The sequence below is a fragment of the Canis aureus genome, chromosome 22 (genome assembly GCF_053574225.1).
Source record: "Canis aureus isolate CA01 chromosome 22, VMU_Caureus_v.1.0, whole genome shotgun sequence".
NCBI classification, from domain to species: Eukaryota; Metazoa; Chordata; class Mammalia; order Carnivora; family Canidae; genus Canis; species Canis aureus.
The window spans coordinates 30,383,971-30,456,059 of record NC_135632.1 but is presented as its reverse complement, the minus strand read 5'-3'; the positions used below and the strand labels follow the sequence as shown (position 1 = coordinate 30,456,059).

General features: G+C 37.9%; 1 long non-coding RNA gene across 1 annotated transcript; it reads right to left on the bottom strand.

Annotated features, from left to right (window-relative positions):
* Positions 1-51,832: 51,832 nt before the first annotated feature.
* Positions 51,833-71,662, bottom strand: LOC144294347 (uncharacterized). Its single transcript, XR_013361755.1, has 3 exons — positions 71,613-71,662; positions 53,504-53,593; positions 51,833-52,129 (listed from the first exon to the last, which is right to left on the bottom strand). It is a non-coding gene; the product is annotated as an uncharacterized LOC144294347 (long non-coding RNA).
* Positions 71,663-72,089: the final 427 nt, after the last annotated feature.

Sequence of the window (72,089 nt, the reverse complement as noted above, 5' to 3'; positions counted from 1 at the left end):
AAATACATAGGATACATTATGCCTCTGAGATATAGGGGGATTACTCCTATTTTATAGCATAAACCAGTTCAGTGATTCTCAAACTTACACATGCATCAAAATCACCTGGAAGACTTATTAAAACATGGATTGCTGATCCAATATTTAGAGTTTTTTCTTCAATGGGTATCCTTTTTGTATATTTTTTAATTAGAGTTCAATTTGTCAACATATAGCATAACACACAGTGCTCATCCTGTCAAGTGCCCCCCTCAAGCGCCCGTCATCCAGTCACCCCAAACCCCCCGCCCACCTCCCCCTCCAACTTTGTTCGTTTCCCAGAGTTAGGAGTTGCTCATATTCTGTCACCCTCTCTGATATTTCCCACACATTTTCTCTCCTTTCCCCTATAATCTCCTTCACTATTTTTATATTCCCTAAATGAATGAGACTATACATTTGTCTTTCTCCGATTGACTTACATCACTCAATATAATACCCTCCAGTTCTATCCACGTTGAAACAAATGGTGGGTATTTGTCGTTTCTAAAGGCTGAGTAATATTCCATTGTATATATAGACCACATCTTTATCCATTCATCTTTCGATGGAACCAGAGGCTCCTTCCACAGTTTGGCTATTGTGGACATTGCTGCTATAGACACTGGGGTGCAGGTGTCCTGCGATTTTACTGCATCTGTATCTTTGGGGTAAATCCCCAGCAGTGCATTTGCTGGGTCATAGGGTAGTTCTATTTTAACTCTTTGAGGAACCTCCACACAGTTCTCCAGAGTGGTTGTACCAGTTCAGATTCCCAACAACAGTGCAAGAGGGTTCACCTTTCTTCACATCCTCTCCAACATTTGCTGTTTCTGGTCTTATTAATTTTCACCATTCTCATTGGTGTGAGGTGGTATCTCATCGTGGTTTTGATTTGTATTTCCCTGATGGCAAGTGATGAGGAGCATTTACTCCTGTGCTTGTTGGCCATGTGTATATCTCTTTGGTGAAATTTCTGTTGATATCTTTTGCCCATTTCACGATTGGTTTGTTTGTTTCTTTGGTGTTGAGTTTAATAAGTTCTTTATAGATCTTGGATACTAGCCCTTTATCTGATATGTCATTTGCATATATCTTCTCCCACTCTGTAGGTTGACTTTAATTTTGTTGACAGTTTCTCTTGCTGTGCAGAAGCTTTTTCTCTTGATAAAGTCCCAATAGTTTATTTTTGCTATTGTTTCCATGCGTTCATAGCTACATCTTGCAAGAAGTAACTGTGGTCAAGTTCAAAAAGGGTGTTGCCTGGGTTCTCCTCTAGGATTTTGATGGATTCTTGTCTGACATTTATATCTTTCATCCATTTTAGTTTATCTTTGTGTATGGCATAAGAGAATGGTCTAGTTTCATTCTTCTGGATGTGGCTGTCCAATTTTCCCAGCACCATTTATTGAAGAGACTGTCTTTTTTCCAGTAGATAGTCTTTCCTGCTTTGTCGAATATTAGTTGACCATAGAGTTGAGGGCCCATTTCTGGGTTCTCTATTCTTTTCCATTGATCTATGTGCCTGTTTTTGTGCCAGTACCACACTGTCTTGATAATCACAGCTTTGTAGTACAACTTGATTTCTGGCATTGTGATGCCTCCAGCTCTGTTTTCTTTTTCAATATTCCCCTGGCTATTCGGGGCCTTTTCTGATTCTACACAAATCTTAAGATTATTTGTTCCAACTCTCTGAAGAAAGTCCATGGAATTTTGATAGTGATTGCATGAAATGTGTATATTGACCTGGGTAGCATTGATATTTTCACAATACTAATTCTTCCAATCCAAGAGCATTGAATATTTTTCCATCTCTTTGTGTCTTCCTCAATTTCTTTCAGAAGTGTTCTGTAGTTTTTAGGGTATGAATCGTTTACCTCTTTGGTTAAGTTTCTTCCTAGGTATCTTATGCTTTTGGGTGTAATTGTAAATGGGATTGACACCTTCTCTTAATTTCTCTTTCTTCAGTCTCATTGTTAGTGTATAGAAATGCCATTGATTTCTGGGCATTGATTTTGTATCCTGCCACACTGCTCAATTGCTGTATGAGTTCGAGCAATCTTGGGGTGGAGACTTTTGGGTTTTCTACGTACAGTATCATGTCAAAGGGAGAGTTCGGCTTCAAAGAGGGAGAGTTCGACTTCTTCTTTGCCAATTTGAATGCCTTTTATTTCTTTTTGTCTCTGATTGCTAAGGCTAGGACTTCTAGTACTATGTGGAAAAGCAGTGGTGAGAGTGGCCATCCCTTTCATGTTCCTGATATTAAGGGAAAGGCTCCCAGTGTTTCCCCATTGAGAATATTTGCTGTGGGCTTTTCATAGATGGCTTTTAAGATGCTAAGGAATGTTCCCTCTATCCCTACAGTCTGAAGAGTTTTGATCAGGAATGGATGCTGTATTTTGTCAAGTGCTTTCTCTGCATCTATTTAGAGGATCATATGGTTCTTGCTTTTTCTCTTGTTGATATGAGATGTCACATTGATTGTTTTATGAATGTTGAACCAGCCTTGCATCCCGGGGATAAATCCCACTTGGTAATTGTGAACAATCTTCTTAATGTACTGTTGGATCCTATTGGCTAGTATCTTGTTGAGAATTTTGCATCTGTGTTCATCGGGGATACTGGTCTATAATTCTCCTTTTTGATGGAGTCTTTGTCTGGTTTTGGAATTAAGGTGATGCTGGATTCATAAAACAAGTTTGGAAGTATTCTGTCCCTTTATATCTTTTGGAACAGCTTTAGTAGAATACGTATTGTTTCTTCTTTAAACTTTGATAGAATTCCCCTGGGAAGCCATCTAGCCCTAGACTTTTGTGTCTTGGGAGGTTTTTGATGACTGCTTCTATTTCCTCCGTGGTTCTTGGCATGTTAAGGCTTTCTATTTCTTCCTGTTCCAGTTTTGGTAGTTTGTGGTTTTCCAGAAATGTGTCCATTTCTTCTAGGTTGCCTAATTTATTGGCATGTCGCTGTTCATAATATGTTTTTAAAATTGTTTGTATTTCCTTGGTATTGGTGGTGATCTCTCCTTTTTCTTTTTCTTTTTTTTTTTGATCTCTCCTTTTTCATTCATGATTTTATTAATTAGAGTCTTTTCTCTTTTGTTTTTAATATGGCTGCAAATGGTTTATCTATCTTATTAATTGTTTCAAAGAACCAACTCCTGGTTTTGTTGATCTGTTCCACAGTCTTCTGGTCTCTATTTCATTGAGTTCTGTTCAAATCTTTATTAACTCTCTTCTGCTGGGTGTAGGTTTTATTTGCTATTCTTTCTCCAGTTCCTTTAGGTGCAAAGTAGGCTTGTGTATTTAAGTTTTTTCCAATTTTTTGAGGGATGCTTGTATTGTGATGTATTTCCCTCTTAGGACTGCTTTTGCTGTATCCCAGAGATTTTGAGGGTTGTATCTTCATTTTTATTATTTTTCATGAATCTTTTTAGTTCTTCGCAAATTTCCTGGCTGGTCCTTTCATCTTTTAGCAGGATGCTCTTTAACAGTCATGTGTTTGAATTTATTCCAAATTTCTTCTTGTGATTGAATTCTAGTTTCAAAACATTATGGTCTGAAAATATGCAGAGGACAATCCCAGTCTTTTGGTATCAGTTGAGACCTGATTTGTGACCCAGTATGTGGTCTATTCTGGGGAAAGTTCCATGTGCACTTGAGAAGAATGTGTATTCAGTTGCATTTGGATGGAAAGTTCTGTAAATATCTGTGAAATCCATTTGGTCGAGTGTATCATTTAAAGCTATTGTTTCCTTGGAGGTGGTGTGCTTAGAATATATGTCATTTGCAGAAAGTGCTGTGTTGAAGTCCCCCAGTATAAGTGTATTATATCTAAGTATGTCTTTACTTTGGTTATTAATCGATTGATATACTTGACAGTTCCCACATTAGGGGCATAAGTATTCATGGTTAGGTCCTCTTGTTGGATAGATCCTTTAAGTACGATATAGTGCCCCTCGTCATCTATTACTTCACTGTTTGGGATAAACTTTAATTTATCTGATGTGAGGATTGCTACCCCTGCTTTCTTTTGAGGACCATTTGAATGGTAAATGTTTCTCCAAACTTTCATTTTCAGGCTGGAGGTGTCCTTAGGTCTAAAATGAGTCTCTTGTAGACAGCAAATAGATGGGTCTTGCTTTTTTATCCAGTCTGAAACCCTGCATCTTTTGATGGGATAATTAAAGTAGGGTCATCATAATACCTACTCAGTCCCTGTTTTTGTGGATTATTTCTTTGGACTTCCTCTTTCTTTTATAGAGTCCCCCTTAATATTTCTTGCAGAGCTGGTTTGGTGGTCACATATTCTTTAAGTTTCTACCTGTCTTGGAAGCTCTTTATCTCTCCTTCTATTCTGAATGAGAGCCTTGCTGGATGAAGTAATCTTGGCTGCATGTTCTTCTCATTTAGTACCCTGAATATATCCTGCCAGCCCTTTCTGGCCTGCCAGGTCTCTGTGGAGAGGTCTGCTGTTAATCTAATATTTCTTCACATATAAGTTAGGGATCTCTTATCTCTTGCTGCTTTAAGGATTTTCTCTTTATCTTTGGAATTTGCAAGTTTCACTATTAAATGTCAAGGTTTGTATTATTTTTATTGATTGAGGGTGGAGAGGGCAACCTCTCTAACTCCTGGATCTGAATGCCTGTTTCCCTCCCCAAATTAGGGAAGTTCTCAGCTATGATTTGTTCAAATATGCTTTCTGTCCCTCTGTCCCTTTCGGTACCCTCTGGATCCACAAGTATATGTAGATTTTTTCTTTCTGATGCTGTCATTTATTTCGCCTAACCTTTCCTCATGGTGTTTTAACTGTTTTTCTCTTTTTTCCTCAGCTTCCTTCCTTGCCATCAACTTGTCTTCTATGTCACTCACTCTTTCTTCTACCTCTTTAACCCTCATCATTAGGACCTCCAGTTTGGATTGCATCTCATTCATTGATTTTTAATTTTGGCCTTATTAGATCTAAATTCTGCAGTCATGAAGTCTCTTGATTCCTTTATTCTTTTTTTCCAGAGCCACCAGTAGCTTTATAACTGTATTTCTGAATTGGCTTTCTGACATCGAATTGTAATCCAAATTCTGTAACTCTGTGGCAGAGAGTACTGTTTCTTTCTTTTGTGGTGAGTTCTTCTTTCTAGTTATTTTGCTCAGTGCAGAGTGGCTGTTTGAGTGGGCTGAGTCAAGAAGATCAAGCACGACCTATGTAAATTTCACCCTAGATGATTCTGCCAAGGTCAGAGACCAGAAATTGAAAACAAAGATCAGAACAAAATAAAACAAAAGGACCACTAAAGTGAAAAACAAATATTAAAACAAAGTAGTAAGAAAATAAAAGGCCAAGAATCCTAAAGGAGAGGAAAAAAAAAAAAAGGAGAAGAAAAGAAAAGAGAGAGGGGGTACTGGGAGATGGTGGTGGTGACAAAGCGGTAGTGGAGGGAGAATGTAGTCGACCTGAGGGGGTCTAGAGCGTGATGCTCTTGTTTCTGAGTACATTAAGTTCTGTATGTTAGAAGATGCTTAGTCCCAAATTTATTAAACCATAAGTACTTGTAGAGGACCTCAACATTGACCACCAAAACATAAATGAGATAAAAGAGGGGGGCAGAATGGGAATGAGGAATCTCACAGAATGAACCAGCACAGTATACCACTTGGTTCTGGGTGCATGCTGGTCATGTTTTAGAAGGTATTAACTTCCACCATTGTAGAACAAAATGAGGCAGAGAAAACAAAAAACACAAAAGAAACATATCTTCTATATCTCCCAAAATTAAGTTGAGTATGTTGAAGGGAATCTAGAAGTGGAAAATATATCTAGGACCTGTAATTTTAGAAATATGAAAGTCAAAAAGGATCTTAAAATTGAAGAGATGGTAAAATATTGTAGTTAAGATGGGCAAAGAAAAAAAAAGGGAAATTAACAATCTGATATAAAAACGAGTTGTACTGGAAAAAGGAAGATAAAAAAAGGAGGGGTACCCTCTGGTTCTACATACTGTAAATCCTTCGACTTCCCCTGGAGCTTTCCAGCGCTGCTCCGTCAAGAACTTGCTCTTCCCCCCGTCCTTCCAGCTGGTCCTCTGGGGGAAGGGCTGCTGTGCTGATTCTCAGGTGTGTGCACCCGGCGGAGCTTCTCCCCACCCCCCCCAGGTGCTGGGCTCAGATGAGCTGTTTATCCCGTGAGGCCCCTGTTCCCTGGCAGCCCTGCTCCGTCCCAGGTACAGGGTGACACCAGGAGGAACAACCCCACTGGCAGCGGCCAGGTCTCCAGCCCTAGAGTCAGCTCCTGCAGTAACTGCCACAGCTCCCAGTGGGCACTGGCCTAGGTGCTCCCAAGGGCAGAGGGTGCTGATCTGCATGGCTCGGGAGGTACCCAGCAACAGAGCATCCTTGCTGTCCTGTGCCCTCCCTGCCTCCACCCCTCCTGGGGGACCATAGGATCGTGGTCTGTGTCCTCCTCCAGCGCCCTGGGATCCGGGGCTTGCGCTGCTGGAATCGCGCTCCCAGGGCTCCGGCTCCTGAAGGCATCAGGGCGCAGCCCCCTCTGCCCGGAGCCCCCGCCTGACCCACCGGCTTCTCCTGAGGCCGAGCCGGCGGGCTCCAGCCCTTTACGGTGCTTGGCTCGCAGTGTGTGGCGTGCTCTCCCCCAGGTGCCCTCCTCTGTTAGTGATCCCAGGATCCTGGAGGCCCTGCTGCCCCTCCTGCGGTTCTGCTCGATTTTCCTGCTAAGCGCCTTTCCCTCCGGAAGAATCCGGTGTGGATTTTTTTAAGTTCCTGCTTCTCTGGGGCTGGCCTTTCCTGGAGCCTTAGCCTGGCTCCACGTGGGGCCCTTCCCCCACTTGATTCTTTTTTTATATTTTTTTCCTGCCTTTCTACCTTGTTAGAAGTGCAAACCGCTCTCTGTAGCATTCCAGCTGCTCTCTCTTTAAATCTCAGGTCGAATTTGTAGGTTTTCAGGATGATTTGAAAGTAATCTAGGTAAGTTGGGTGGGGCCAGGTGACTTGGGGACCCTACTCCTTCACTATCCTCTTCTTCAATGGATATCAAGTGGAATTGGAAATGTTGCATTTCTAGTATGTTCTCAGGAGACGATGAGCCTGCCATTGAGAACACACTGGTCTAGGCAAACTAGAAAAATTGGGTATCTCCCACAAAATACACTCATTTTTGAATTAGAGTGGTATCAGGAAAAAAACTTAAAGGGTATACAAAGAAGAAATTCTACATCTTATGTAAAATTTATATTATTTTGTGATTAATTACAGAAAAGCAAAGTCTCTGCATGACAGGTATTTTGAGCCTAGGTGATTTTGGATGCTCTTTTTGGTTAGGTAACCATCTATGAATTTTTTCTTCTTTCTACTTTTCAGAACATCATTTTTTTCTGTCTCTACCATTCTGTCATGGGTTTAGCCTATCTAGCCACTTATGTAATCATCTTTCTAAATTACTGTGACATTATCATGACTGGTTTATCCCACACTTGTTCAAAATTTGATTGTTTACTATCAGGAACAAAATGATCATCTTGTTGGTTTTCTTGCTTCTTTTACCTTTAATACTTTATATCTACCAAGTGAAACATGAAAGAACAGTCACCTCTGCAGAAGTTTTGAGAATCATGAGGTTCCACTGCTTTCTGCCAGAAACTGAGAGGTGGCTGCTGCCTATGTATGAAGTAGAGCAGAGCTAGAGGACTCTAGTTTCTGCCAAGTAGGCACTGATTTCTCAGCATGTGAGGGTCAGTCCTCTTTGTACAGTGACTCTTGACACTTGCTATTCACTGGTTTTCCATCATTAATTATAATTATGGCTATCTACATTGCTGACACCTTTGATTAGAATGTTGGAGGTGGTGAGCTATGATGAGGTTTAGTGGCTAAGTCAGCAGAAGTCATTCCAGAAACAATCTTAACACTGGGATGAATGCAATAGCTGTTTTTGCCCAGAGCAACTCTAGCTATGGGAGAAAGGTCTTATCTTGGTAAATGACAAGTAGCTTTCTAAGGAAGTGTCTTCTTGCACTCTGATCATAATGGAGCCTTCTGTGTGTGGAACCACAAGCCACAAACCTTATCTCTAGCTCCCAGCTCTATAGACCATTTGTGAAAGACAGGGACTTTCCATGTAGAAGGATGAACATCCTTTTGTAATCTAATGCACAGATTAGACCACAAATGAAAGAGAGCTACTTCTTTTCCTACAAAGAGTTCTCATAAGTGGTCCTTATCAGAATAAACCCACTGAAAGTTTTGGATTGGTAAACACATAGAAATCTGGGGAGAGTAGTCACTTAGAGCATGGAAGTTTCCTGCTCTTTCCCACATAACTTGCCTATGTATCTCTCCCATCTGGCTGTTCCTGAGTTATATAACTTTATAATAAATCAGTGATATACCTTCTAAATAAGAAAATTATGTAGGAGTGATATCATCACCAAGATAGTGACAAATGTTATTCCTGATTTTGCTTCCTCCCTCACAAGAAGAACAACTAACAAATATTCTTGGACACGACACCACTGAAAGAATTTTAGAACACAGAGGAGAGATTGAAGCAACCCCTCCTCCCCTTACCACAGAGACCAAAAATGCCCACCTCAGAAAGGTAAAAGAAGTGCTATACATTGACTGCATTTTTCCTACCCTGCCCAAGTCAGTGTAGCACCACATGGAGAGGTATCTTATGAGCCTCCGGTTCCTCCACTGGAAAAAGAGCCTGGGGAGCTTCCAATCCCCCAATGTTGTGGGTTGCTTTTTGGGAACCCCTAATATGGTCTTGCTTGACAGATATTTCAGGAAAATCTGAAGGACCCACACGCTGGGAACCTGACAGTGATGGAGAAATGGAAAGGGCTTTGCAATAACCAGAATATAGATCTTGGCAGATCAAATTCATTCCTGCAATGTCTAATTATAATACCAATCAGTAGTTTTGCTCATTTACAGAACCAAGTTGGTGGTTCTGTCTGAACAGGAAATTTGTTGAGGTATAAATCTGCTCAGTTCAGGTCCTCAAATGAGAAGTTTTGCTGGTCTTAACCCAGCTGGTTTGGGTTTGCTGGTTTGCCTATGCTCGGACAAAAAGCTAAGTCATAGCTTCCCCGCACTGGGGACTGTCTTCTGGCTGCATCTGGCCAGAAGGGCTGGTGACAGCACCTGAAAGCTGTGTAATCAGTAACTCTTCAGCTGAGAAGGGGTAAAACTTATTTCCTCTGAGCAGAGCCAGTACCAGGCTTCATGTGTTTTCCTATACCCTGGCAGGGGGATTAATTTATAGCCAAAGCTCAGGGTACCTTCCTGGTCCAATCTGAACCAGAAACCTTGAAAAAATCTGAAAGTTGCCCTGACTGGCATCTGCCTAATACAATTACACAAAAAATCTGAAACATAGCCCTACCCACTATAACTCTCAGAACCCATCTGACCAGAAGAGGTCAGTGAAAACACCTGGAAACTGCATAAGCCATAAATACTGGTGCCAAGAGATAGGCAGGCAAAGCCAGGAGTTGTGTTCATTCAGAAAATTTGGGCCACACAGGTCAGCTTAAGACAAAAACCATTACCAACTTAAGACCTGCTTCTCCCACTATGTCCAGGCAATTAAGCTAACTTATAGTCTGCACTCATTTCTGAATACAGTCTTTAGCCTACATGACAAGGGAATATAATCAAAGCACATAGAAGCTGCATAGCCCATCCAGGACCCCTGTTTACAAAGAGCACAGCCTGTGGCTTTGCCCATCTATAAAATACAACTTGTGGCTCCACCTGACCAGGGAAGTCAGTGCACACTGCTGCCTAGTTTGTATACCCAAACAAAGAGCTGTACAAGCCCTGAGTCCCATCCTGCTTTCCTACCAGGGCAATAAAGGTAATTCATAGTCACATCTGCTACTGACAATAATACCCAGTTCCAACTATCTAGTAAGTCTCAATAGAACAATCAGGGCCATGGAAAACGGCAGAGCCCATCTTATAGCCTTACTGCATTAGGAAACCAGGCCAGTGGTCCTATCCAACTATTCTCAACCAGCGGCACACCCCAGAACACTCCAGATGCCCACCATTTCACTCTGGATGAATTGCTATGGCATCCCTAGTGCAGGGCACTCTAGGACCTCCTGGCTCATGCCTGATGTGGCTCCCGGAAAACCACCAGAGTGGTCTCCTGTGGAGCACCTGGGACCACTACATGAACCTAGGCTCAGCTTCTAGCCATCTGGTTAGAGTGCCCCTGCTGTATGAAGCACTCTAGAACCATCGAGCCAGACCCTGCTCCTGCACTGAGCATACTCAGACACCCTGGCTTATATACACTTAACCTTCAGCTATCCTGCCAGTGTGCCCTCTCTGCAAAGCAGTTTTGAACACCCCTGCCTAGCACACTGCTTTGGCACCAGCTGCCCTTCCGGCGCACCCACACACTGAGTGCCCTGGGACTCCATGCCCATATCCCATCTAGGCTCCAGCCATCAGTGTGCCCTCTGCACTGAGCACATGGGGACACTTTAGCTTGCACCTGCTTCAGTGTCAGCTCTCCTATAGGACATTTTTTGCATGGAAAGCTCCAGGACCAACTGGCTTGCATCCACTTTAATTTTGGTTGTCCTACTAGGGTACACTTTGTGCAGAGAGCCCCCCAGGACATCTCAGCATGCATCTACCTCAGCTTTAGCTATCCTGTCAGGACAACCCCTTTATGGAGAACCCTGGGACAAACCCAGCCTATACTTTGGCTCTGGCTATTCCAGTGAGGTACCTCTAGCACAGAGTACCCCCAGGACTCCCTGCCCACCCTAGCCACAGCTCCAGTCAGCCAGCCAAAGTCACCAAGTACACATACTCTACACAAGGAATGACCATATACAAGATCATTCCTTCAAGTTTATGAGAAGTAGCTTTCTGTCTAGTTTATAGAAAAAAAAACAGAAAGTCAAGCAAAATGAGGAAAAACAGGAATATGTTCCAAACAACAGAGCAAGACAAAACCACAGAAAAAAAAAAAAACTATATGAAATGAAGATAATCAATCTACATGATAAAGAGGTCAAAGTAATGGTCATAAAGATGCTCATCAGACTAGAGAACAAAGTAGATGAACTTAAGAACTTAAAGGAGAAAATATTTAAAAAGAACTAATCACAGTTGAAGAATAAAATAACTGAAATGAAAAAATACACTGAGGGAATCAACAGCAGGTTAGAGGCTGCAGAAGAATGGATCAGTGATCTGGAACACAAGGTAATGAAAAGTACACAAGCTGAATAGCAAAAAGAACAAAAAACTAAAGATAGGTAAAGAGATCTCTTGGAAAACATCAAACAAGTAAACATTCACATCACAGGTGTCCCAGGAGAAGAAGAGAGAAAGGGGCAGAAAACTTATTTGAAGAAATAATAGCAAAAAAACTTCCTTAGTCTGGAGAAATGAAACAGATATCCAGGTTCAGGAAGTAGAGAGAATTCCAAAGATGATGAGCTCAAGATGTCCACACTAAGACCCATAATATTTAGAATGGCAAAGAAAGAAATTTTAAAAGACTTAGTAAGAGTGAAGCAATTAGTCATATACAAGAGAAGCTGTGTAAGGCTATTAGCTATTTTTTAAGAGAAACTGCAGGCCAGAAGAGAGTGGCATGATATGTATTCAAAATGCTGAAAGGAAAAACTTACAACCAATAATAGTCAACCTGGCAAAGGTATCAATAAGAATTGAAGGAAAGATAAAGAACTTTTCAGACAAACTAAAATTAAAGGAGTTTATTACCACTAAACTAGCCTTACAAGAAATGTTAAAAGTATTTCTTTAAGAAGAAAATAAACAGCCATATTTAGAAGAAAATTATGAATGAAAAAAATTCATGAGTAAAAGGAAATAAACAGTAAAAATAGTAAAATGATCATTTTGAAAGTGAATATGAAAATCAATTATATCTAAAAAATTAATTTAGGAGACTCACTAAAGAAAAAGATGTAAAATGTAACATATTCATAAAACATGGAAGGAATAGTAAAAATGAAGTTCTTTTAAAATATGTTTAAACTTAAGTGACCATCAACTTAATATAGACTAGTATATACTTAGAATGTTATATGAATTTTATGGTAACTAAAAACCCCAAAAAGCTACAGTAGATATATAACAAAAATATAATGAAACAAATTTAAGCATAACACTAAAGAAAGTCATCAATCACAAGGAAAGAGTGCAAGAGAAAAAGAAAGGAATAGGGAAGAACAAAATAGGAATATATGCCTACTTATTAATAATACTTTTAATGGAAATGGTCTAAATGTTCCAATCAAAAAACAGAGTAGTTGAAAGGATTAAAAAAAAAAACCTCATCTATATGCTGCATACAAGAGACTCACTTGAGACTAAAGATACGTATACACTGAAAATGAAAATATGGAAAAAATATTTCATTCAAATAAAGTTTAAAAAAAAAGCCAGGATAACAATACTTACATCAGAAAATATAGACTTCACAACAAAGACTGTAAGAAGAGGCAAAGATCATTACATAATGATAAAGGCTTCAATCCAACAAGAGGATATAGCATATTAATTATCTATGCATTCAATATTGGAACACTTAAATTCACGAATCAAGTATTAGACAAAGGGAGAAACTAACTATAGTAAAATAGTAGTAGGGGACTTTAACAGTACATTTGCCTCAAGGAATAGATCATCCTGGAAGAAAATCAAAAGTGTCTTTGAATGATATGCCAGACCAATAGACTTAATAAATATATACAGAAAATTCCATCCAAAACAAGACAATGCACATTCTTTGCAAAAGTACATGGAGCCTTCTCCAAGATAGAGCATGTTAGGCCACAAAATAAGCCTCTATACATTTAAGAAGATTGAAATCATATTGAACATCTTTTCTCACCACAAGAGTATGAAACTAGTAATAAATTATAATAAAGAAACTGAGAAAAAAACCCAGAAACACGTAGAGGCTAAATAACATGCTCCTAAACAACCAGTAGGTCAATGAAGAAATCAAAGAGAAAATTTTAAAAAATAAATGGAAACAAATGAAAATAAAACAGAAGAGATCAAATCTGGGGTGTAACAAAAGCTATTCTAAGAGGGAAATTTATAGTAATATAGGCCTATCTCAAGAAACATCTCAAATAGATAATCTCACCTTAAGCTTAAAAGAACTGTACAACAAAGAGCAAAAAACCCAAAGCCAGAAGGAGGAAGGGAATAATAATGAACAGAGTGAAAATAAATGAAATACAGACTAAAAAAAGAAAAAGGAAAAAAGAAAAGAAAGAAAAGAGCAATGAAATCATGAGATGGTTCTTTCAAAAGGTAAACAAAATTGAAAAACTTTTATCCAGACTCATCAAGAAAAAAAGAATAGCCAAATGAATAAAATCAGAAACGAAAGAGGAGAAGTAAAAACCAATACTGCAGAAATACAAACAACAATGAGATTACTATGAAAAATTATATACGAATAGATTGGGTAATCTAGATGAAATGAGTAAATTTCTAGGAACATACCATCTTCCAAAACTGAACCAGGAAGAAATAGAAAATCTCAACAGACTAATTACTAGCAATGAGTTTGTTGGAAGTTTTTGATACTGATTCAAACAAAAGTTCAGGACCAGATGGATTCATAGATGAATTCTATCAAACATTTTAAAAAGAACTAATACCTATTCTCCCAAAACTATTCCAAAAAAATGGAAGAAGAAGGAAAGCTTCAAAATTCATTTTATGAGGCCAGCATTTCCCTGGTACCAAACCCAGACAACAGCATTTCAAAAATGAACATTACAAGCCAAGATCCTTAAATGACCATACATGCAAAAATCCTCAAAAAAATATTAGTGAACCACATTCAGTTACACATTAAAAGAATAATTCATCACAATCAAGAGAAAGTTATTCTGGGGATGGTTCAGTATTTGCACATCAATCAGATATTCCACCTTAAAAAAATGAAGGATGAAAACCATATGATCATATCAATAGATGCAGAAAAAAATGACAAAATTCAACATCTGTTTATGATAAAAACTCTCAACAAAGTGGGTTTAGAGGGAACATACCCTAACATAATAAAGGGCATGTACATAAAACCCACAGCTAACATCACATTAATTTTGAAAAACTGAAAACTTTTCTCTATGACCAGAAATAAGACAAGGATGTCCACTCTTGCCACTTTTATTCAACATAGTACTGGAAGTCCTGGCCACAGCAGTCATACAAGAAAAAGAAATGAAAAGAAATGAAGGACATACAAATTGGTAAGGGAGAAGTTAAATTGTAAGCATTTGAAATGATGTTTACTACATGTAGAAAACCTAGACTTCACCAAAAAACTATTAGAAGGAATTAATGAATTCAGTAAAATTTCAAGATATAAAATTAATATGCAGACATTTGTTGAATTTCTATATGATAATAATGAGGTAGCAGAAAGACAAATTAAGTAAATATTTCCATTAACAATTGTTTCAAAAAGAGTAAGATACCAAGGTTTAACTTTAAAAAAGAGTGAAAGATCTGTGCTCCGAAAACTATAAAATATTGATGAAAGAAATTGAAAGACGACACAAATGGAAAGACACATCATGCTCATAGATTGGAAGAATAATACATTACAATGTCCACACTAACCAAAGCAATCTACAAACCCAATGCAATCTCTATCACTGTATTACTAGAACTAGGACAAGTAACCTTATAATTTGTATGGAACCACTAAAGATCCTGAATAGCCAAAGCAATCTTGAGAAAGAAGAAAGGTGGAGGTATCACAATCTCAGATTTCAAGATATAAAGTTGGAGTAATCAAAACAATATAGTACTTGTACAAAAATACTTAGGTCAATGGGACAGAATAGAGACCCCAGAAATAAGCCAATGCTTTTATCATCAATTAATTTACTACCAAGGAGGCAAGACTATGCAGTGGAGAAAAGATGGTCTTTTCACTAAAGGGTGCTGGAAGACTGGACAGCTACATATAAAATAATGAGATTGGACCACTTTACTACGCCATACACAAAAATAAACTCAAAATGGATTAAGACATAAACATGAGACCTAATGCTGTAAAACTCTCATAAGTAAACAAACAGTAATTTCTTGGATATCAGCCTTAGCAACATTTTTCTAGATACATCTTCTCAGAAAAGGAAACACGAAAACAAAAAAGTACTGGACATACATGAAGATAAAAAGGTTTTGCATAGCATAGGGAAACATCAACAAAATGAAAAGGCAACTTACTGGATGGGGGAAGATATTTGCAAATGATATAGCCCATAAATAATTAACATCCAAAATTACTGTAAAGAACTTATACAAGTTAACACTAAACAAAAACAACAATCCCATTTAAAAATAGGCAGGAGACCTGGATAGACATTTTTTTCAAAAATGGCATATGGACGGCCAACAGACCCATGAAAAGATTCTGAACATGACTCATCATTGGGGAAATGTAATCAACTTCAATGAGGTATCACCTTACGCCTGTAATGGATAGAATAAAAAAGACAAAAAATAATAATTTAGAGAGGAAGTAGAGAAAAAGGAACCCTGATATACTGTTGGTGGGAATGTAAATTGGTGAACCTACTTGGAAAAAAAGTACGGAGTTTCCTCAAAAAGCTGAAAATGGAAATACTGTAGGATCCAGGAATTCCCTACTTAGTACTTATATAAAGAAAACAGAAAAACTAATTTAAAGTGATATATGCATCCCTATGTTTATCATAGCATTATTTACAATAGCCAGTATGTAGAAGTAACTTAAATGTCCACTGATGAATGGATAAAGAAGATTTTTTTTTTGGTGGGGGGGGGGGGTTGGTGGTGATGGAATATTACTCAGCCAAAAAAATTAATGAGATCTTGCCATTTGCAACATCATGGAAGGATGTAAAGGGTGTTATGTTAAGTGAGATAAGTCAGACAGAGAAAAACAAATACCATATGATTTCACTTATATATGGAATCCAAAAATAAACAAGAAGACTAAAGCACAAACAGAGCCATAAATATGGAGAATCAGCTGATGGTTGCCAGAGGGAGTGGGGTAGGGAAATAGGTATAATGGGTAAAGGGGAATAGGAGGTAGAGGCTTCCAGCTGTGGAATGTACAGGTCACGAGGATTAAAGGTTCAGCACGGGAATATAGTCCATAGTAGGTATTGTAAAAGCATTGTATGGTGACAGATGGTAGTTACACTTGTGGTGGACATAGCATCATATAGAGTTGTCAAATCATGGTACTGGACACATAATTTAAAAAAAAACTGGAAAAAATGTTTAAAAAAATTTCCAAATGACATCTCCACCTACGCATTTAACAGTCTAGCAATTGCCGTGTTTCTAGGGAATGATGTCCCCTTCTAACTATTATCTAGGATGAAGTTCTTTCAAGCCCTTGTTTGTTGTCAAAGGAAAGATCATTCATCCATATTTAGAAGTTTTTAAGAGTATTTGTTATGATAAAAGCAACAATTAATGGCTGTTTCAAGAGGTGTGTGGCTAGATTACTGGCACTCTGAAGAAAATAAATGGAAGACTAACTTTCTCATTTACTCAGAGCCTCCTAGGTATTCACATAGCAACAAAGAAGGATTCTTTTTTATTTTTATTTTTTGAAGTATTCCTTTTGAGCTCTACTCTCAGGTGATCCCTCCACAGTTATAGTCTTATCACCTCAGATTATGGAGGCAAAATTTGTGGGGATCATTAGAAATATGTGGGAAATATTTTTGAAATGGTAGATTATTCATAACTACCCTGAGAAATTCTTATTCACAAAATGTAAAGTGTTGGTTGAGAATACATACACATTTAAGAAAAATTCCCTCCCCACCCCAAAAAAGAATTATATTCCCCAAATGAATCTGATCATTAGACAGATTCTAATAGCACTGGTGTAGAAGAAGCAGGAAGCAAGCAATAGGACAAATAATACCAGATGCCTAGCTTTGTAAGGCTCTTGGCCTTGAAAACAGTCCCTTCGGGATCTCTGGGTGGCGCAGCGGTTTAGCGCCTGCCTTTGGCCCAGGGCGTGATCCTGGAGACCCGGGATTGAGTCCCACGTCAGGCTCCCTGCATGGAGCCTGCTTCTCCCTCTGCCTGTCTCTCTCTCTCTCTCCCTCTCATGAATAAATAAATAAAATCTTAAAAAAAAAAAAAAAAGTCCCTTCTACCCAAAGCCTCCATCGGCCGACCTCTTCTTGTGCTGCCACCAAATATCCAGATTGTCGAAACTTGATAAGAGAGATGTATGCCTAATTAGTCCTTGACTGTCTTCCAAAGAAAAGGACCACACAACCCCAGCTCTGAACAGGAGGCTATGTGATCATTTTATTCAACCAGTATGTGACTAAGACATAAGTATTCCACGGAGGAGAGGAGGAAAAGAAAAAAAAATTGGCAGAAAACTATAAAATTAATTCTCTTTGAGCTGTGCAGTTCCCTGTCTGGGATATTTAACCCTGTGTTTTCATAAGCTAGCTGAAATTATTTTGATATTTCCTTTTTGGCAATGATAACCCAGAAAGAAAGGAATTTTTTTTTCCTCTTTTCTCATAGTCTCCTTTGCCTGACTTTTGTTCTCTCAGGCAAGGGTAGATGGTCCTGACCATACAAAGAATGTGTCTTCCCAACTTCCCTGATGGCTATCTGTAATTTTAGGACCTCTTAATCTCTAAAAATATAACATTTATGGGTTCTATTGTCTGATAAGTTCCTCTGAGATATCCAGGATATATGTGTGAACCACTCTGCAGTTGGGCCTTGAACCAGATGTAGGAAATAATGTACTATTCCCCTATGGTATTGGGAGCCAACAGAGCCTCAGGTCAAACATATGATCAGAAATAATTTTCTTTAGGTGCCCCTTCTCTACTGCTCTGCATACCCTGGGTTCTGCCCTGTAGGACTATACCCACTAATCCTACAATTCCTTCCTGGCTAGTAGCATCTTGGCTACTATAAATGATAACAACCATTCATAAATCACACCTACAGACTTCAGTTCCTATTCTAAGAAGCTAATGCTTGATTCTGTGCCAGTATGATTGTTGCATTCAGGGAAAAAATCTAGATGTTAGGCATTGTCAGTTGCTAGTAGGTTTGTACTTTAGCTCTTATGGCATGTTCCAAGGATCAGAGAAGGTATCCAATTAACCTTCACTGAATGAAGGAACATGTTTGCATTCAAACTGAAATCCTCTGGAAATTGCTTTAATCCTAGAGAGTAGCTGGTTATTCTAGAGGTTTTCATCTGGCTCTAATTCATATATGATTTCTTACACTATTTATCCATGAGGTGGCTTCAAGAACTGGAACTGAAATAGAAACCGTGAATTTTCAGTGAAGTGTCAGGATATAGCTAACATTTTATCTCCATCTGCTACAGAATCCATGAGAGTATACTATCCCTGGAATGGAAGCAGGGGTAGGGAAAAGGTAGAGAACGGACACCAGAATAATCCAAGATTAGAATTTGGGACTCTTTCAGCACAATTTCGGAGAACTTTCTACACACTTCAATCTCAAGAAAGTGCTGAGAGAATCCATGGAAAAATTTGTGTTCTTATGACCTTAAAAATAAATTCAAAGAAATTCTATAGTAACTCTTCCAAAAATTATAGTTTTCAGGCACTCAGTTACTTAAGAACCCATTTTTACTTCCCTCTTAACAGGCCCACATCAACCACCCAACTCTATCTCCAAGAAATTACTAACAAAGTAATATTCTTCACAGATCACCATTCTTTTTTTTTTAATTTATTTTTTATTGGTGTTCAATTTACTAACATACAGAATAACCCCCAGTGCCCGTCACCCAACACTCCCACCCCCCGCCCTCCTCCCCTTCTACCACCCCTAGTTCGTTTCCCAGAGTTAGCAGTCTTTACGTTCTGTCTCCCTTTCTGATATTTCCCACACATTTCTTCTCCCTTCCCTTATATTCCCTTTCACTATTATTTATATTCCCCAAATGAATGAGAACATATAATGTTTGTCCTTCTCCGACTGACTTATTTCACTCAGCATAATACCCTCCAGTTCCATCCACGTTGAAGCAAGTGGTGGGTATTTGTCATTTCTAATGGCTGAGTAATATTCCATTGTATACATAAACCACATCTTCTTTATCCATTCATCTTTCGTTGGACACCGAGGCTCCTTCCACAGTTTGGCTATTGTGGCCATTGCTGCTATAAACATCGGGGTGCAGGTGTATCTGTATCTTCGGGGTAAATCCCCAACAGTGCAATTGCTGGGTCGTAGGGCAGGTCTATTTTTAACTCTTTGAGGAACCTCCACACAGTTTTCCAGAGTGGCTGCACCAGTTCACATTCCCACCAACAGTGTAAGAGGGTCCCCTTTTCTCCACATCCTCTCCAACATTTGTTGTTTCCTGCCTTGTTAATTTGCCCCATTCTCACTGGTGTGAGGTGGTATCTCATTGTGGTTTTGATTTGTATTTCCCTGATGGCAAGTGATGCAGAGCATTTTCTCATGTGCATGTTGGCCATGTCTATGTCTTCCTCTGTTAGATTTCTCTTCATGTCTTTTGCCCATTTCATGATTGGATTGTTTGTTTCTTTGGTGTTGAGTTTAATAAGTTCTTTATAGATCTGGGAAACTAGCCCTTTATCTGATATGTCATTTGCAAATATCTTCTCCCATTCTGTAGGTTGTCTTTTAGTTTTGTTGACTGTAACCTCTGCTGTGCAAAAGCTTCTTATCTTGATGAAGTCCCAATAGTTCATTTTTGCTTTTGTTTCTTTTGCCTTCGTGGGTGTATCTTGCAAGAAGTTACTGTGGCCGAGTTCAAAAAGGGTGTTGCCTGTGTTCTTCTCTAGGATTTTGATGGAATCTTGTCTCACATTTAGATCTTTCATCCATTTTGAGTTTATCTTTGTATATGGTGCAAGAGAGTGGTCTAGTTTCACTCTTCTGCATGTGGATGTCCAATTTTCCCAGCACCATTTATTGAGACTGTCTTTCTTCCAATGGATAGTCTTTCCTCCTTTATCGAATATTAGTTGACCATAAAGTTCAGGGTCCACTTCTGGGTTCTCTATTCTGTTCCATTGATTTATGTGTCTGTTTTTGTGCCAGTACCACACTGTCTTAATGACCACAGCTTTGTAGTACAACCTGAAATCTGGCATTGTGATGCCCCCAGATATGGTTTTCTTTTTTAAAATTCCCCTGGCTATTCGGGGTCTTTTCTGATTCCACACAAATCTTAAAATAATTTGTTCTAACTCTCTGAAGAAAGTCCATGGTATTTTTATAGGGATTGAATTAAACATGTATATTGCCCTGGGTAACATTGACATTTTCACAATATTAATTCTGCCAATCCATGAGCATGGAATATTTTTCCATCTCTTTGTGTCTTCCTCAATTTCTTTCAGAAGTGTTCTATAGTTTTGAGGGTATAGATCCTTTACTTCTTTGGTTAGGTTTATTCCTAGGTATCTTATGCTTTTGGGTGCAATTGTAAATGGGATTGACTCCTTAATTTCTCTTTCTTCAGTCTCATTGTTAGTGTATAGAAATGCCACTGACTTCTGGGCATTGATTTTGTATCCTGCCACGCTACCGAATTGCTGTATGAGTTCTAGCAATCTTGGGGTGGAGACTTTTGGGTTTTCTATGTAGAGTATCATGTCATCGGCGAAGAGGGAGAGTTTGACGTCTTCTTTGCCAATTTGAATGCCTTTAATGTCTTTTTGTTGTCTGATTGCTGAGGCTAGGACTTCCAGTACCATGTTGAATAGCAGTGGTGAGAGTGGACATCCCTGTCATGTTCCTGATCTTAGGGGAAAGGCTCCCAGTGCTTCCCCATTGAGAATGATATTTGCTGTGGGCTTTTCGTAGATGGCTTTTAAGATGTTCAGGGATGTTCCCTCTATCCCTACACTCTGAAGAGTTTTGATCAGAAATGGATGCTGTATTTTGTCAAATGCTTTCTCTGCAACTAACGAGAGGATCATATGGTTCTTGGTTTTTCTCTTGCTGATAGGATGAATCACATTGATTGTTTTACGGGTGTTGAACCAGCCTTGTGTCCCGGGGATAAATCCTACTTGGTCATGGTGAATAATTTTCTTAATGTACTGTTGGATCCTATTGGCCAGTATCTTGTTGAGAATTTTTGCATCCATGTTCATCAGGGATATTCTATATAATTCTCCTTTTTGGTGGCGTCTTTGTCTGGTTTTGGAATTAAGGTGATGCTGGCCTCATAGAACGAATTTGGAAGTACTCCATCTCTTTCTATCTTTCCAAACAGCTTTAGGAGAATAGGTATGGTTTCTTCTTTAAACGTTTGATAAAATTCCCCTGGGAAGCCATCTGGCCCTGGACTCTTGTGTCTTGTGAGGTTTTTGATGACTGCTTCAATTTCCTCCCTGGTTATTGGCCTGTTAAGGTTTTCTATTTCTTCCTGTTCCAGTTTTGGTAGTTTGTGGCTTTCCAGGAATGCGTCCATTTCTTCTAGATTGCCTAATTTATTGGCTTATAGCTGTTCATAATATGTTTTTAAAATCGTTTGTATTTCCTTGGTGTTGATAGTGATCTCTCCTTTCTCATTCATGATTTTATTAATTTGAGTCTTCTCTCTCTTCTTTTTAATAAGGCTGGCTAATGGTTTATCTATCTTATTAATTCTTTCAAAGAACCAACTCCTGGTTCTGTTGATCTGTTCCACAGTTCTTCTGGTCTCGATTTCGTTGAGTTCTGCTCGAATCTTTATTAACTCCCTTCTTCTCTTGGGTGTAGGATCTATTTGCTGTTTTTTCTCTAGCTCCTTTATGTGTAAGGTGAACTTTTGTATTTGAGTTCTTTCCAGTTTTTGAATGGATGCTGTATTGCGATGTATTTCTCCCTTAGGACTGCTTTTGTTGCATCCCAAAGATTTTGAACGGTTGTATCTTCATTCTCATTAGTTTCCATGAATCTTTTTAATTCTTCCTTAATTTCCTGGTTGACCCTTTCATCTTTTAGCAGGATGGTCCTTAACCTCCACGTGTTTGAGTTCCTTCCAAACTTCTTGTTGTGATTTAGTTCTAATTTCAAGGCATTATGGTCTGAGAATATGCAGGGGACGATCCCAAACTTTTGGTATCGGTTCAGACCCGATTTGTGACCCAATATGTAGTCTATTCTGGAGAAAGTTCCATGTGCGCTTGAGAAGAATGTGTATTCAGTTGAGTTTGGATGTAAAGTTCTGTAGATATCTGTGAAATCCATCTGTCCAGTGTATCATTTAAAGCTCTCGTTTCTTTGGAGATGTTGTGCTTAGAAGACCTATCGAGTATAGAAAGAACTAGATTGAAGTCACCAAGTATAAGTGTATCATTATCTAAGTATTTCTTCACTTTGGTTAATAATTGATTTATATATTTGGCAGCTCCCACATTCGGGGCATATATATTGAGGATTGTTAAGTCCTCTTGTTGAATAGATCCTTTAAGTATGATATAGTGTCCCTCTTCATCTCTCACTACAGTCTTTGGGGTAAATTTTAGTTTATCTGATATAAGGATGGCTACCCCTGCTTTCTTTTGAGGACCATTCGAAAGGTAAATGGTTCTCCAACCTTTTATTTTCAGGCTGTAGGTGTCCTTCTGTCTAAAATTAGTCTCTTGTAGACAGCAAATAGATGGGTCCTGCTTTTTTATCCAGTCTGAAACCCTGCGCCTTTTGATGGGGTCATTAAGCCCGTTCACATTCAGAGTTACTATTGAGAGATATGAGTTTAGTGTCATCATGATATTTATTCAGTCCTTGTTTTTGTGGATTGTTCCACTGAACTTCTTCTTAAAGGGGAATTTTAAGAGTCCCCCTTAAAATTTCTTGCAGAGCTGGTTTGGAGGTCACATGTTCTTTCAGTTGCTGCCTGTCTTGGAAGCTCTTTATCTCTCCTTCCATTTTGAATGAGAGCCTTGCTGGATAAAGTATTCTTGGTTGCATGTTCTTCTCATTTAGGACCCTGAATATATCCTGCCAGCCCTTTCTGGCCTGCCAGGTCTCTGTGGAGAGGTCTGCTGTTACCCTAATACTCCTCCCCAAAAAGTGGGATTTCTTGTCTCTTGCTGCTTTAAGGATTTTCTCTTTATCTTTGGAATTTGCAAGCTTCACTATTAAATGTCGAGGTGTTGAACGGTTTTTATTGATTTTAGGGGGGATCTCTTTATTTCCTGGATCTGAATGCCTGTTTCCCTTCCCAGATTAGGAAAGTTTTCAGCTAGAATTTGTTCAAATACATATTCTGGCCCTCTGTCCCTTTCGGCGCCCTCGGGAACACCAGTTAAACGTAAGTTTTTCTTCCTCAGGCTGTCGTTTATTTCCCTTAATCTATCTTCATGGTCTTTTAATTGTTTGTCTCTTTTTTCCTCAGTTTCCCTCTTTGCTATCAACTTGTCTTCTATGTCACTCACTCGTTCTTCCACCTCGTTAACCCTCGTTAGGACTTCTAGTTTGGATTGCATCTCATTCAATTGATTTTTAATTTCTGCCTGATTAGCTCTAAATTCTGCAGTCATGAAGTCTCTTGAGTCCTTTATGCTTTTTTGTAGAGCCATCAGTAGCTGTATAATAGTGCTTCTGAATTGGCTTTCTGACATTGAATTGTAATCCAGATTTTGTAACTCTGTGGGAGAGAGGACTGTTTCTGATTCTTTCTTTTGAGGTGAGGTTTTCCTTCTAGTCATTTTGCTCAGTGCAGAGTGGCCAAAAGCAAGTTGTATTGGGAAAAGTAGAAAAAGAGAGGAGAGAAAGAAGGAAAGAAAAGAGAGAGAAAAAAAAGGAAGAAAAAAAAGAAGAAAAAGAGAAAGAAAAAGAAAGAAAGGAGAAAAAAGGGGGTGGGGGAAGGAAACAAATCAAAAAGCAAAACAAAACAAAACAAAACAAAAAAAGAACCACGGGGGAGTATCTTCTGATTCTGTGTACTTTAAGTCCCTTGGCTTCTCCTGGAAGTTGTCAGTCTAGCTGGTGTTCTGGGGGAGGGGCCTGCTGTGCTGATTTTCAGGTGTTAGCAGTTGGGGGAGCTGCTGTGCCCCCGCCTGGTGCAGGGCTCAGTGGGGGTTGTTTACCCCGTGAGGCCGCAGGAGGAACAGCCCCAGTGGCGGGGCCAGCTCTGGAGCCCTGGAGTCAGCCCCCGCAGTAACTCCGGAGCTCTCCGTCTGCAGGGCCTGGAGGCTCCGGGCGGGGCCGCTGATCTGCTCAGCTGGGGCAGGAGCGTCCTCGCTGTCCTGGGCCCTCCCGGCCTCTGCCTGTCCCGGGGGGAGGCCGGAACCTGGGCTGTGTCTCCGGCGACCTGGGCTCCGGAGCCTGCGCTGTTGGATTCGCGTTCCCGGCCGCGCAGCCGCCTCTCCACGGAGCCGCCACCCGAGCCCCTCCGAGCTGCTCCGGGTCCAGCTCAGCCCTTAGGGAGCTCGGCGCACTCTCCTGGGCGCGCAGTTGCTGTTACTGTCCCCGGGAGCCCGAGGTCACCCCCGCCCTCCTGGTCCTGCTCCACCTCCCCGCGAGCCCCTTTCCCCCGGGAAGGTCGGTGCAGCTCCTGCTCCTCCGGGACGGGGCTCTCCTGTCCTGGGGACACTCGCCCCGGCCTCAGCCCGGCTCCTCGCGGGGCCCCTCCCCCTTGGATGCCTTTTGTTTCTTTATTTCTTTTTCCCCGTCTTCCTACCTTGATAGAAGCGCGAACTCTTCTCACTGTAGCATTCCAGGTGTTCTCTCTTTAATTCTCAGGCCGAATTCATAGATTTTCAGGATAATTTGAAGGTTTTCTAGGTAATTTGGTGGAGACAGGAGATTTGGGGACCCTACTCTTCCGCCATCTGCCCCTCCTCCCACAGATCACCATTCTTTATTCTACTAGGCCCAATTTATTTGATGATATTCTACTTCATGCACTGAATTGCTCCCTCTTTTTCTCCATTTATTGATAGCTCATTCATTCTTCAGGACCCCAGCCCTATTCTCTTTCTAAATACATCCCTTCCAATGGCTCTGGCCCCTTGTTATTTTTTTTATTCACCTCCTGGCTTTGTGTAATTCCCGTCTTTACCACTTAGGATGATTTCATATTATTTTATAACTGTTTCAGATGCATTTTAAATTATCAAGTAAGTTGAGAAACTTTGAGGGCAAGATCCTGGTCTTAAGTATCACCTTAGCTAGCAAAGAAACATAATTGACAATAACTTTTTAGTTGAATAGTATCAAATTCATCATTTCAACTCACAAACCTCATAGCTAATCAAAATCATTGTAAAACCCAAGGGTTAGGGTCACTTAGGGAGCATCCTTCTTTTACATGTCCCTGACTTTGGGCCTGTGTGATCAGATATTTGTCTAAGATTCCAGGGGCTTCAAAGGACAATCATGAATCCACAAAAGAGAAGTAATTCAGTTTCAAGTCTGTATAGTGTACAACTTAGGTGACTGCTAGACCAAGCTGATTTACTCAAGTTTTTATTGGGAAAAGGGAACTTACATGTTTTGAGCATTCACAAATCCTGAGAGGCTTTGTATGAACAAATAAAAATGTGTGCAATTATTCAATAAATGTGGCTAAATGTTACATATTGGCCTATTTTTTTCTAGAATATATTATTTCTTTCAAGTGGACAACACATATCATTTCGACTATTAGCCTCTGTAATTACTCACTCAAATGTTGGCCAATACATGTTATCTGATCCATGAACAGTTTCTTATCAGAAAATGAGGAGTATTTGAGATCTGAGCATTTTATAGAAATGTACTAGTTCCTCTAAGGATAAACCCCTTTGTCCTCAATAGGATATGCCCAGATTTACTATTTTCTTGAAATAGTTGGGACACTTGATGACCTCCTGGGCTTTTCTGAAAAAGGGAGAGTGCTTTGCATCTTCTCCCCATCCATCATAATTAGAGCAAGTGAGTTAAAAACATGGATTTGAGCTTCCTTTGATGGCAGGATGAGAATTGCTCAGGGCAGCTGCTCTGCTGCATTAGCCCATCAGCTGCACTTCATTAGGGGGTGCATTCACCTTCCTAGAAGAGTTCAGGGCTGTGTGGCTTTGCCACAAAAGCCTGGCTTCCTGCACAGTATTATTTAACCCTTCCCTAGAACTGAAATGTCCCTCCCACGAGGAGCATCTTCACTCAGAAAACTGGCTGAATGTAGGGGCCTCAAAGACAATTTTCAGCTTGATTTTTTACCTTTGCCAGCAGTGTGCAGATGGAGAGGTTGGGCAGGGAGTAAGGTGGGTGTTTTAATGTGAATTTTTTGGATGACAACAAATGGAGATGCTAATAAACACATTTGTTCCTGACTTCACTGCAGATTTATGGCTGCCCTACAGACGGTTTAGCACCTGGTGGAGCACTGCATGGGTCAACTGCAGATACCATGCACTAGTCCTTACAGAAAAATTGGTAGAAATCAGAAGAGATAAAATACATATAACCACTTCATTGGAGACTATTTTGTAGCACACCCACCAGCAAATTTACTATTGTAGATCACCTCTTTCACAATGATTCAAATTTTCTTCCAAAATTTTTTTTGCCTGGTTTCAAAGTTCCCATCAATGCCCCCTTTTTCCCTCAGCAGGCATTCAGAGAAAGGGCTAAATAAAATTGTCTTGAAATGTGTCACTATAATTTGGAGTTCTAAGGGTAAGAAGAGAAGGTAGTTCTATCAGTGTGCTTTATGCACTATTTTTAGTTTACCCTCTTCACTTTAATCTCATAACTAAAAGTAGTGCTCAGCATCTATTTCATGTATACCAATACATTTTGGCAGAATTTTAGGTTCAAGTGAGTCTTGGTAGGGACAATTACATTTGTTGAAAGGAAGCCCAAAGCTACAATGCTTAGCTATTTCCAAATACAGTGGCTCCCCCTTATTTGTAGTTTTGTTTTATCTAGTTACATAAGGTCAGCTGTGGTTTGGAAGCATATAATCCTTCTTCTGACTATTGTCAGAATATCATTAGTGGCCTAATACTGCATCACACGCTTAGGTCATTCACTTCACTTAATTTCATCATGTGGCACTTTATGATCTCACATCATCACAAGAAAGGTGAGTACAGTATACAAAGATATTTTGAGAGAGACCATCTTCACATAATCTCTATTACAGTATATTGTTTTAATTGCTCTATTTTATTATTGTTAATCTCTAATTTATAAATTATAAATTTATAATGTCTAATTTATAAATGAAACTTTATCATAGTTATGCAAATGTAGGAAAAAAAATCTGTATAGAGTTTGTTACTATTTGTAATTTCAGGCATCCATTGAGAGTCTTAGAATGTATCTTCTGTGGATAAGGGGGACCACTGTACATAGCATGTTCTCAGTATATGATAGTTATTGCCCCCCCTCCCACTTTTTAAGAGAAACTTAAGCTGGAGTTCCAAGTAGCATCATAAGAATATTGTGACTTTGGTAAAGTCATCGGGCTTTTCTGGGCACCAATTTGCTTACCTGATATATAAAGTCATGGTGCTGGAGGGTGGGATGAACAAGAGAATTCCCAAGGTCCCTTTACAATTCTATGCTTGTGTAGGGGAGAGACGTCTTAAAGAATGCTGATTTGTGTCTGTTAATAGTCTTAAATCTAGTTAAAGATGGAATAAATATTAAAAGGAGCTTTCAGAGGATTTTTTTTCTCTTGTTAATTGTTTTTAGCATCCAAGCCATGAGAAGTGAATGTTTGTTGAATTCATGAACATTTGCAAAGAATCATTAATTTTTCAGGGCAATTGCATAAGCCCCATATTCTCTTGCTTTCATGGAGTAATTTCAACAATTCCCAAACCCAAAGACCTGCTTTCTTATGTTGATATTGGTATTTATAAAGAAAGTGACTCTCGAGCAAAGTTTATATCAAGTATTTTTTCTTGGTACATAATTTTTCATTTATTGTGTATCCACTTATTATTTCATTCACCAAACAGTCACAGGACACTAACCAAATCTTGGGCTCTGTGAGAACTGCAAGAGTGAATGAAATCTCCTGGCAACCAGTAATACTAAAGAAACCAAGAACCACACATTGGGAGACACAATTATCAAGAAAGTTATAAACCCACTATTGGTCTTTTATTTTGTCTATTGATTACTCAGAAAAGGAATACTGGGGGAAAAAAAAAGATTTGATTGAATATGCCCTTTTACAATTCATGTGCTATGTCCAAGAAGATAGGATGGAGTAAAATACTATGAAGCAATCATTCAGAGTGAAAAGAGCAAAGATATTAAAGGATGCTAGGGAAGTCATCCGTGTCCCCCATGGATGACATGGAAGTCATTCATGTCTCCCTTCAATCATTTATCCATTCACTTATTTAAAAATATTAAACATCTATTAAGTGCCACATATTGTACAAGAAAGGGGAAAAAACTGACAAGAGCTTATATTTTAGAAGGAGATGATGAGAACAAGTACCTAAGATAGCGAATGCTCTCTTATGACAGATTGAGATGTAAGGGTACTGGGGTCATCTTCTTGGCTAAAGAAACATAATTCTGAGATCTAAAGTATAAGTAAGAGTATTCATGTAGAGAGCAGAGTAAGGAGTGAAGTAAAGGAGAGAAGTAGGGATATGTGCCACCCAAAAGAAAAAGCAACCCAAGGTCAAGAAATGAGAGATAACAGGAAATGGAATTAATTCAATTTTACCAAAATGGTGACATCCAAAGAGGGAAGGACATGGAATGGAATTTGGCTAGAAATATAAGTAGAGGAGATCATATAGGTTCAATAGGAGTTGTAGGCAGAAATATGATGTGACCAGATATGCATAGTATGACAATCACTTAAACTGCAGTGAGGAAAATATATTGAATACAATGAGAACTAGAAGACCGATGCAGTATTCCAGGTGAAAGATGATAACTTGAACTAGGTAAACATCAGTGGGTTCTGAAAAGGAGCAACTTTGAGTAATCTTTAGTAAGCAGAGTAGACCTGACTTGCTGATTAGATGTAAGAATGAAAGAAAGCTTTAATAAGTTTCTGTCTAGATTGTGATTATGATTTCATTCATTGGTTAAGATATAGTAACTATGATGCAAGATAAACATAGTTATTGAGAGGAGATAGGATGACTTCTATTTCTGATGTTCTGAATTTTAGATACGCATGGTACATCCAAGTGAGGTTCTCCATTGGGCAGTTTGTTAGGTTTAAATCCAAAGCTCAGCAAAAATAGATTAGAGAATCATCATTATAAAGAACAGAATTGTTGGCAGAGGGATCCAGGGAGTGTATATGAAATCATCCACTAGATTTGGGCCTACAAGAGGGAAAGGATCTGGTATAAAGACTTTGAATAATAATAATATTTAGTTTAACTTTTCTTAAAGGTCAATATATTAGTGAGATAAAGAATAGCCTAGTAAGGAGATTGAGTGGGAGTGTTCAGAGAGGTAGAAAGGTATTTTCTATACTGAATATTGCTAGAATGTTCATATTGTCAATTACTATTTGTAGTCAGTTCATTCCTATACTCTGTGCTCAGCTCTGTGTCAGGTTTAATCTGACTGGTAGTGAAATGAAATAGAGAGGCCAGGCAAAAGTTGGTCAAGGCAAGTTTTTAATAGAAGTGCTCTTGGGCGAGGTTCCAGGCCCTGCGAGGGAGTGAAGCCAGGGAAGTCTCGGGGCCAGGGAAGTCACTCCCAGGAGGCTTTTTAAGGGGGAAGGGTTAGGGGTTGTGTGTCTGTGATAGGTATTAGGGCATATTACTGGTGGAATTGGTGTGGGACGATAACTGCATATGCCCTTATATGGGGTTTGGGTAAGGTGTGGTTCAGGTTTCCTGCATAGGTCCTATCTCCCTCTGATGACGTGCCCTTGGGTGGTCTGCTGGTGGTGGGAAAGTTCTGAGGCGGGTGTAACAAGATGGAGGGTCTGCTGTCATATTGTTGGTGCCTCCCGATCCCCCTTGATCCTGCTGGCCCAACACTGTGAATTGTGGAGGAGTGGACCACTCTAAACTACATCTCCCAGACTTCTTCATTAGTTGACTTCCACTTCAGTTTAGACAATGAAAGATGCCTACTAGAAATTGGAAGATGTAAGGAAGGGAGAAGCTATTGAATTTTTCTGTCACTCTTTCTAGTAGATGTCTTTAGCGGTAGAAATCATGTCTTCCAGAACCTGTGAGCTCTCCCAATGTCAAAGGTTCCCAGGCAGTAGTTTTCATAATAGCATCTGCTGCAAGTGTGCTCCTGAGTTGTGGAAGAACTATCTCTTGCTTTACTTACCCTACCCTAGGGATGATTATTAAGGTTTCCTGTAGCAACTTCCTATACTAATTTGCTTTCTCTTCTTGCTCCCTAAGCTCTTCGAATACTCAAATTTCTAAATATGATTTGCAAGACTCTGTATCATCTTTCCATGAATAATTTTCCAGCTTCATTTTGTTCCATTCTATTTCCTCTTTTAAAATTAATACTCTGAACATATTTGAGATATTTTAATTTTTCCATCTTTGTAACAGACTCCTTGTGTTAAATCTTCTCCATTTGAAACACCTGGCATGGTACTTGTGTTCCTGGTTGGATCTTAATTGATTCAGAACTCTGCCAAAGAGACGGGACTGGTATTTTATGTGGCAACAGAGAAGTTGTTAAGGACTTTGGTAAGAATCATTTCAGTGTAAAACTGGGGCAAAAGTCAGACTGCTCTAGTTGAAGATACTGAATGATGACTAGGTCCAGAAAGCAAGGACAGACATGCTCTAGAAGTCTGGCCATGAAAGTGAGAAGAGAGGGAATAGGTAGAAAGAAATACTAGCCTTGTGCTGTTAAATGTGGTAGCCAGTAGATATATGTAGTCATTAAACTTTTAAATTATTGTGAGTTTGAATTGAGATGTGCTGTAAGTAAAAACAAAACACCAACAACAACTTACTGTATTTCAGATACTTAGTATTAATGGAAAGATTTCATTAATATTTTTTTCATTGATTATATGTTGAAATAGGAGTATAATAGACATTAAATTTAATAAAAATGCTATTCAAATTCATTTATTTGAAATTCTAATATAGTTACTAGAACATTTAAATTACATATATGGCTTGCACAGTGCTGTTCCAGACTAAGAGTGAAATAGCTAATGGTGTTATAAGTCCCCTTTATATGTTACACTCTACAGGGTCGGTGGTTTAGAGTTAGGACCTAAGACATACAATATGCACATGAAACAATGTTACCATCAAAACAAACCGGTAAAATGGAAAAATGCTGATTGTTCCCAATCGCATAATTAGAAAAAAATATATAATCTTCTGCGCTCAGAAGACTCTTGAGAACAAATGGTATTTGTAGGATACATGATCAGATTTGCACTAATTATCATGGCAGTGCACAAGGTAGAATTAGGAAATACTGAAGTCAGGATCAGTTAGAGGATATTAGCAAGAGTCCTGGAGAGATGGGATGGAGGCCTGGATTAAGATAGTGTAGGGGGGCTAGAGAAGAAAGAGTCATATAATGGATATTATGGAAAGAAAATTGTCAAGTTTGGGATAATGACTAAATGTAGATGTTTAGAGTGAAGCCACACCACCTATAAACTTTGAAATGCACAGTGAAGTTAGATTGAGTACTCACATTTCAGATAGATTTGTTTAAAAAGAGGAAATGTCATCACTTCGGAAAACAAGTTTACTTATGTTGCTGTTTTGCCAAGGACCAGAGACATCACATCATGCCCTGATGTTTCAACCAAACCTCCTTATACCAGACATTATCTTGAAATTGACAAAGAGCAATTCTGGTGATGATAATGTTGGATACAACTATCCCAACTCTCATACCCAATCAGGCATTTAATTGAAACATCTGCTGGATATACTAATGTGATATTCTCAAATGATGCTGAACAGCTACATGCAGTGGAAACTATCTTGGAGGTGGAGACAGCAGGTAAGGGTTCAAGGCCTGGCTCTATCAAAACCAATTATGAAAGTGACTTTACCTATGGAACCTTAATTCCTTCACCCATACAATAAAAATAAAAACATCTACCACCAGATACTTTAAAATTGCACAAGGCCATGTAAGTGAATGTACTCTATAAATAAGGAAAATTTAGATAAATATACATATGGTACATTTTTTATGGCTTATATTTCAAACTTACAGATTTTTTTTAGTGTAAATGTGAACATTTCCACAAGTGAACTTTTAATGATTAAGCTCCAAAACTGTGGAGAAATGAAACTGAGCTAACGTATCTATTAATAGGGATTCCAATACTCAACCACCCCCATAGTAAATGTGTTGGTATGTGTAAGCTTGTGTGGGGAGGGGTTGGTGGGTGTGTGTTTCAGAGTGAAGATGTAGAAAGAAAACATCACAGCTTGAAAAAGCTATACTTGAATGTTTTGCAAAAACAGTTTCTACAATTAACCCTGCTGATCTGTTTATAAACCCAAAATAGTATAAACACACACAGTTGCTCTCATTAATTTTTGATAAGCAATAAGACTCACAAATATTTTACTTCTAAGCATATGCTATCTGCAGTTGGCTACAGTGGCAGGCATATGTTTTGACATACGATATTCCATCTTGTACCAAATGCACATGACTCACATCTATAACAATAGCTGAACTACATGTAGGCATCTCATTGGCTGTGTGTTTGGCTCATTTATATTTGGGCTTCTCTGAATAAAATTTTAAGCCAGGGACATACGCAAATACCTAAACCTGGGACACTTCAAATTTTATGAATGTATATTCCCTTATCCATTCTTAAAACAGTAATAGAAAATAGTGGGCTAGATGTCTATGCAGTGCAATTTGAGTTTGTGATTTCTTTTCCTCCTACAACATCCATTCATCCTCAAATAACCTACAGCAATTTTTTGAGCCCTTTCCTAAAAATATAATTCTCAAAGTTATTCTTTTGTTTTAATCAACCAACCAAAACTGAATACCTTTTACATGCTTAGCAAAATAGTTACTGTAATGTTTTCTAAAAGTTCAGAAGATCCAAATAGCAACCCAGTAGTTAGTCAATATATTTATACATAAAACAATCAATAAGTCACTATTGCATAGAATGTTCTATATTATTCAGTGAAAATGAATAGGTTCTATCATTAATATTTATCAAACTGGAATCCTAGAACACTTAAGTTAAAGGATATGATAAGAAATGATATAATAAAGAAATAATGGATGACTTGAGTATAAACCACAGGTAAGTTAAGAATGTCCAAAGAGGAAAGGCATTCCAGTTGTAGATAAAAACATGAACCAATATGTGAATATGTCAGTTTTTATGCCAATTGCAAGGGCAAACTGGTCTTAACAAGCCAGAAGCATTTGAGGAGAATTTGTCTAAGTTAAAAGTATCTAGAGGTCAGAGTAGAGGAAGATGGTAGTGGGGTAGGAAGACCATAGGCCCAGATCATCTGATGAACACAATTAGGTAACAACTAAATCATAAAATACCCTAAAAGTAGACCTGAAGACTGAAAGAACAAACTCTACAACTAAAGGGAGAGAAAAGGACACATGGAAAAAGCTAGGAAATGCAGAGATGTGATTTAGGGGAGAAATGAATCATAGGTACTGTAGATGGGAGGAAGTCATGGTTACAGAGAAAGGTGAGAAAGAGAAGAATATGCACATGGAGAATGTTTCCCCAAAGCCATTGGCTTAGAAAAAGATGGGCTGAATTTTGTGAGTTCTTGGAATCAGCAAGGCTTAAAGCCTAGAGTTTTAAAGGTCAGCAGATGTGGCTGAGATAGACCCTAGAGAGCACTGCTTTCCTCTAGAGAAGGCAGGCAAACAGCCCAGGGGCAGACAGCATGGAAACAGTGATCTGAACAGCACCTAGGGCACACACAGGGAGATTATTCACCTTGCTTGGAGCATGTCCCTGAGAGGAAGCATTCATGGAGATACCTCTCTGGGAAGAAAGGAGCTAGCTAGTACCATTTCCCTCCTCCTCCCTTCACCATAAACACAGAGCCATTTGTGGAAATCAGCACAGCAACAACACTGGTTGCCTAACTTGCATACACCAAGCCCCATCCTTCTGTACTCTGGTAGAACTGCCCTTCTCATTCACACTTGCCTCAGTTCCAGTGCAGTTCTCCCCAAGAAAACAAGCATAAACTCCTCCCACACCACATCTCCCAATCAAAGAGTTCTGCAGAGTATCAGTTGCAGTGAAGGTGGTAACAAGTCTCATTTCACAAGCAGACCAGAGCACTCCTATTGAAAACTCACCACATTCAAGCCAGGACCAAACACTGCCTATAGCAGTAGAGGGCTTCTGCAGATGACGGACCTGAAAGAGGAGCCATAACACAAAAGCATAGTGCACAGAGCATACACCAGAGATACTCCCTGAAGTGCAAGGCCCTGAGCAATACATGACCTCTTCATAAGACTATTACTTTCAGAATCAGGAGACATAATTAGCTTTTCTAACACAGACAAGAAGGAAGACTTAGGCAACCTGCAAAGATGGAGGAATTTATCCCAAGTGAAAGAGAAATATAAGGCCACACCAGAGATCTAAGTGAAACAGATATAAGTAACATGCCTGATGGAGAATTTAAAACAATGATCATAAGGTACACACACTGGGCTTGAGAAAACAATAGAAGACATAAGTGAGACCCATACCACAGAGAGGAGTTAAAAAAGAATCACAGAAGAAGAGTGCTATAAAGAGATTAGAATCATGCTTGATGTAAGGAACAGCAGGCTGGAAGAGGCAGAGGAACAAACTAATGACATACAAGACAAAGTAATGGAAAGCAATGAAGCTGAACAAAAGAGAAGGCATTATGTAACATGAGAATAGGCTTTGGGAACTCATGATTCCATCAAATGTATTAACATTCATATTATAGGAGTCCCAGAAGAAGAAGAGAGAGAAAAAGGGAAAGGTAATCTATTTGAAAAAAAAAAAAATAGCTGAAAGCTTTCCCAATCCAGATCCAAGAGGCACAGGAAACTACTATCAAAATCAACAAAAGCAGGCCAACCACCAAGACAAATTATAATCAAATTTGAAAATTATAGTGATAAAAAAATCTTAAAAGCAGCAACACAAAAGTAGTTCTTAACTTACAGGGAAAACCCACAAGCTTAGCTGGAGATTTTTCAATAGAAATATAGCAAGCCAGAAGAGAGTGGCATGATATATTCAAAGCACTGAATAGGAAAAATCTGTAGCCAAGAATACTCTATCCAGCAAAGAAATCATTCAGAATAGAAGAGATAGAATTTATCAGAAAAATAAAAACTAAAGTAATTCATGATCACTAACCAGTCTTGCAAGAAACATTAAAGGTGCTTCTTTGAGTGCAAAGGAGAGCCAAAAGTGTCAAAGACAAGAAACAATCAGAGAAATCTCCAGAAGCAATGACAAAACAAATAATAAAATGGCAGTAGGGGATCCCTAGGTGGCTCAGTGGTTTAGCGCCTGCCTTCAGCCTGGGGCATGTTCCTGGAGTCCCGGGATCGAGTCCCACTTCGGGCTCCCTGCATGGAGCTTGCTTCTCCTTCTGGCTGTGTCTCTGCCTCTGTCTCTCTCACTCTCTCATGAATGAATAAATAAAATCTTTTTTTAAAATGGCAATAAATACATATCTATCAATAATTACCTAGATTGTGAATGAACTAGTGCTTCAAAAGACATAGGGTATCAGAATGGATTTAAAAAGACCCATCTATATGCTGCCTGCAAGAGATTCATTTTAGACTTAAAGACACCTATAGATTGAAAGTGAGGAGATGCAGAAACTTACCATGCAAATAGATGTCAAAATCAGAGTAGCAATACTTCTATCAGACAAACTAGGTTTTAAAACAAAGATTGTAACAAAGACAAAGAAGGGCATTATATAATAAGAAAGGGGACAATCCAACAAGATTGTAAATATTTACACATGCAACATGGAAGCACCCAAATACATAAAACAACTAACGGTAAACATAAAGGGCCTAATCCATAATATAATAATAGGAGGGGCCTTTAACACCCCACTCACATCAACGGACAGATAACCTAAATAGAAAATCAACAGGGGTGACATCTGGCACCCCCAGCATTGTGGGTTGCTTTGTGGGACCTCAGGTCATATCTTAGGATTGTGAGATTGAACCCTGTGTCAGGCTCCACACTCAAGAGTCTTTCTCTCCTTTTGCCCCTTCCCCATTTTTGCTGTCTCTCTTTCTCAAAAAAAAAAAAAAAAAAAAAAAGAACAATCTCAAGGAAGAAAGCCTAGGATCTGGTGGCTTCACTGGTGAATTTTATCAAACATTCGAAGAACAATTTACACCAATATTTCTCAAACTCTTCAAAAATCAAAGAAGAGAGAGCACTGCCAAACTCATTTTATGAAGCCAACATTATCCTGACAGATAAGGAAACTAGTAGAAAAGAAAACTACAGGCCAATATCCATGATAAATATAGGTACAAATTTTTTTTACAATAAAATAATACCAAACCATATTCAAAAGGATCATTCACCATGATCAAGTTGGGATTTATCCCTGAGATGCAAAGATGGTTCAATACATGCTTATGAATCATTTTGATATGCATTAATCAAATGAAAGAAAAATCATATAATTATCTCAATGGATGCAGAAAAAACACTTGACAAAATTCAACATTGGTTCATGAGAAAAACACTTAACAGAGTAGGCATAGAAGGAACATATCTCAGCATAAGAAGGGCTATACATACAAAGCTCACAGTATCATTTCTCTAAGATCAGGAACAAGACAATAGTGTCCTATTCAATACATTGCTTAATGTATTGGAAGGTAAATAATGGAAGATCTAGCTAGAGCGATCAAGTGAGAAATAAGAGACATCAGAATTCAAAAGAAAGAAGTACAGTTGTCTGTATTTGCAGGTTACATGATTTTATAAAGAGAAAATTCTAAACATTTAATGGAAAAACTCAGATCTAAACAGATTTCAGTAAAGTTGCAGGATACAAAATTAACATACAAGAGTTGGTAGCATTTGTATACATTAACAATGATTTATCTGAAAAAGAAATAAAATAATCCCATTTACAATAACAACTAAAACAGAAATAGACAAGAGCTTGAAAATTATATTGGTAGGATACAAATGGCTCTAGATCTATACTCTTCAAAACATTAGAAGAGGTACCTGGGTGGCTCAGTTGGTTAAGCATCTGACTTTGGCTCAGTTCATGATCATGGGGTTCTGGGATTGAGCTCTCCTCACTGGGTTCTGTATTCAGAGGGGAGTCTGCTTCTCCCTCTCTTTTACTCCCTTCCTCTGCTGTACTCTCTTTCTTATAACGAAGTAACTAAATAAATAATTGGCACAATTATTTCATCTTTCAATAGCAATTTCCTGCCACTTGTATTGAGCTAAAAAAAATCACTATTCCATATGTATTCTTTTTTAAAAAATCCTCTTTTTATTAACGTCCTTGGACACTATTGGGCTTGTAAAGTTCTCTTATTCTGATTCCTTCATATTTCTATCACTCAGGCTTCATTTTCTTTAAAACAAGCTGAGCATACTGTTAAACCATGAATTTTCATGACCTTTGATTTTGGGCAGTTTTGGGGTCAGGGAGAGATTACATAAGAATATGGAATATGCTATGAATAAAAAGCTAGTGCCTAGTCTTGGTAACTATAAGAAATTAAAAAATATATTTAAGTTTTCTCGTATTTAAAAAAACCCTATTATTGCCTGTTTTGTATTCCTATTAGTAGATCAATTATTTTTTTAAATCATTATAATTTCACATTATTTTGAAATTTTCCCTACAAATTTTGTTAGGCTTGAATTTAACAGTAGGTACAAGATTTCTACTCTGAAAACCACAGATACTGATGACAAGAATCAAAGAAAACAAATAATTGTAAAGATATCCCACACCCATAGATTGGAACAATCAATATGGTCAAAACCTCCATACTGCAAAAAGCCATCTATAAATTCAATGCAATCCCCATCAAAAATTCATTGGCTCTTTTTTACAAAAGTAGAAAAAAAATTCTAAATTTATATGTGACTGCAAAAGACCACAAATAGACAAAGCAATCCTGAGAAACACAATGCAGGAGACATCAAACTTCCTAATTTCAAATCACATTAAAAAATAATAATTAGGGCATATGGGTGGCTCAGATAGTTGGGCATCTGACTTTGGCTCAGATCATCATCTTAGGGTCCTGGGATGAAGCCCTACAGTAAGCTCCTAGTTCAGTGGGAAGTCTGCTTCTCCCTCTCCTCCCTCTGCCTCTCCCCCTGCTTGTGCTTTGTCTCTCTCTCTCTCAAATGAATAAATAAAAAGAGAAAAAAGCTATAATAACCAAAACAGTTTAGTACTGGCATAAAAATAGACAAATAGAAAATAAGAGGAGATTCAGAAAAATAAATCAGAAAGTAACAACTGACACCATAAAAAAATACAAAGGATTATGACACTACTATAAAAAATTACATGCAAATAAACTGGACAATCTAGAAGAAAATAATAAATTCCTAGAAAAATACAATCTTACAAGACTGGATCAAGAAGAAATAGAATATCTGAATAGACTAATTACTAGGTATGAAATTGTATCAGTAATTAAGAAAACTCCCAAGAAACAAAAGTCCAGAACTAGAGGACTTCATAGGTGAATTCCAACAAATATTCAAATGGTTAATACCTGGTCTTATCAAACTAGCCCAAAAAATGGAAGAAGAAGGAAAGTTTCCAAATTCATTCAGCAAGATATCACCCTGATAACAAAACCAGATATAACCGAAGAAGAAGAAGAAGAAGAAGATGATGATTACAAAACAATATTCTTGATAAAGATAGATGTTAAAATCCATAGCAAAATATTAAGAAACCAAATTCAACAATACATCAAAAGGATCATTCACCATGATCAAGTGGGATTTATCCCAGGGATGCAAGGAGACTTCAATATCCACAAATTAATCAGTGTGGTATAATACAGTAGCAAGATGAAAAATAAAATTTATATAATCACTTCAATAGATGCAGAAAAAGCACTTGACAAATTTCAACATCCATTTATGAAAAAAAAACCCTCAACAAAGTAGGTATAGAGAGAACATACCTTCACATAATTAAGGCCATATATGACAAATCCACAGCTACCATCATACTCAATGGTGAAAATCTGAAAGCTTTACCTTCAATAATCAGGAACAAGTGAGGATATTCCTTCTAAGCACTTTTATTCAACATAGTACTGTAAGTCCTAGCTAGATTAATCATACAAGGAAAAAAAATAAGAACTCCAACTCAGCATGGAAAAATAAAAGTGTCAGTATTTTCAGATGATATGATAGTATCCATGTATCTAGAAAATCCTGAAAACTCCATAAAAAAGTATTAGAAATAATAAAATAACTCAATAAAATTGCAGGATACAAAATTAATATACAGAACTCTTGTATTTTTATACATTAATAATGAAGTAGCAGAAAGAGAAGTTAAGAAAATAATCAGATTTACAGTTATACCAAAAACAATATTTAGGAATAAATTTAACCAAAGAAGAGAAACCTGCAATGTGAAAACTGTAACACTGGTGAAAAAAAGTGAAGATGACATAAATAAATGGAAAAGTGTATCATGCTCATGAATTGGAAAGATTAACATTGTTAACATTTTCCTACCATCCAAGACAATCTACAGATTACAGGCAATCACTTTCAAAATACCAATAGTATTTCTCACAGAAGTAGAACAAATAGTACTAAAATTTATATAAAACCCAGAGGGCCCTGAATAGCCAAAGTGATTCTGAGAAAGAAGAACAAAGCTCCAGATATCACAATCCCAGATTTTAAACTATACTACAAAGCTATATCAATCAAAACAACATGGTACAGGCACAAAAACAGACATTAAGATCAACAGAACAGGAAAGAGAGCCCAGAAATAAAACCATGCTTACATGGTCAATCTACAACAAAGAAGGTGAGAATATATAATGGGGAAAAGAGAATCTTTTCAATAAATAATGCTGGGAAAACTGGACAGCTACATGCAAAAGAACAAAACTGGACCACTTTCAAACACTTTATACAAAAACTCAGAATATGAGTTTAAAAATCTAAATCTGAGACCTGAAACCATAAAGCTCCTAGAAGAAAACATAGGCAATAGTCTCTTTGATATTGGCCTTAGCAAATTTCTCTAAAAATGTCTCCCCAGGCAAGCGAAATAAAAACAAAATCTCTTGAGAATCCACAAAAATAAAAAAAAATAAAAACTTTTGTATAGTGAAGGCAACCATCAACAAAATGAAAAGACAACCTTACTGAATGGAAGAATATATTAATAAATACTATATCCTATATTCCATAGGGGTTAACATACAAAATATATAAAGAATTTATAGAACTCAACATGAAATAATAAACATCATAATTTAATTAAAAATGGACAGAGGATCTGAATAGGCATTTTTTCTAAATAAGACATACAGATGGCCAATAGACACATGGAAAGATGCTCAACATCACATACCATCATGGAAATCCCAATGAAAATCACAATAAGATAGTACCGTATACTTGTCAGAATGGCTAGAATCAAAAAGAAGTAACAAGCATTGGCAAGGATGAGGGGAAAGGAGAACTCTTGTGCACTATTAGTGGAAATATAAATTTGTGCAGCCACTGTGGAAAACAGTATAGATGTTCTTTAAAAATTAAAAAACACGGGATCCCTGGGTGGCGCAGCGGTTTGGCGCCTGCCTTTGGCCCAGGGCGCGATCCTGGAGACCCGGGATCGAATCCCACATCGGGCTCTCGGTGCATGGAGCCTGCTTCTCCCTCTGCCTGTGTCTCTGCCTCTCTCTCTCTCTGTGTGTGACTATCATAAATAAATAAAAATTAAAAAAAATTAAAAAAAAAATTAAAAAACACATATCATATAATCCAGTAATTCCACTACTGAGCATTTAAACAAAAAAATCCACTAATTTAAAAAGATATATGCATTTCTATGTTTCTTGCAACACTATTTACAATAGCCAGGATATCAGAACAATCCAAGTATCCATCAATAGATGAATAGATAAAAAAGTACACACGCACACATACACAGTGGAGTATTAGTCACAGAAAGAATGAGATCTTGACATTTGCAACAACATGGATGGACCTAGAGAGTATTATGCTAAGTAAGATAAGAGAAAGAGAAATACCATATGATTACATTGTTAAAAAAAGATATTTATTCATTTGAGAAAGAGAGCATAAGCAGGGTGGAGAGGAGTAGCAGGAGAGGAAGAAGTAGACTCCCCACTGAGCCGGGAGCCTGAGGCGGGGCTCCATCCCAGGACCCTGAGATCATGACCTGAGCTGTAGGCAGATGCTTAACTGATTGAGCCATCCAGAGAGCCCCAATGATTACATTTTTATGTGGAATCTAAAGAATAAAACAAATGAACAAACAAAAGGAGAAATGCACTCATAAATACATGGAATTACTAGTGATGGCGAAAAAGGAAAGGATGGGGGAATGAGCAAAGTGGGCTGATGGGAGTGGGAGTTACAGGCTTTCAGTTAAATGAATGAGTGACAAGGATATAAATTATAACCTAGGGAATATAGTCAATGGTATTATAATGTTACATGGTAGCAGATGGTTGTTATACTTTGTGATGAGCATAGAACATATAGAGTTGTCAAGTGACTATATTGTAATCTGAAACTAATGTAACATTGTCAACTATACTCCAAAAAAAATTATTTTAAATAAAAAAAAAATAGGCCAGTGGAACACAACTGAAAGTGTAGTTATTAACTCATGCATATATTGTGAACTAATATCTGATAAGGGAGTTGAGAATACTCAATAGAGAAAATGTAGTTTCTACAATAAATAGTGATCATAAAATTGAATATTCATATACAAATAAAACTAGACACTTATCGTTTATCACCCACAAAAATTAATTCAAAATAAAGACTTAAACTTAAGACCTAAAACCATAAAACCCCTAGAAGAAAACATAGGAAGATAGTTTCTTGACAGGAGTCCTGATAATGATTATTTTTAGGATGACACCTAAGGCATAAGCAGCAAAATAAAAAAAAAATAATAATAATAAGCAAGTGGAACTATATGAAATTAAAAAGCTTTGTTTGGTACAGAAAGAAATCAACAAAGTGAAAAGACAATCTACAGAATGGAGTAAAGTATTTGCAGTTCATATTTCTTAAAACAAATTTGCACCAAATACATAAACTTGTGTATCATACAACTCAATAGCAAAAATACAAATAGTCCAGTTAAAAATGAGCAAAAAACCTGAACAGATATTTTTCCAAAGAATATATGTGAAAGATATATGAAAAGATTCTTGGGGATCCCTGGGTGGCTCAGCGGTTTAGCGCCTGCCTTTGGCCCAGGGCGCGATCCTGGAGTCTCGGGATCGAGTCCCACGTCAAGCTCCTGGCATGGAGCGTGCTTCTCTCTCCTCCTGTGTCTCTGCCTCTCTCTCTCTCTCTCGTCTATCATAAATAAATAAATCTTTTTAAAAAAAGAAAAGATTCTTAATGACATTCGTCATTAAGGAAATGCAAATCAAAACCACAATGAGATATCATTTATTACCTGAAGAACGGCCCTCAACAACAACAAAAGAGAGAGAGAGAGAGAGAGAGAAATCTAGCAAGGATGTGAGGAAAAGAAAACCCGTGTGCACTGATGGTGGGATTGTACACCTCTATAGCCACTATAGAAAACAATATGGAGACCCCCTCCCCAAGAAATTTTAAAAAATTAGCATATTATTCAACAATTCTGCTTCTAGGAATATATTCAAAGGAAACAAAAACACTAACTCAAAAAAAAAAATTTGCACCTTTGTGTTCATAGCAGTGGTTATTTACAATAGCCAACATATAGAAACCACCTAAATAGTTATTGATGGATAAATGGATAAAGAAGTTGTGGCATGTATATACATGGAATATTATTCAGCCATAAAAAAAAAACAAGAAAATCCTACCATGTATGACACAATGGATGGTTTTTGAAGGCATTATGCTAAGTGAAATAAGTCAGACCAAAAAAGACAAATACTGTAGGATCTCACCTGTGGAATCTTAAAAAAAAATAAAATAAAATCATAGAAAAATAAATCAAATTGTGATTACTAAAGGTAGGGACTTGGGGAGGAGGAACTGGAAGAAGGTAGTCAAAAGGTACAAACTTCTAGTTATAAGATAAATAATAAGTCCATAACATACAGGAGGACAATGGTTAACATTGTCATATGATACATATCAAAGTAGTTAGAGTAAATCTTAAGAATTCTCATAATAGGGAACTTTTTTTGCTTTCTCTTTTTGTTATACCTATGTGAGATAATAGATACTAACTAAAGTTAATGGTAATCATTTTACAAAATATGGAAACCAAACTATTTTACTGTATATCTTAAACTTGTACAGTGATGTATGCCAATTATATCTCAATAAAACTGATTTGAAGAAAAAGACCAGAAATAGGAAGACAAGGTAAATTTTAGTAATTCAAGACTCTGCTATTGATTGCTTGAACTAAGGTAATAACAGAATGCAAAGAATGAATGGAATAAAAAAAGCTCATTCTTCATGGGGAAAAATGGCTCTTGTCAACATATTTTCTTCCTTTCTTGCTCATTTGCTTCTTTTTTTCTTATTTCATTCCAATAATTGAGAACTTGCCATATACCAGGCATTGTGCTAAAACCCTTCACATCTTTTGATTTATACATTAATTTTAGGTGCTTATTTTTATGTCTACTGTTTAGATGAATAAACTAAATCTTTGAGAGAAGTGGAAGTGGTGAGCCCAAACCCCCTAGGACAAAGTCAGGATTCCATTCCAAATACATTCCACCCTGAAGCCTAAGCATACAACTGTTAAAAAGTTGTCAGATCTAACATGTGCAGTCAATCTTTGATTATCCCAATCTTCTGTTTTCCTTTATTTTCAAATCTTTGTTTAAATTTAAAAATAAAATATACACATTGAAAAAAAACAAAACAAAACATGGGTGGCTCCGTGGTTGAGCATCTACCTTTGGCTCAGGGCATGATCCCAGGTTCCTGGAATCCAGTCCTGCACCAGGCTCCCCAGGGAGCCTGCTTCTCCCTCCGCCTGTGCCTCTGCTTCTCTCCCTGTATCTCTCATAAATAAATTAATATCTCTTTAAAAAAAAAGCTCACAATGAAAAAAAATACTATAAAAGTTCATGAAGTACAAGACAAACATCCTGTTCACCACTCTGCCCCACCCCGTCTCCTCCCTGAAGACAACTGCTATACTGTAGCTTTCCATGTCTTGTTCAGTGGTGAAAGTAATTTTTTTTTCCCTTAAGAATTTACCCTGCTTTGATTTCATCTTGATATGTAGGTAGGGATCTTATATTCTCATTCCCCTTGGGGTGGGTTTGGGTGTGAGTAGATGAGGTGGGGGAGAGAAGAGGATACTCAAAAAATATGGCCTATGTAGTGGCATAAATATTCCTTCATTTTTTATAAGTTATTCTTTTATTTCTCATCAAATTCAAGAAATATAAAAAATAATCTTCCCTATACACTTCAATTCAGCAAATATGCATTGAGATCCTACAGTGGATTCATACACTGATGTTATAAACATTTATAAAACAAGGCACCAATCTTTTAAGATGTTCATAGTCTAGTAAGGAAGACAAACATGGGAACATGGGGGGAGGGGGGGCAAGGTGGTAGAGGAATAGGGGCCTCAACTTGCCTGGCCCCACCAGCTTACCTAGATGACTTTCAAACCATCCTGAAAATCTATGGATTCGACCTGAGATTTAAAGACAGAACAGCTGGAACGCTACAGAGAGAAGGGTTTTTGCTTCTACCAGGTAGGTAGGAAGGCGGGAAAAATAAAGAATCCAGTGGAGGAGGGGCGCCGAGAGGAGCCAGGCTAAGGCCTGTTGGTGAGAGCCTCAGGACAGGAGAGCCCGGCCCCGGAGAAGCAGGAAATTTTAAAAAATACCCACCGGATTATTCCCGGAGGGAAAGGCCTCAACAGGAAATTGGGCAGAACCGCAGGAGGGCAGCAGGGCCTCCAGGATCTCGGGGTCACTGACAGAGGAGGGTGCCGGGAGAGAGCGTCTCACACACCGCACCCGAGCGCAGTGAAGGGCTGGAGCGCCTGGCGGGGCCTCCGGAGAAGCCGGTGGGTCAGGCAGGGGCTCCGGGAAGAGGGGGCTGCGCCCTGATGCCTTTGGGAGCCCCGGCCCTGGGGGCGCGATTCCAGCAGTGCAGGCCCTGGATCCCAGGGCACCGCGGGACACAGCCCAGGATCCTGCGGTCCCCCAGGATGGGTGGAGGCCGGGGGGGGGGGGGGGGCGCAGGACAGCGAGTACTCTCCTGCCACCAGACACCCCCAAGCTGTGCAGATATCAGCGACCCCTTCCTGGGAGCATCTAGGCCAGTGCCCACTGGGAGCTGCAGTAGTTACTGCAGGAGCTGACTCCAGGGCTGGAGACCTGGCCACCGCCAGTGGGGTTGTTCCTCCTGGTGTCACCCTGTGCCTGGGAGTGGCGGGGCTGCCACGGAACAGGGGCCTCACCGGGTAAACAGCTCACCTGAGCCCAGCACCTGGCAGGGCAGCTCCCCCAGGTGCACACACCTGAGAATCAGCACAGCAGCCCCTCCCCCAGAAGACCAGCTGGAAGGACAGGGGGAAGAGCAAGTTCTTGACGGAGCAGCGCTGGAAAGCTCCAGGGGAAGTCGAGGGATTTCCAGTATATAGAACCAGAGGATACCTCTCCTATTTTTTTTTCTTCCTTTTTCCAGTACAACTCGTTTTTATATCAGACTGTTAATTTCCCATGTTTTTTTCTTTTCCCATCTTAACTACAATATTTTATCACCTCTTTAATTTTAAGATTCTTCCTTTTTGACTTTCATATTTCTACAATTACAGGTCTTATATTTTCCACTTCTAGATTCCCTTCAACATACTCAACTTAATTTTGGGAGATACACAAGATATTTTTTTGTTTTGTGTTTTTTGTTTTCTCTGCCTCATTTTGTTCTACAATGGCAGAAGTTAATACCTTCTAAAACACGACCAGCAGGCACTCAGAACCAAGTGGTATACTGTGCTGATTCATTCTGTGAGATTTCTCATTCCCATTCTGCCCTCCTCTTTTATCTCATTTATGTTTTGGTGGTCAATGCTGGGGTCCTCTACAAGTATTTCTGGTTTATATAAATTTGGGACTGAGCATCTTCTAACATACAAAACTTAATACTCAGAAACAAGAAAATGACCCACTAGAACCCCTCAGGTAAACTACATTCTCCCTCCACTACAACTTCGTCAACACCACCATATCCAAGTCCCCACCCTATTTTTTTCTTCTTTTTTTTTTTTTGTCTTTTTTCTTTACTATTTTTTTAAATCATCTTCTTTAGGATTTCTGGCCTTTGATTTTTATCTACTTTGTTTTAAAATTTGTTTTTCACTTTAGTGGTCCTTTTGTTTTATTTTGTTCTGAACTTTGTTTTCAATTTCTGGTCCCTGAACTTGGCAGAATCAACTAGGGTGAAATTTACTTAGGTCATGGTTGATATTCTTGACTCAGCCCACTCATACAGCCACTCAGCACTGGGCAAAATGACTAGAAAGAAGAACTCACCACAAAAGAAACAATCAGAAATAGTACTCTCTGCCACAGAGACACAGAATTTGAATTACAATTTGGTGTCAGAAAGCCAATTCAGAGGCACAATTATAAAGCTACTGGTGGCACTGGAAAAAAGCATAAAGGAATCAAGAGACTTCATGACTACAGAATTTAGATCTAATCAGGCTGAAATTAAAAATCAATCAAATGAAATGCAATCCAAACTGAAGGTCCTAATGATGAGGGTTAAAGAGGTAGAAGAAAGAGTGAGTGACATAGAAGACAAATTGATGGCAAGGAAGGAAGCTAAGGAAAAAAGAGAAAAACAGTTAAAACACCATGAGGAAAGGTTAAGCGAAGTAAATGACAGCATCAGAAAGAAAAAATCTACATATACTTGTGGATCCAGAGGGTACTGAGAGGGACAGAGGGACAGAAAGCATATTTGAACAAATCATAGCTGAGAACTTCCCTAATTTGGGGAGGGAAACAGGCATTCAGCTTCAGGAGTTAGCCGCCCCCCCAAAAAAAATCAACAAAAACCGTTTAACACCTCAACATTTAATAGTGAAACTTTCAAATTCCAAAGATAAAGAGAAAATCCTTAAAGCAGCAAGAGATAAGAGATCCCTAACTTATATGGGGATAAATATTAGGTTAACAGCAGACCTCTCCACAGAGACCCGGCAGGCCAGAAAGGGCTGGCAGGATATATTCAGGGTACTAAATGAGAAGAACATGCAGCCAAGATTACTTCATCCAGCAAGGCTCTCATTCAGAATAGAAGGAGAGATAAAGAGCTTCCAAGACAGGCAGAAACTGAAAGAATATGTGACCACCAAACCAGCTCTGCAAGAAATATTAAGGGGGACTCTGTAAAAGAAAGAGGATGCCCAAAGTAATAATCCACAAAACAGGGACTGAATCAGTATTACGATGACCCTACTTTAATATCTTTCAATAGTAACTCTGAACGTGAGTGGGCTAAATGATCCCATCAAAAGACACAGGGTTTCAGACTGCATAAAACAAGACCCATCTATTTGTTGTCTACAAGAGACTCATTTTAGACCTAAGGACACCTCCAGCCTGAAAATGAAAGGTTGGAGAAACATTTACCATTCAAATGGTCCTCAAAAGAAAGCAGGGGTAGCAATCCTCATATCAGATAAATTAAAGTTTACCCCAAAGACTGTAGTAAGAGATGAAGAGGGACACTATATCATACTTAAAGGATCTATCCAACAAGAGGACCTAAAAATCATGACTATTTATGCCCCTAATGTGGGAGCTGCCAAGGATATCAATCGATTAATAACCAAAGTTAAGACATACTTAAATAATACACTTATACCGGGAGACTTCAACACAGCACTTTCTGCAAATGACAGATCTTCTAAGCACACCATCTCCAAGGAAACAAGAGCTTTAAATGATACACTCGACCAAATGGATTTCACAGATATTTACAGAACTTTCCATCCAAATGCAACTGAATACACATTCTTCTCAAGTGCACATGGAACTTTCCCCAGAATAGACCACATACTGGGTCACAAATCAGGTCTCAACCAATACCAAAAGATTGGGATTGTCCCCTGCATATTTTCAGACAATAATGGTTTGAAACTAGAATGCAATTGCAAGAAGAAATTTGGAAGAACTCAAACACATGGAGGTTAAAGAGCATCCTGCTAAAAGATGAAAGGGTCAGCCAGGAAATTAGAGAAGGTTTAAAAAGATTTCTGGAAACTAATGAAAATGAACATACAACCATTCAAAATCTTTGGGATACAGCAAAAGAAGTCCCAAGAGGGAAATACATTGCAAAACAAGCATCCCTCAAAAAATTGGAAAAAACTCAAATACACATGCTAACCTTGCACCTAAAGGAACTGGAAAAAGAACAGCAAATAAAAACTACACCAAGCAGAAGAAGAGAGTTAATAAAGATTTGAGCAGAACTCAATGAAAGACTGTAAAACAGATCAACAAAACCAGGAGTTGGTTCTTTGAAAGATTAATAAGATAGATGAACCATTAGCCAGCCTTATTAAAAATGAAAGAGAAAAGACACTAATTAATAAAATCACAAATGAAAAAAGAGAGATCACCACCAATACCAAGGACATACAAACAATTTTAAGAACATATTATGAGCAGCTACACGCCAATAAATTAGGCAATCTAGAAGAAATGGATGCATTTCTGGAAAACCACAAACTACCAAAACTGGAACAGGAAGAAATAAAAAACCTGAACAGACCAATAACCAGAGAGGAAATTGAAGCAGTCATCAAAAACCTCCCAAGACACAAAAGTCCAGGGCCAGATGGCTTCCCAGGGAAATTCTATCAAATGTTTAAAGAAGAAACAATACCTATTTTTCTAAAGCTGTTCCAAAAGATAGAAAGGGACAGAATATTTCCAAACTCGTTTTATGAGGCCAGCATCACTTTAATTCCAAAACCAGACAAAGACCCCACCAAAAAGGAGAATTATAGACCAATATCCCTGATGAACACAGATGCAAAAATTCTCAACAAGATACTAGCCAATAGGATCCAACAATACATTAAGAAGATTATTCACCATGACCAAGTGGGATTTATCTCCTGGATGCAAGGCTGGTTCAACACTCATAAAGCAATCAATGTGATAGATCATATCAAGAAAAAGAAAAGCCTATATGATCCTCTCAATAGATGCAGAGAAAGCACTTGACAAAATAAGCATCCATTCCTGATCAAAACTCCTCAGAGTGTAGGGATAGAGGGAACATTCCTCAGCATTCTTAAAAGCCATCTACGAGAGCCCACAGCAAATATCATTCTCAATGAGGAAACACTGGGAGCCTTTCCCCTAAGATCAGGAACAGGACAAGGATGTCCATTCTCATCACTGCTATTCAACATAGTACTAGTAGCCCTAGCCTCAGCAATAAGGCAACAAAAGGAAATAAAAGGCATTCAAATTGGCAAAAAAGAAGTCAAACTCTCCCTCTTCACAGAGGATATGATACTGTACTTAGAAAATCCAAAAGACTCCACACCAAGATTGCTCGAACTCATACAGCAAGTTCAGCAGTGTGGTAGGATACAAAAATCTATGCCCAGAAATCAGTGGCATTTCTATACACTAACAATGAGACTGAAGAAAGAGAAATTAAGGAGTCAACCCATTTACAATTGCACCCAAAAGTATAAGATACCTAGGAATAACCCTAACCAAAGAGGTAAAAGATCTATACCCTAAGAACTACAGAACACTTCTGAAAGAAATGGAGGAAGACACAAAGAGATGGAAAGATATTCCATGCACATGGATTGGCAGAATTAATATTGTGAAAATGTCAATGCTACCCAGGGCAATTTACATGTTCTATGCAATCCCTATCAAAACACCATGGACTTTCTTCAGAGAGTCGGAACAAATCACCTTAAGATTTGTGTAGAATTAGAAAAGACCCTGGATAGCCAGGGGAATATTGAGAAAGAAAACCAGAGCCGGGGGCATCACAATGCCGGATTTCAAGTTGTACTATAAAGCTGTGATCATCAAGACAGTGTGGTATGGCACAAAAACAGACACATAGATCAATGGAACAGAGTAGAGAACCCAGAAATGAGCCCTCAACTCTATAGTCAACTAATATTCGACAAAGCAGGAAAGACTATCCACTGGAAAAAGGACAGTCTCTTCAATAAATGGTGCTGGGAAAATTGGACATCCACATGCAGAAGAATGAAACTAGACCACTCTCTTACACCATACACAAAGATAAACTAAAATGGTTGAAAGATCTAAATGTCAGACAAGAATCCATCGAAATCCTAGAGGTAATACCCTTTTTGAACTTGGCCCCAGCAACTTCTTGTAAGATACATCTATAAAGGCAAGGGAAACAGAAGCAAAATGAACTATTGAGACTTCATCAAGATAAAAAGCTTCTGCACAGCAAGAGAAACTGTCAACAAAACTAAAAGTCAACCTATAGAATGGGAGAAGATATTTGCAAATGACATATCAGATAAAGGGTTAGTATCCAAGATCTATAAAGAACTTATTAAACTCAAAGCAAAGAAACAAACAATCCAATCTGGAAATGAGCAAAAGACATGAACAGAAATTTCACTAAAGAAGACATAGACATGGCCAACAAGCACATGAGAAAATGTTCCTCATCACTTGCCATCAGGGAAATACAAATCAAAACCACAATGAGATACCACCTCCCACCAGTGAGAATGGGGAAAATTAACAAGATAGAAAGCAACAAATGGAGAGGATGTAGAGAAAGGGGAACCCTCTTGCACTCTTGGTGGGCATGTGAACTGGTGCAGCCACTCTGGAAAACTGTGTGGAGGTTCCTCAAAGAATTAAAAATAGATCTGCCCTATGACCCAGCAATTGCACTGCTGGTGATTTACCCCAAAGATACAGATGCAGTGAAAAGTTAAGACACCTGCACCCCAATATTTATAGCAGCAATGTCCACAATACCCAAACTGTGGAAGAAGCCTAGGTGTCCATTGAAAGATGACTGGATAAAGAAGATGTGGTCTATGTATACAATGGAATATTACTCAGCCATTAGAAAGGAGGAATGTCCTACTTTCCATTAGAAAGTGGATTTACTTACCACTTCAACCACCATTTACTTCAACGTGGTTGAAACTGGAGGGTATTATGCTGAGTGAAGTAAGTCAATCGGAGAAGGACAAACATTATATGGGCTCATTCATTCAGGTAATATAAAAAATAGTGAAAGGGATTATAGGGGAAAGGAGAGAAAATGAATGGCAAAAATCAGAGAGGGTGACAGAACATGAAAGACTCCTAACTCTGGGAAAGGAACAGGGGATAGTGGAAGGGGAGGTAGGCGGGGTGACGGGGTGACTGGGTGACAGGCACTGATAAGGGCACTTGAATGGATGAGCACTGGATGTAATGCTATATGTTGGGAAATAGAACTCCAATAAATATATATATATATATATATATATATATATATATATATGAAACATACAAAGTAAAGAATACAACATATGAAGTAGATACATGCAAAAATAGAAGTCATCAAAACTAGATAAATGGCATTTTAGTTTTTATTTATTGGTATATAACAAGCCACCTCAAAACAGTGGTTTAAACAATTTACCATTTTCTCTCATGCTTCTACAATTTGACTCCACTCAGCTGGGTACTTCTTTCTTGGACTCTTCTATTTGACTTCAGTCAGATAACAGCTGCAGCTAAAGTCATCTGCAGAACTAGGCTGGTTACCAAAGATGGCTTCCTCATTCACATCTCTGGCACCTCTGTGCCCTTCTTGGTTGTAGCTCTGTATGTCAGTGTGGCCCTGGGTTTTATATGCTAGTTCAAACCTGCGAGAGGAAGGAAGTTGAATTTCCAGGCTGGTTAGGGTTGTACCTATAAGAGTTTAGCATCATTTCTGCTGTGTTCTGTTGGTCAAAATAGGGCCTGATCAGATTCAAGGAAGTGGAGAAATACATCCTACCTCTTGATTGGGGAGGGACAATGGCAATATCCAAATGCAAAATTGCATTTGGTGGTAGCTACGATTTCACATTTCTTTGTAAAATACAATACAACAATGAAGCGTTTTGGCAAGGGGCAGCATCATGGGAAAGGCAAAACAGAGCCAAGTTTTGAAGAATAAATCAAATTTTCATAGGTACAAAAGATGACACAGGTTACGTGGAGTATATTCCAGGGACAGTGGAGCTGTTGTTCCAATACATAGAGTGTTAAATTGTATGTTGAGTGCCAGAGAGAGTATAAAGGCATATGTATGCAGAAGAGTATAAAATACAAGGTCAGGGCTTTGGCAAATAGGTCTGGAGACTTAGACATGGATGGAACAGTGAAAGATCATGTCAATTATATTCAAGTGATAAAGGAAAGAAGGGTTCCAAGGAAATGAATGGGGTCAGGTTCTTTTAAGAAAGCTCACGCTAGCAATAGTGTGAATTAAAGTTTCTCTCTCTCTCTCTCTCTCTCTCAGTAGAAACAGGTAAACTTGTGGAGTGCTATTACACCAAAGGGCAGGCTACCTTCATTGGATTTGAAGTCAGTCTATCTAGGTTTGAACCCTGGTGCCATTTACTAACTGTGTGACACTGTGCAGGTTACTTGGCCTCTCTGTGCCTCATTTTCTTTATCTGAAAAGTAGACTAATATACAAGGAGTGATTAGCATCATTATATGAACTAATATATATGAAGCATTTAGAATAGTCCTTGGGATATAGAAAACATATTTTCTGGAATTCTGCTTTATTAGGCTATTAATGTAGCTGGAGCTTACCAGATACCTATCACAGTATCTCATTTAATATCTTTTCTTAACCTTTTTAAATTTATTTATTTTTTTAAACATTTTTATTTATTTATGACAGTCACAGAGAGAGAGAGAGAGAGGCAGGGACATAGGCAGAGGGAGAAGCAGGCTCCATGCACCGAGAGCCCGACGTGGGATTCGATCCCGGGTCTCCAGGACCGCGCCCTGGGCCAAAGGCAGGCGCCAAACTGCTGCGCCACCCAGGGATCCCAACCTTTTTAAATTTAAATTCAATTTGCTAACATATAGCATAACATCCAGTGCTCATCCCATCAAGTGCCTTCCTCATTGTCCATAACCCAGTTACCCCATCCCCCCATCCACTTCCCCTTCCACACCCTCTGTTTGTTTCCCAGAGTTAGTCATTTAATATCTTAACAACTCAATGAGGTAGGTACCATTATCAGCCCCTTTGATAGATGAGGACACCAAGATACAGAAGACTACATAACTTTCTTGAGGTCAACCATTTGCAGTGGGGACCAAATCTAGCAAAGAGAATAAAATCAGAAAAATGTAGGAGCAGAATCAGAGTTTTCCACTTTATATTCTACATTGAAATAACTGTATTTCTACTTAGAGTACCAAAGCATTTTTTTGCAATGATGAGGATTGTAATTTTAAAAACATCATCTCTCAACCAATGATTTTAATTTTTGCCTAAGTGTAAGGCTTACCAGTTGCTAAAATTAAACTTATTAAAAACTACAAATAACTATTTGCTTAAACAGAGAGATCAATTGTACTTTCTATCTATCAGAAAGAAAATAGCTGACAAACTAACTTTGCAGGAAGCATCAAAGTTTGAGCTTGCCTTTTCTTGGTTAGCAGCCCTACAAAATACTTCGATGATTTAGCGTAGTAGCTTCTCCTACTCAACTCACTCTGATATACAGACAACTTACTCCTCCCAGAATACACAGCCTGGAATAGATCAATCAGAAATTGCAACCTGAATACAGAAGTAATAAGGAACTTGAAAGTATGACTTCCTTCAAGTGATGAATATTATTTTTTATTCCTCTCTTTATTCAACTGTTGTTTTGTGTTATGCCATGATACAGAAGACGTTTTGTGAGAGCAGAAATAAAGCTTTAGGAAACCTCTCTAGGAAAAAAGGAAGAAGAAGAAGAAGAAGAAGAAGAAGAAGAAGAAGAAGAAGAAGAAGCAGCAGCAGCAGAAGAAGGAGGAGGAGGAAGAGGATAAAAAAAAAAAAAAAAGAATAGATCTGGGCCAACAACTAGTGTCCATGGAATAAACACTTCCCTTTCTCTTTGAGACATGTTTTGTGAGACAAATTTAAATGACATGATCAAAAACCTTTCATGCTCACAACAGGGAGCCCTTGGCTAAAAGGGCGAGTTCTTGTGAATTCTTTGGATAAGCACTATTTGAGCGGTTCCCTTAAATCCCTTGTTGCTTCTCAGTGAGCTAACACTCATTACCCATTGGAGAAGGAATCTGTGGGAAAGTTGTCACATTCTTTTCACTCAGCCTCCAACTAACTGTTTCATGAGCTCTTTTGTTGATTGATACTGCACCCATATGAGTTAGCTGGAAGGTTGGTTTTCAAAACAGCCTGGAAACCATGAGAAACACACTGGCTAAAAGCTCTTCACTTAAAGCGGGGGTGGGGGGGGTGGGGGGGGGAGTCCTTTACATTCTCTCCCTTTTTCTCTGGTTTTATCCTAACCAGATGGATTCAGTGACTGGAAAACCAAAAACTATAAAATAAAAATATGCTTTTCTTCACAATGGGAAGTTCATTGCCAATACATGGAGGAAGAGACATTCCTCAGCTCTAATACTTGGGGTTCTAAATGGCACCTGGGGAAAGAGCAGCCTTGTCCTCACCAGTGGCTACCTCTTGAGCAATTGAAGGGCAAGAGGCAGGATGAAGTACCAAAGGGTTTTTTTTGGCCACATTCCCTTTCTTCAAAAATTTTAGCTTGGTTTTTCTATAACTGACTCCTGTAGGCCAAAAAAAAGGAAACAGAGTTTTCTCCTTTTCTGAAGTCAGGAAAATTGAATTACTTTAGGATTACTTAAAATTCTTAACATCCTTTCTAGGGACCCTCAAACTAGGAACCTGTATTTTTAACAGTGGAACTGAATTCTTTGTTTTACTCTATTTTACATTATGTTGTTCAAGCCATAAAAAATGTTAAGATTGGTTTCTTAAAGGTTGAGAAAGAGCAGATAGAGGAATCTGAAACCAAAAAAGGCACAGAAGAGATGCCATAACTAATTTGAATGCAATTTTGGGTCATGTTATTAACAGTGTTAAACATATTGGTTGTGTTTCCCACAATCAGGTTAAGTGTCAGGGTCTTTTGAAAATTATCTGTACTGATGCAAAACATACTGAAGCATGGTCTGGATCCAGGATGGGAGAAGGAACTGGCAGAAGGCAAGTGAGAGAAGATTTCATATGACTATGCTTAAGCTGAGATACAGTCCTGATGGTCATTGGAAATCAAAGCAGAAAGCAACTATCCATATCAAGTGAAGTTTAAATACAGAGGCTGCACACATGGTGTTTATCTTATACTGTGGGCCAGGTTCATTCATTTAACACATTCTATGGAGAATGCAAGACTTTTCAAAACCCCAATTTAGTGTCAGGAGGTTCCCCCAAATATTTCATTGTCCCTGGGCCTGAAGTGACTAAACATGTAAAGAATTAGTGCAGGCAAAAAGTAACAGATACAGTCATCTACATTAAGTTTTCTACAAGACTAACTGTGGAAGGAGCCTCAGTGTCCATCGAAGGATGAATGGATAAAGAAGATGTGGTTTATGTATACAATGGAATATTACTCAGCCATGAGAAATGACAAATACCCACCATTTGCTTAGACGTGGATGGAACTGGAGGGTATTATGCTGAGTGACATAAGTCAATTGGAGAAGGACAAACATTATATGGTCTCATTCATTTGGAGAATATAAAAAATAGTGAAAGGGAATAAAGGGGAAAGAAGAAAAAATGAGTGGGAAATATCAGAAAGGGAGACAGAACATGAGAGACTCCTAACTCTGGGAAACGAACTAGGGGTGGTGGAATGGGAGGTGGGCAGGGGTGGGGGTGACTGGGTGACGGGCACTGAGGGGGGCACTTGATGGGATGAGGACTGGGTGTTATTCTCTATGTTGGCAAATTGAACACCAATAAAAAATAAATTTACATATTTCTTTTTTTCTACAAGACTATAAAGTAAGGTCTGGCAAAGTACTAGATTAAAGCACTGTTATCAACCTCAGATTGGATGCTGGTAAATACATCTGGAGCAAGATACCTGTTTCAAAGCCAAAAGTATATCTTTATTTGCTTTTCTGACTAATCTCAGTCTCACATTCTATTGAGCAGAAATCAAAGGAGAGATATTTTAACTATTTTGCCTAAGATTTTGGTCAAGCATTGTCAGTTTTTATAGCTATTTTTAAGCGACCTACTCTAAAAGCAAACTTTGAGAACTTAGCTGGAAATCGTTATGAGAATTTCAGTGAGTAGAAGAATGAGGAATTACTTCTGATGAATGGTGCTTTATATTAGAAAGTGCATCCCTTGTAATAAAGCTATCTGCTTAAGTCAGAGGGAACTGAAAACATGAGGCTAGTCAGAGACTCCATCAACCCTGGAAGTCACTGGAGTCAAGCACTCAGCCAGTTTATTCTCAAAGCCTTAAAGAGACTTAGCTTCTGGTGTCTGATGAGCCCCAAAGGCTAGGCCTCCTGTGACTGGTCTATGTGGGTAGGGTAGCAAAGTGCCAAAGACAGTCCATAATAGAGAGCCAAAAGAAAGTTAAGACAGATTCAAGGGGTATAGTAAATACTTTTTATGTCAGTGGGAAACCTATAATTGTGGTTTGGAAAACAGCAGTTTCATGCTGAGCAGCCTGAGGTGCAGCTCCTAGAAATGCGGGAGGGGGGAGTTTTTTTGGAAGCATGGGCTTAAAAATGAAGTTAAAGAGGAGAGTTCCAGTCCAAGATGGTGACACAGGAAGACCTTGAACTCACCTCCTTCTTGAACATGCCAAATCTATACATATTTATAAAGCAATTCCTCATGAAGAACTAAGGGCTGACAAAAACAGTTTCTGCATAATGTAAGATAGAGAAACCACATAGAGAATGGCAAGAGAGGCAGAGACATAGTAATGAAGACAGAGATATAGTAATGAAGGGAAATCCCCACCTCTAATGCTGCAAACTGCAGTGGAGAGGAATAGTAATGGGGGACTGTGAGCTGATTCATTTGCCAGGGGCACATAAAAACAGCTGTGGTTTAAAAGAATAACCAGTATATAAAAGATCCATCCTTAGAGCTCTACCAAATACCAGAAGAGCTGCAGGAATTCTCTCCAGGTCACAGAGGCTGGCAAGCACCATGGTTTACAGTCACCCTCCATGTTGATGGTGTAGGCAGGAGCAGGATTCTGGGTGTTGTAGCTCACCCTTCAGTGAGCCTGGGCCTCTAGCCCATACTAGCCCCATCTCATGCAAGGTTGTCTCAGCATGGCATATACTGGGATGCCTCTGGTCAGCACACATTAAAGCTCTCCAGCCATCACACCAAGGTTACACAAGTACAAAACACCCAAGAAAACTCCAGGCCAGCACCATTCTGAATCCAGACAACTGGACAGGGCATCCCCAGCACAGAGTACTTGGGGACATCCAAGTTCACATCTCCTTTAGCTGCATCCACTCTGCCAAGGTGTCCCCTGCACCAAGCATCCCAGGAACCCCCAAGCCCATGCCTATCATGATTCCAGCCATGCTTCCAGAGTATTTTCCATGTGGAACACTCTAAGACTCCTGGCCCACAGCACACCTTGGCTCCAGCTGTACCATCAGAGAACCCCCTATGTGGAATGTGCTGAGACACCCCAGCTTACATCAACCTTGGCCCCAATCACTCCCACAAGGCAACCCCTGTGCTTAGATGCCGGGACACCCCAGCTTGCACCCATTTAGCTTCACCTGTTCGACCAGGGTGCTCCTTGTGCCGGGCATACTGAGACACACTGGACCATGCTCCACCTTAACTCCAGTTATGCCACTAGGATGCCCTATACACAGAACACACAGAGATACCCCAGCTGGCATCCCAGCTTGTACCCACTTCAGCTTCAACTGTCCTGCCAGGATTTTCTCTATGCAAAAAGCCCCTGAACCATTGTTTCTTATAACCACTTAAGATCCAATCATCCCAGCAGAGAGTGCCCCCATGATGACCTTCTGCCCATACCAAACACAGCTTCAGCCAGGAAGCCAAAATCACTAGGTATGCCTAGCCTACACATGAGATGACCACACACAAGAGCATTCCTTTAAATTTAGAAGTAGTTGTTCTGACTAATTCATAGAAACAAGTACAGAAAGTCAAGCAAAATAGGGAGACGAAATATGTTCTAAACCAAAGAATAAGACAAAACCTCAGAAAAAGAACTAAATGAAATGTAGATATACAATATGCCTCATAAAGATTTTAAAGTAATGATCATAAAGATGCATATTGCAGAGAAGAGTGAAGGAATTCTATGAGAATTTAAACAAAGAGAAAATATAAAAAGAACCAATGATATTTGAAAAATAAAATAAATGAAAAATACACTAAAGGGAATCAGCAGTATATTAGAGAATGCAGAAGAATGAGTCAGTGATCTAGAAGACAGGCTAATGGAAAACATACAAGTTGAACAGGAAAAAGATTTAAGTGAGGATAGGTCAAGGGATCTGTTGGACAACATCAAGCAAACAAACATTTCCATCATATTGGTCCTAGAAGAAAAGAGAAAGAAAGGAGTAGGAAACACATTTAAAGAAATAATAGTTGGAAATATTCATAAACTTCTTAGGAACCTCCATACTGTTCCTTAAAAAGTTAAAAAATTCAGCTACCCTATGACCCACCAATTGCACTACTAGGTATTTACCTCAAAGATACAAATGTAGTGATCCAAAGGGTCACCTGCATCCCACTGTTCATAGTAGCAATGTCCACAATAGTCAAACTGTGGAAAAAGCCAAAATGTCCATCGACAGATGAATGGATAAGGATGTGGTGTGTATTAATATAATATATATTAGCTCTTATATTCCTTCCATTATATATATATATATATACACACACACACACACACACATATACATATATATATATTCCAATATTTTATTGGAAGGAATATAAGAAACAGTGCAGACGATTATAGGGAAGGGAGGGAAAAATGAATGGGAAGTCGTCAGAGAGGGAGAAAAACTATGAAATAGTCTTAACTATAAAAACAAAACTGAGGGCTGCTGGAGGGGAGGTGGGTGGGGGAATAGAGTAATTGGGTGAAGGGCATTAAGGAGGGCATGTAATGTGAACACTGGATGTTATACACAACTGATAAATTATTGAACAATACATCTGACACTAATGATGTACTAGAGGTTGGCTAATTGAATTAAAATTTTGAAAAATTTGAAAAATAAACTGTTATTGACAAAAAAATCCATAAACTGGAGAAAGGAATAGATATCTGATTTTAAGAATCACAGAGATTTTCAAACAAAATGAACTCAGGGATGGTCACATGAAAACACATAAGGATTAAAATGTCAAAGCTTAAAGATAAAGGAAGAATTTCAACAGCAGCAAGAGAGGAGGAAAAAGTTGTGCACACAGGGAACTCTAAGCCTATCAGCTGAGTTTTCAGCAGAAACTTTTCAGGACAAAATAGAGTGGAACAATATACTCAAAGAGCTGAAAGAAGGAAAGAAAAAAACCTACAATTAAGAGTACTCTACCTTGAGGGGCACCTTGGTGGCTCAGTTAGTTAAGTGTCCAACTCTTAATCTTGGCTCAGATCATGATCTCAGGGTTGTGAGACAGAGCCTTGCACTGGGCTTCACATTCAGCAGGGAGTCTGCTTAAGATTCTCACCTCTCCTTCTGCCCCTCCCCCCTCTAAAATAAATAAATAAATAAATAAATCTTAAAAAAGAAAGAATATCTGACAAGATTATAATTCAGATTTCAAGGAACAATAAAGCACGTTCTAGACAGAGTTAAAGGAGCTCATCAACACTAAATCAGGCTTAAAAGAAATATTATAGGGACTCCTTTAAGTGGAAAACAAAAGATCATAATTAGAAGTAAAAAGTTATAAAATATGACAACATATACATAAAATGTGGAGGAAGTATTAAAATGTTCTTTCAGAACATGCTTGATTTAATTAACCATCAAATTAATGTAGACTGCTATAGCCTTGGAATATTCTATATGACCTCATGGTAACCACAAACCCAAATCTATAATATAATTGATATACAAAAAATAAAGAGAAAGAAAACCAAGAATAACACTATAGAAAGTCATCAACCACCAGGAAGAGAGCAAAAGAAGGACCAGTGAAGAACTACAAAAATAACCAACAATTAACTAAATGAGAATAAATACTTAATCATTATTTTATTTTAAAAAGATTTTATTTATTTATTCATGAAGAACAGAGAGAGAGAGAGAGAGAGACATAGGCAGAGGGAGAAGCAGGCTGCATGCAGGAAGTCTCATGTGGGACTCGATCCCAGGACTCCAGGATCACATCCTAAGCCAAAGGCAGGCAGACACCCAACCTCTGAGCCACCCAGGCATCCCTTTAATCATTATTTTAAATGTAAATGAAGAAAATATCCCAATCAAAAGACCTGGGATAGTGGGGGCACCTGAGTGACTCAGTCAGTTGAGCATCTGCCTTTGGCTCAGGTCATGATCTCAAAGTCCCTGGGTTGAGCCCTGCATTGGGCTCCCTATTCAGTGGGGAGTCTGCTTCTCCCTCTCCTGTTACCCCATTCGTGCTTTCTCTAGCTTTCTTTCAGTCTCTCAAAGAAATAAATAAAATCTTTAAAAAATAAAATAAATAAAAATAAACCAAAAGACCTAGGGTAGTGAAATGAATAACAATAGCAGAAGACTCATCTATATACTGCCTATGAAAGACTCATTTCAGACATAAAGACATGTAGAGATTGAAACTGAAGGGATAGAAATATACATACTATACAAATAGAAGCAATAAGAAAAAGGAGGAGGAAGGGAAGAAGAAAGAAAGAAAGAAAGAAAGAAAGAAAGAAAGAAAGAAAGAAAGAAAGAAAGAAAGAAAAAAAGAAAGAAAGAAAGGAAGAAAGAAAGAAAGAAAGAAAGAAAGAAAGAAAGAAAGAAAGAAGAAAGAAAGAAAGAAGAAAAAGGAGGAGGAGGGGAAGAAAGAAAGAAAGCAAGCAAGCAAGCAATAGCAATATTTATGTCAGAAAAAAATACTTTAAAACAAAGACTGTAACAAGAGACAAAGAAAAGCATTATATAATGATAAAAAAGTCAATCTGGCAAGAGGATTTAACAATTGTAAATATCTATGTACCTAATATTGGAGTATCTAAGTACATAAGGAAATAATAACTGACATAAATGGAGAAATTGACAGTAATCCAAAAATGTAGGAGATTTTAACATCTTGTTTACATCAATAGATTCAGGTAGAAAATTAGTGAGTGTCTTTGATGACACATTATACCAGATAAACTTAACAGATATACACTGAACGTTTTATCCAAAACAACAGAATACATATTATTTTCAATGTGTATTGAACGTACGAAACATTCTCCAGGAATAGATCACATTTTAGATCTCAAAACAAATCTCAAATAAATTTAAAGAGATTGAAATAATATCATGTGTCTCTTTTGAAAACAATAGTATAAAATTAGAAATCAATGAAAAGAAAAAATGGAAAAAACTCAAGAAACACATGAAAGCTAAACAATATCCTACTAAACTGGGAATGGGTCAATGAAGATGAGATGGGTAATCACAAAATACATGAAGACAAATGAAAATAAAAGCAAAATAATTTAAAATACTTGGGACACAGTAAAAGCAGTTTTAGGAAGGAAATTCCTAGCAATATAAACACAACTTTAAAAAAAAAAAAAAAACAGGAAAAAAATCTCAAATACATAATCTAACCTTACTCCCAAAAGAACTAGAAAAAGAACAATGCCCAAGAAAAAAAGATTAGAAAAGACATGATTAAAATAGACTTTTAAAAGGGGCAAAAGAAAAGATCAATTAAAAAAATAGTGGGGTTCTTTGAAAATATTAAAACAATTAATAAGCCTTTAGCCAACTCATCAAAAAAATACATAAATAAATAACATTATAAATTAAAACAGATGACTAAAAACCAACACCACAGAAATATGAAGGATTATAAGAGAACACTATTTAAAAAATCATGCCAACAAATTGCTCGTCCTAGAATAAATGAATAAATTCCTAGAAACATAAAATCTTCCAAATCTGAATTTGAAAGAAATAGATTTGAACATATCATTTGTGGTAATGAAATTGAATATTTAATTTTAAAAACTCTGAAGAACAAAAGTCAAGACCAGATAGAATCACAGGTAAATTTTACCAAATATTTATGCATCACTTTTCTTTTTTTGTATATTTTTTATTGGAGTTCAAATTGCCAACATATAGTATAACACCCAGTGCTCATCCCATAAGTGCCCTCCTCGGTGCCGATCACCCAGTCACCCCATCACCCTGCCCACCTCCCCTTCCACCACTCTTCGTTCATTTCCCAGAGTTAGGAGTCTCTCATGTTTTGTCACCCACTCCAATATTTCCCACTCATTTTCTCTCTCTTCTCCTTTAATACCTTTCACTATTTTTTATATTCCCTATATGAGTGAAACCATATAATGATTGTCCTTCTCCCATTGACTTATTTCACTCAGCGTAATAGCCTCCAGTTCCATCCACATCGAAGAAAATGGTGGGTATTCGCCCTTTCTAATGTCTGAGTAATATTCCATTGTATATATAGACCACATCTTCTTTATCCATTCATCTTTTAATGGACACCGAGGCTCCTTCCACAGTTTGGCAATTGTGAACATTGCTGCTATAAATGTTAGGGTGCAGGTGTCCTACCATTTCACTGCGTCTGTATCTTTGGGGTAAATCCCAGGTAGTGCAATTGCTGGGTCATAGGGTAGCTCTATTTTTAACTCTTTGAGGAACCTCCACACAGTTTTCCGGAGTGGCTGCACCAGTTCACATTCCTACCAATACTGCAAGAGGGTTCCTCTTTTTCCATATCCTCTGCAACATTTGTTGTTTTCTGTCCTGTTAATTTTTGCCATTCTCATTGGTGTGAGGTGGTATCTCATTCTGGTTTTGATTTGTATTTCCCTGATGGCAAGTGATGAGGAGCATTTTCTCCTGTTCTTGTTGGCCATGTGCATGTCTCTTTGGTGAAATTTCTGTTGATGTGTTTTGCCCATTTCATGATTGGATTGTTTGTTTCTTTGCTGTTGAGTTTAAGAAGTTCTTTATAGATCTTGGATACTAGCCCTTTATCTGACAATGACATTTCTATACACTAACGATGAGACTGAAGAAAGAGAAATTAAGGAGTCAATCCCATTTACAATTGCACCAAAAGCATAAGATACTTAGGAATAAACCTAACCAAAGAGGTAAAGGATCTATACCCTAAAAACTACAGAACGCTTCTGAAAGAAATTGAGGAATACACAAAGAGATGGAAAAATATTCCATGCTCATGGATTGGAAGAATTAATATTGTGAAAATGTCAATGCTACCCAGGGCAATTTACACATTCTATGCAATGCCTATCAAAATACCATGGACTTTCTTCAGAGAGTTGGAACAAATCATCTTAATATTTGTGTGGAATTAGAAAAGACCCCAAATAGCCAGGCGAATATTGAAAAGGAAAACCAGAGCTGGGGGCATCACAATGCCGGATTTTAAGTTGTACTACGAAGCTGTGATCATCAAGACAGTGTGTGGTATTGGCACAAAAACAGACACATAGATCAATGGAACAGAATAGAGAACCCAGAAATGGGCCTCCAACTCTATGGCCAACTAATATTCGACAAAGCAGGAAAGACTATCCACTAGGAAAAGGACAGTCTTTTCAATAAATGGTGCTGGGAAAATTGGACAGCCACATGCAGAAGAATGAAACTGAACCATTCTCTTACACCATACACAAAGAGAAACTCAAAATGGATGAAAGATCTAAATGTGAGACAAGAATCCATCGAAATCCTAGAGGAGAACATAGGCAACACCCTTTTTGAACTTGGTCACAGCAACTTCTTGCAAGATACATCTATGAAGACAAGGGAAACAAAAGCAAAAATGAACTATTGGGACTTAAGATAAAAAGCTTCTGCACAGCTAGAGTAACTGTCAACACAACTAAAAGTCAACCTACAGAATGGGAGAAGATATTGCAAATGACATATCAGATAAAGGGCTAGTATCCAAAATCTATAAAGAACTTATTACTAAATATTTTATTTTATTTATTTTTTATAATAAATTTATTTTTTTATTGGTGTTCAATTTACCAACATACAGAATAACACCCAATGCTCATCCCATCAAGTGCCCCCCTCAGTGCCTGTCACCCATTCACCTCCACCCCCCACTCTCCTCCCCTTCCACCACCCCTAGTTCATTTCCTAGAGTTATTACTAAATATTTTAAAAAGAGTTAGCACCTATTCTCTTCAAACTTCCCAAAAAATAGAAGAGGAAGAAAAGCTTCCAAAGACATTTTGTGAGGCCAGCATTACCCTGATACTAAAACCAGAGAAAGACACTATAGACAAATATCCCTAATGAATGTAATACAAAAATCTTCAATAAAGTACTAGCAAACTACATTCAATAATATATTTAAATGATCATTCAACAATCAAGTGTGATTCCTTTTGGTGACACAAGGATGGTTCAATATTCACATTTCAAGGTGATGAACCACATTAACAAAAGGAAGTATAAAGGTTTCATAGTCATCTCAATAGATGCAGAAAAAGCACTTGACAAAATTCAACATCCATTCATGATAAAAACTCTCAACAAAATGGGTTTAGAAGGAATATTCCTCAATATAATAAAGGGCATGTATCACAATGGCACTTCTAACATCATAAACAATGTAAAAAGAAGGAGTTTTACTTAAGATCATGAACAAGACAAGAATATCCATCCTGACAACCATCATTCAACATAGTACTAGAAGTCCTACTCACAGCAATCCAACAACAAAAAGAAATAAAAGCATCCAAGTTGGTAAGGAAGAAGTTCAACTTAACATTTGCAGATGACAGGATGCTATGCATAGAAAATCCTAATGACTATACCAAAAAGCTATTTGAAGAAATAAATGAATTCAATAAAGTTGCAAGATACAAAATAAATGCACGAAATTATTTGAGTTTCTATACACAGTGAAGTGGCAGAAAGACAAAGTAAGAAAACAATTCCATTTATAATTGTATCAAAAAGAACAAAATACAAAAAAAAAATAAAAAAAGAACAAAATACTTACAAATAACCTTAACTGAAGAGGTGAAAAATCTACTCTGAAAACAAACAACAGTGATGAAAGAATTGAAGAGGACACAAATAATGAAAGATTTCATAGTCATGGATTGGAAGAATTAATGCTATTAAAATGCCCATACCATCCAAAGCAATCTACAGATTCTATGCAATCCCTAGAAAAATACTAAAAGCGTTTTTCACAGAACTAGAACAAATAATCCTAAAATTTGTATGGAACCACTCCATACAAATAGCCAAAGCAATATTAAGAAAGGAGAACAACTACAGTTATCACGATCCCAAATTTCAAGATATAATACAAAGCTATAGTAATCAAACTAATCAAACTAATATGGTATCAGTACAAAACCAGACACATATCAATAGAAAAGAACAGAGAGCCCGGAAATAACCCATGTTTACATGGATTATTAATCACGGCCAATTAGTCTATGATAAAGGAGAGAATACACAGTGGTTGAAAAGATAGTCTTTTCAGGAAACAGTGCTGGGAAAACTAGACTGCCATATGCAGGAGAATGAAACTGGACCATTTTCTTACACCATACACAAAAATAAATCCAAAATGTATGAAAGATCTAAATGTAAGGTCCAAAACCATAAAACTCCTAGAAAACATAGACAGTAAGCTCTTTGACATTGGTCTTAGCAACATTTTTCTAGACATAACTCTCAGACAAGAGAAACAAAAGCAAAAATGAACTATTGAGCCTAAACAAAAAATAAAAAGCTTCTGCACAGTGAAAGAAACCATCAACAAAATGAAAAGGGAACCTACTCAATGGGAGAAATTATTTGCAAATGATGTATCTGAAAAGGGCTAAGTATCTAAAATATATAAAGAACTTATACAACTCTACATGAAAAAAAATTTCAATTTAAAAAAAAACAGAGGACCCGAACAGATGTTTTTTTGAAAGAAGACATACAGATCAAAACCACAATGAGATATTACCTTACAACTGTCAGAATGGCTAGAACAAAAAGACGAGAAATGACAAGCATTTGTGAAGATGTGGAGGAAAAAAACCCTTATATACTGTTGGTAGGAATATAAATTGGTTCAGCCACTGGTAAATAGTATGGAGATTCCTTTAAAAAATTAAAACTAGAGATACCATATGATCCAGTAATTCCACTACTGGGTATTTACAAAAGAAAACAAAAACAGTAATTTGAAAAAATATATGCTCCCCTATGTTAAAAACTGCTGCACTATTTATTTAGACAAGATATGGAAGCAACACAAGTGTATATCAATAGACAAATATGTCATGTGTATGTGTATGTGCGCAAAGGAATATTATTCAGCCATAAAATAGAATGAGATCTCACCTTATGTAACAATGTAGAAGGATCTAGAGGGTATTAGGCTAAGTGAAAAAAATAAGGAAAAAGACAAATATCTATCATTTTTACTCATGTAGAATCTAAAACAAATGAATAAACAAACAAAAAGCACAAACAGAATTATAAATACAGGAAATGGGCTATTTGTTGCTAGAGGGGTGGAGAATGGGGGGAAGAACAAAATGGGTGAAGAGGAGTCAGAGATACAGGCTTTCAGATATGGAATGAATAAGTTATGGGGATGAAAGCTCCAGAATAGGGAATATAGTCAGTGGTATTGTAGTAGGGTTATATGGTGACAGATGGTAGTTACACTTTATGGTATGCATGACATAAGATAGGGAATTGTAAAATCACCATATTGTATACCTGAAATTAATTTAACATTGGGTGTCAACTGTGTTTCAATAAAAAATTTAAATATTAAAAATTTTTAAAAGATGAAGAGGCCATTGCTTAGAGGATATCAATCATGATGAATGGCCTCTGTCACAAGAGACTAAAAGAGACTTGGCAACCATCTAGGCATAAGTCTTTGAGATCACAAGAAATATACATATCATTCCTGAACATTTTTATCCATTTATTTAAAAGATTTATTGGGTACTTAAAATGAGTCTGCTTAAAGTAACAAAATTATGAAAGATACAGAGTAATCAAGGTCAAAGTCAAATAAAATAACACCTCCTTTCCTAAAGCTTGAGTAAGAATGCCAATCTGTTCCTTATATTAGTATTTTAGAGAGGACCATGAGGGCAGTCAGGGTGGCTCAGCGGTTTAGCGCCACCTTCAGCTAAGGGTGTGATCCTGGAGACCTGGGATGGAGTCCCACATCAGGCTCTCTGCATGAAGCCTGCTTCTCCCTCTGCCTGTGTCTCTGCCCCTCTCTCTGTGTCTCATGAAAAAATAAATAAAATCTTTAAAAAAAAAAAAAAGAGGACCATCAATAAAATTTAAACCCTTTTACAACAAATTTAGGATTCAAATTATATATTTTACAGACAATATCACCACTACTTCAATTACTACAAGAAATATTCACTTAACCCCTCCCAAGTGAGTTATAATCTGGACAATTTCAATATATATTCATTATTTTTTTCAATTAAAAAGAACATTTTCTTGAATTTCTTTCCATTTCCTCCCTCTCTTCTCACTCGAACATAAAATTTCACAAAATGTTTTATTGAGTACTTGCTATATGCCTGGTAAAAATAGTTAAAATTATGTAAGATACAGAAAGGATCTAAACTCTATGCCAAAAACAAGACATTCTTTTTTCTATTTTCAAGGTCTTTCTTCTTTATATTTATAAAAATCTCCAGAGGTTATAAAATGCTTTTAATATATCATTTAATACATCATTATTATATTATTATTTATGAGGACTTAGTATGTATTAGCCTCTGTTTGTTCTAATTGTGCAAATTACTTCCCTAAAGCCAAATAACGACCCTTGAGTAGTTGCTATTATATTCCAATTTTCAAATGGAAATTTAAAAATCTAGGATCCAGAAAAAGATTAAAAGAGAATAAGACTTGAGGACAGGGAAGCAAATCTACTCCTCTTTTCAGCAATTACTGATTTAAGATAAAATAAATCATGAAATTGATATTTGCTCACTTGGGAACTTCTCCAACACTAAAGAGTTAAAGGAAACCTCATATGTCTATGAGTAAACTTCTATTAACATAAAGACAGATATTGAAGATGAAAACCACTGCTTAACTATTGTGGTTGCCTGCCATTGGTTTCCTGAGCTCACCCAGGACATATTATTTCAATCACCCATTTAATCCCTACCATAGAATTACTTATTCATTAAAACAGATAGCCCATATAATCAAATATACTGAAACCATAATCTTTTTGAGGTCAGAGACTATTTCAGGTCCTTGCCACAAAATAGTGGGTGCTCATATCATTCTTTCATGTCTACATATATCTAACAAAAACCCACCAACATTTTGCCCACTCTTTTTATAAACATTGAATTCTTATTTTGTACCAGGAAATCTCCTATATGTTAGGGAGTTAGTGCCCAAAAAGACAAAATCTCACTCAAAAGGAAATTTCCAGGCAAGAGTAACAGCAAAGCCAAAAAGCCTGAATTGGAAGTAGGCTATGTATGGACAAAACTAAACAGAAAGGTGAATGTGGAAGCAGGCAAGTGAGTTAGGAGGTGGTTGAGAAACACTTGTTGGCTTTAAATATGGCAAGAGAGATGGTGAGATTTGAGCATAGTTTTCAGATCTAAAATGAACATGATTGGCTGATAATGTAAGTATAGCATCTAGCCAGAAACTGTTGTCATTTGTTTATAGGAGCAGGCTACCTGCAGAGTGAAGATGACCAACAGTTCTCTGTGGGCCATAAGCATGAATGTCTATTAGAGTAGAAAGGTCGTATGAGCCATTGGATACATTAGTCTAGTGCCCTAAAGTAAAGTTAGGGCTTGACTGTGCTGCATGCTGAAATTACAAACATGAATAAGCACGGTTTTTGATCTCAAAGGCCTCACAATCTAATGTGTATTGTTGGACATGTTTTGGTTAATAGAAACTGAGCTCGTATTTATTCCTTGACTAGTCAGTTATCTTCGTGAGGACAGGGATGTTATTTCATCCATCTCTGAAACTGCATTCTTTAACATATAGTACAGGTTCATTATATTTGTGCTAAGTTGGACTGAATATAATCAGCCCAAGCAGAGAACCACTGGTCTGATACATTGATAAATGCAAGAACAGAAGATGCTATAAATGATGGTTTCTGCTTTCCATGAGCATAAACTTTAGATGAGAAAACAAAGTACATTCTTGAAAATAAAAATTTGAAAGCACATATACTCAGTGACAAATGTGTATAAATAGAAATATTTATAGGTTATGAGTGGAAACATCTGAAGTTTCGGGTGATCATGGAAGCTATCAGGGAGGTATATATGCAGGTCTGAGCCTTGGGGGATAGGTAGGATTCAGAGGACTGGTAAATTTTATGGTAGCAGGTACCATACCACATTCTTATAAAAAGTCACCAATGTGGGATATTAATTTGAACAGAAAGACTGAATCTTTTTGAGCAAAGCTTTAAATGTTGGTTAAATACCTAGAATTTAGGGACATCTGGGTGGCTTAGTGGTTGAGCATCTGCCTTCAGCTCAGATAGTAATCCTGGGGTCCTGGGATCAAGTCCCACATCAGGCTCTCTGTGTGGAGCCTGCTTCTCCCTCTGCCTATGTCTGTGCCTCTCTGTGTCTCTCATGAATAAATACACAAAATCTTAAAAAAAAAAAAAAAAAAAAAACATGGAACTTAGTATGTACACAAACCACTTAAGTGGGGGCTCTCTCCAGAGTTTATACAATTTGAACTTAGAATCAACCAACTCTCCCTCTCAACTTTTATAGAAAAAGCCTCTAATAATGCAGCAGTAGAGTTGATAGGTGCTAAAGTGCCAGAATTCAAGAGGACTTGGAAAATTACCCTCACACCCAAAATGCTCTTCTATCACTTTTATCACCTGCCTCATTGCAAGAAATGCCACCATTAAAGGATCGTCCCTCTAAGCACAGACAGCTCATTTGTCTTCCATTTAGGGTCTATATTCTAATGCATTTGGTGCTAATGCTTTAAGAGACATCGGTTGATGGTTTGAAAATATCCAACATAAGATGGATAAGTGAGGTTTCAAATGTTGAAAGGTACATTGAAAGAGGTTGCAAAATAACCAGTTCCACTGTGCTCTGGGGTGATTTTCTAGTTCTTTCCTCTGAGTTTTATAAACACATTCTTCAAACAATCGGAGGAGAAATCTCTTAAAAAAATCAAAGGACTATCCAAATAATGTCCACGTTATATTTTAAGAAGAATATATTTTTATCATTTCATTTGTTTTCAGGTTTTTTATAAAAGACATTTGGGGAAAGACTGGGAAAAAAGATGGATTTTTTTCTGCACCAGGAAAAGCCTGTGTCCCCAGACAATGGCTATCCATATCAGAATGCTGGATGTTCTCCCCTTTTCCTTTCCTAAGACTTCCTATCCATTTTCCTGTCACTACCTGCCTTTTGCTTCCATATCTCCTCCCTAGAGTTTTCAGCCATAATTTTTTAATATTCACTAAGGGAACTTGCTTACGCTGCTCTTCACACCTGAAATGTCAGACCTAAAGCAAGAGAGCTTTTGAATATGAAACTGGAAGCACATGATGAATCGAGTGTGGGCCACCTCTTGTCCCCTAAAGCCATCAATTGCACATGTCTCATAGCTGCCACACTATTGATCAAATTCTAGTTCTGTTCTAATGTCAAAATGTCTAGTTGGCTAATAGAGACCTCACTCAAAATGGATGAAAATTTGGGGATCTGGGGACCTAAATGGAGAATTCCTAATAAGAATTTTGGAAGAAGTGTCACTTTTTGCTGGTTGCTTTTCTTGGGGCTTAGAATATTCACATAATATTTTAGATACACTAGGTGATTTTATAATAGCCCACCCCCTCATCCATGGGAGAGATGTTCCAAGACCCCTAGTGGATGTCTGAAACCACAGACTCTTTTAAACTATATTTACATACCTCTGATATAGTTTAATTTATAAATTGGGTATAGTAAGAGATGAACAACAAATAATAAAACTATAATATACTATAATAAAAATTATTTGATGTGTCTCTCTCAGACTATATTATTGTACTGTACTCACTCTTCTTGTGATGATGTGAGATAAAATGCCTACATCATGAGATGAGGTGAGGTGAACAATGTAGGCATTGTGACATAGCGTTAGCTAATATTGACCTTCTGATGATATGTCAGAAGAAGGTTCATCTGTTTCCATACTGTGACTGATTGTGGTTAACAAACCACAGAAAGCAAAACCATAGATAAAGGAATGTCACTGTATAGGAGTACTGACCATCTTTGGTACAATTGTTACAGACATCCCTTCCATTCTGTTCTGCAAAGATATCAAGCATTTGTTATATAAGTTCACTTTATTTGGGATTGTAGTGTTAACATTTAGCCTTTTTAAAAAAATTATTATTTTAATGAAATGCTTGACTTAAGCTTTTGATTGTTGAAGCATCTACCTCAAAGTCAGATATCTGAAACAGATTGCCAGCTACAGTGCTACATAAAGAGTCAGGCCTCTCCACTTTTATCCCCTCCCCCCCCAACC